This window comes from Lactuca serriola, chromosome 1 (genome assembly GCF_051521515.1).
Source record: "Lactuca serriola cultivar US96UC23 chromosome 1, Lser_US96UC23_V15, whole genome shotgun sequence".
NCBI lineage: Eukaryota > Viridiplantae > Streptophyta > Magnoliopsida > Asterales > Asteraceae > Lactuca > Lactuca serriola.
In genome coordinates, this window is record NC_136408.1 from 40,736,515 (window position 1) to 40,808,603 (window position 72,089).

The 72,089-nt window shown below is 34.3% G+C and overlaps 3 protein-coding genes and 1 long non-coding RNA gene across 6 annotated transcripts; 2 read left to right on the forward strand and 2 right to left on the reverse strand.

Annotated features, from left to right (window-relative positions):
* Nucleotides 1-5,869: 5,869 nt before the first annotated feature.
* On the forward strand, nucleotides 5,870-8,801 carry MMH-1 (MUTM homolog-1). Of its 3 annotated transcripts, XM_079023474.1 has the most exons (11): nucleotides 5,870-6,206; nucleotides 6,535-6,586; nucleotides 6,800-6,857; nucleotides 6,969-7,037; nucleotides 7,142-7,267; nucleotides 7,339-7,389; nucleotides 7,468-7,545; nucleotides 7,615-7,714; nucleotides 7,785-7,877; nucleotides 7,974-8,008; nucleotides 8,098-8,801. In XM_079023474.1, exons 1-11 carry the CDS (start codon nucleotides 5,978-5,980, stop codon nucleotides 8,566-8,568), a joined length of 1,362 nt encoding a protein of 453 aa, XP_078879600.1. In that variant the 5' UTR covers nucleotides 5,870-5,977; the 3' UTR covers nucleotides 8,569-8,801. The 3 variants fall into 3 exon arrangements, with proteins under 3 accessions (XP_078879600.1, XP_078879599.1, XP_078879598.1); XM_079023473.1 differs by lacking the exon at nucleotides 7,785-7,877; XM_079023472.1 differs by lacking the exon at nucleotides 7,615-7,714 and having other exon boundaries at nucleotides 7,775-7,877.
* Nucleotides 8,802-9,070: 269 nt separating this feature from the next.
* LOC145084857 (alpha/beta-Hydrolases superfamily protein) lies at nucleotides 9,071-11,949 on the reverse strand. The gene is made up of 11 exons (XM_079023475.1): nucleotides 11,591-11,949; nucleotides 11,071-11,146; nucleotides 10,884-10,978; nucleotides 10,667-10,760; nucleotides 10,475-10,551; nucleotides 10,239-10,366; nucleotides 10,022-10,093; nucleotides 9,812-9,882; nucleotides 9,615-9,690; nucleotides 9,365-9,508; nucleotides 9,071-9,276 (listed from the first exon to the last, which is right to left on the reverse strand). The coding sequence occupies exons 1-11, from the start codon at nucleotides 11,873-11,875 to the stop codon at nucleotides 9,237-9,239; spliced, it is 1,158 nt and encodes a 385-aa protein (XP_078879601.1). The 5' UTR covers nucleotides 11,876-11,949; the 3' UTR covers nucleotides 9,071-9,236.
* Nucleotides 11,950-14,527: 2,578 nt separating this feature from the next.
* LOC145084873 (protein FAR1-RELATED SEQUENCE 8-like) lies at nucleotides 14,528-17,978 on the forward strand. Its single transcript, XM_079023476.1, has 2 exons — nucleotides 14,528-14,677; nucleotides 15,617-17,978. Exon 2 carries the CDS (start codon nucleotides 15,634-15,636, stop codon nucleotides 17,794-17,796), a length of 2,163 nt encoding a protein of 720 aa, XP_078879602.1. The 5' UTR covers nucleotides 14,528-14,677; nucleotides 15,617-15,633; the 3' UTR covers nucleotides 17,797-17,978.
* Nucleotides 17,979-37,051: 19,073 nt separating this feature from the next.
* Nucleotides 37,052-39,028, reverse strand: LOC145084889 (uncharacterized). The gene is made up of 2 exons (XR_013699319.1): nucleotides 37,900-39,028; nucleotides 37,052-37,331 (listed from the first exon to the last, which is right to left on the reverse strand). It is a non-coding gene; the product is annotated as an uncharacterized LOC145084889 (long non-coding RNA).
* Between the last annotated feature and the right edge of the window lie 33,061 nt (nucleotides 39,029-72,089).

Consider the following 72,089-nt stretch of genomic DNA (forward strand, 5'->3'; position numbering starts at 1 on the left):
CAAAAGTCAACTTGTAGGAGGAGGGGACACCTAGACTTATAAGCCACCAACTTATAGTACTTTCGGCCGATGTGGGATCATAACACTAGATACTCACGCACTCGTTAAAATAAATAAATAAATGACTACAACCCTTGTGTGTTTATATTATAGCAACTTTTGTTTTGAGTTGTACCTTTATATGCAACTTACTGCTATCATGTGTCTACAATGTAATTATGATAATGTGTATGCAATTTAAGTAAATAGCCGATTTTTGATTTAATAAGCATAGTTAATGATATATGAGATTATTATTATTATTATTATTATTATTATTATTATTATTATTATTATTATTATTATTTGAGTTAGTCAATAAATTCAGTTATAACATTATTCATTTATTTATTTTGCAAAATTTATTTACACATGTAGGTTGATATTCGGCCGAATAAACACATATATGATAATAAAACACATGATATGTTTATGTTACATGTTATTAATAAGTCAATCCAAATAAAGGGCTTATTGATTGACATAATTTATTGTCAATTCTTATTATCAAAATTTATAGTTTATGTGTTTATTAATGTGTAACCCAAAGGTAGACTGATATTTGGTCAAATAAACATATATGTGGTGATAAACATGTGGCAATTTTTTTTGGTTACATGTAATTAATAAGTCAATCCAAAGAGGGCTTGTTAATTGACATGATTTATTGTCAATTTTATCACCAAAACAAGAACATCTCTTGCAAGTTAGTATTAATGTCGAAAGACTTGATATTATTGTTGTGTTGATACCTTGTAAAGATGTAATAAATTGAACTTATTGATTACGGTTTATGGATTAATGAGCATAAAAATAGATTTTCTTATGTTGTCAAAAAAATTTTGAATTATGATATTATATCTGCTAACATTGATCACAATTATGATTCATGTACTCAATCAGGTTAACTTTAAGGAATGGAATAAGGACATTATGTTAGTTCTCAATTGTATGGATATTGACCTTGCATTTTGGATAAAGCAACATTATTTGAGGATGTTGAGTTTGAGGGAGGAGCAAGGTTAAAAACATTGTCCTTAAGGAGGAATCAATCTTGATTTCTATTATTGCTTTCGATGGTATGCATACAATTTTATTCAATCTCCTATTATGAATACACAAACTCAACAACCTCAACTTTGGATATCCTATGCGTGGTACCACATTTTTCATCAATTTATTATCTTTTTTGGTTTTGAGGTAAAACAATAGATGATTTTATATATCACAAATTAAGTGAGAGTAAATTTATATTTCTGGTTTTGGACAGATATCTACGCAATCCAAGTTTGGATCATAAGAAAGCAGCCAAATGGATTTTGAGATATTTATATATAACAAAAGGCTATAAGCTCAACTATAGGAAATAAGATGTTTTGAAGATCAATTTTATTAAGAATTTGATTATATTAGATGCCAAAATGGTTACCGGTCCATATCGGGATACTTTTACATTTTAGCATGATGAGCTATTTCATGGAATAGACTTCGGCAGCTTCTTCCATAATGGCAACATAATTTGTAGCATGAAATATGGTTGTAGAAATTTGTCACGAGACTACACATTATCGGTATTGAAAGACCATTAAAGTTGTGATAATAAGTCAGCAATGTTATATTCCAACAACAAAAGTTCTATTAAGTCAAAGCATATTGACATCAAGTTCCCTTCTGTTAACACAATAGTGAAAAATGGAAATATATATAGCACATATGAACAAACTGCATGAAAGCGGATCCGCTCATAAAAGAATTACCTCCTTAGGTCTTTCATGAGTATACTACACACGTCAGTGTGATATTTGGTTTTAGTGAGAGTTTTATGGTGCTTTACGTTTTGTTTAAGAACAATTATATTTTTATGTACATAACTAAGAATTCGGTTAACTTCATTATTAGTTGCACTTATTTGAAGTTTAATCTCACTTCAATCTAAAGAGAAACTCGTTGGAAACCTATTTAGACTTTTAAAACCACACATCATGTTTAATCCATGTCGTTAGTTATATATTTATATGTGACAATTGATGGGTTTAGTTACGTAAATTGTAATGAAGACCGCTTTGATATTATATTATTATGATTAATGGACGAAATTGTTTAAGGGTACCAATATTATGATGACATTCATTAAAGTGCTTATATGGTTATACGTAGATTTATATATTTGTGGTCCAGTAGGGGATTGTTAGATAATTATGGGACCACTTCATATATATGTAATGTTATCATTAAATCCAGTTATTATGGTAAGAATATAAATTGTTGATGGACCGATTTATAAAATATTACTTACCTTAGGGGTTGAGTTCCCGGTTTGACTCGAGATCCCTTTCATCTCTCACGTTAGGGTATATCTCCATCTATATATACATGTGATGAGGAGTAGATCAAGATATACAAAAATACACTAAGAAATTTGTGGGTCTCCATGCTAGGGGATTTTAGAGAGAGTCTTGAGATCAACTGGGAAACTCAACCCTAATCTTCAAATCCAAAAATCTCAATAAAACAAAGTATGAAATAGTTCTTTCATGTTTAAGCTTTCTTTTAATCAGATTCAAGATTAAAGACCTAAAGTTTATGTTTCCACGTTTATCTTTTGGATATAAAAATAACCAACAATGTGAACTTTGATCTGAAAGGATTAAGCTCTTAATGACGAAGTTTAGCCACGACGTGACGAAGTTTAGAATCATGATTGTCTTGTCCTGGAATTGCCACGACGTGGCTAAGGAGGGCCCACGATGTGGCAATGTCCTGCATGTTGACCATTTGACTTTGGATTCCCACGACGTGACCAAGGAGGGCCCACGACGTCGCATTGACTTTGACTAAGTTGACTTTTTTGACTAGTTTGATTTAGGGTCAAACTTGAAGGTTTTATAGTGTTGATTAAGGTTCAATCATGTTTTGGTGCTAGTAGGTTCGTGGGAGAAATCAGTGCAAAAAGGGAGCATGCCGTAGTGTTTCTAGGTTCTCCGATTCAGGTGAGTTTTCCTCATTGTACCCGTGGGTCGAACGCACCAATACAGACCCACTAGATTAAGTTATGTATCCTTGTGTATCAGATGTTGTTGTGCTGTAGTGATCTGTTTTATATATATATATATATATATATATATATATATATATATATATATATATATATATATATATAGAGAGAGAGAGAGAGAGAGAGAGAGAGAGGGCCAGGTTCTTTTGAGAACCAAAAGATTTGTGAGAACTTACGAACTTATAATCAACTATCATTTTTCAACACCAAAAACATCAATCTTCTCCAAATTATGCGTCTAAGCCATATCTAGGCCTGCTGATGAGCAGAATCAACAGTCATATGGATTGCTGATTGTGCATACATGCAAATTTCAAAAATAAATTAAAAAAAATATCAAATCTTTTTTTTAGCTTAGATATGGCTTAAACGCACCATTTGGAGAAGATTGGTGTTTTTGGTATTGAAAAAATGATGAGTTGATTATGAGTTCGCAAGTTCACACGTTTTTTTAGTTCTCACAATAACCATACTAGGATATATATATATATATATATATATATATATATATATATATATATATATAATATCCTAGTATGGTAGGATGTAGGAGTAGCGGTATGCTGGTTAGAGTACCAGTAGACTGGTTATCGTCTAGTGGAGTGTCCTAGGGGTTGTATGTAGTCATATAGAATAGCCTGAGAACTCTTGATCTAGGCTTTGTTACATGTTCTTTGTTTGGTTGTGACTTTAGAGTAGGATCATCTGTTCGGGTGTCCATCTCACATCTGGTTACATATGGTTATGCATTCCTCAAAGATTCGACAGTAGTGGAGTAGTGTGTCGTAAGGGTCCTGGTAGGTAGTAGCGAATTATTCAACATGTAGATTTATAGTTGCTTGTGCTAATGTGTCTACTTGATTTTTTGTTTGTTTATATGTCGACCTATGGTAGTGTGTTAGGTTGAGGCGGTCCTGTTTTGTGATGTAGGCAAAGATATCAGGTGCGGGCCAGCTGTAAGTCATAGGCATGGAGACTCGGGAGGAGCGGTTGGGTTAAGGCAACAGGCCAACATACCCGGGGTAATCTAGTCCGATGAATGTAGACCCAATATGCATGCTTGTATGTTTTGTTGTGTGGGGTATTTTGGAGGGAACTCACTAAGCTTCGTGCTTACCCAATTGTTATTGTTTTTGAGGTACCATTGATTATCGTGGGAAGACGAAGGCATGACTGTGCACATTCATCAACAATAATGAAGATTTCACGTTTACTATATTAATCTGATTTTAAACAATGTACTTTGGAACAAATGGTTTTCTTAACTTGGATTCTGAATATGAGAAATCTACCTTAATTAAAAATGAAAATTTTTGATATGAAAATGGGACGTTACAATTGTTATCAAACCTAAGGAGAAAGGAGGTCTTGGAGTGGGTTGTCTTGATTCCGCTAACCTTGATTTAATGACGGTGGAGGTTAAAGAATGGGTATGGTTCTTTTTGGGTCTCGTGCATCAAATCTTTTCACAATCTCAATCTCATGGATGGAAAGTCGTTAACGATGAATTCTATCAAAGGTGTTCGATTTAAAATCCAACAAGTTGGTGCAAAATTGGAAGAGAGAGGTGTTTGTTGAATAACCTCATCAAGAGGAAGGTGGGTAATGGTGATAATTTTTTTTTTTTGAAAAGGTTTATGGTGCGGTAATTTACCTCTTAAAGAGATTTTCCCAAATCACTATGCTCTTGAATCTAGAAAAGATTGCTTAATTCTCGATAGGAGGCAAATCAGTGATGTTGGGGTGGATTTTGATTCGATGTGGAGGTGGGATTGGTCTAGACAATTTAGACGTGGCAAGGAAAGCTCTCAACTATCAGCTTTGGCTAATTTGCTAAAGGATGTTCATTTCTCTAATGGTTACGATACTTGGATCTGGACAGGAGACTCAAAGGGGCTTTTTCGGTAAAAGATGTGCGTGAGTTCATTAGTAGATCGAGTGGGGTGACGGTCTCTTGATTTCATTGGGTGAAGTGGATTCCTCTTAAGATTAATTCATTTGTTCGACGCCTATTTCAAAACAGAATTCCAGTTTTTCGGAACTTGGCTTCGAGAGGGATTAATATCTCTTCTAGTTTATGCCTGTTATGCGAGTCCATGGGTAAAAGTGTTGATCACATTTTCTTTTCCCGTAGGTTTTCTAGTAAATTATGGCACTAGCTTGTGAAGTGGTCTTCGGTTTTCATTGCTCCTTCTTTTTGTTCGGACTCAAAAGATATGATCAATTGTGTGAATAGGGGGAGAAATCTTCACAATTTTGTTTTGTCTCTTGCCTACATCATTCTTTGGTTTATTTGGAAGGCACATAATGGAGTTGTTTTGAGAAATAAATGACGAGCGGTCATGGTCATTGCGGATGACATTTATGTGAACACCTTTAATTGGATAAAACTTAGGTCCAAATTTTATAATTTAAATTGGTCAGTTTGGTCTATGTCTCCTAATTCAAACTTACGTTTTACTCACGATACGATTACACGATGAGAAATAATATTTATCTCAAATTTTAAGATGTATTCGTGTCGTGTATTCATGTTGTGTCGTGTTTCTCACAGATTCGTGTATTTGTGTCAGGAATTGTCAGGTCTACGTCTTCCTAAAGTTGTCTTCTTTTTTGCTAATATATTTATCTTTAAAAAATTGCTTTTAGGAGCGGAGCTAATTGTTGTTATTGGGCTAGTCTGTGGTAGGTTAGGGCCTGCTACGGCGGTATGGGCCGATTCAGTCCACACTTGTAAATAGATACTGACGACTGATGAGTGATGTCGTCGTGGTATCTTCTGATTGAAATGGAGCCGTTGTGTGTGCATAACGTGTGCATCTGATTACGTCTCCTGCTTCTCGCAAACCCCTGCGGCAAAAAGAGCGCGAAACTCCACTAACGATGCCGGAGCTTCCAGAGGTGGAAGCTGCTCGAAGAGCCATTGAAGAAAACTGTCTCGGAAAGAAGATTAAACGGTCGGTTGTTGCCGATGATGCCAAAGTCATCGACGGCATTTCACCTTCTGACTTTGAAGCCTCTCTCACCGGAAAGACAATCGTCGCCGCACACCGTAAAGGGAAGAATATGTGGATCCAGCTCGATTCTCCTCCTTTTCCGTCCTTCCAATTTGGTAAGTATATTTCATCTACCTAATTTACGAACCCTAGAAATGATAACTAATTTTTTGTTTCATTTCTTAACATTTAACTGATACTATCATAAGAGCATTGGTTTCTTTGTTGATAACGAAGATTCATATTAACAAATTGTAAGCACTCAGTGAGCCGCCGGTGTGAATTGATGGCTGTCGATACAAAAAATATTACCGATTTCCGGCATTATGCTCTTATACACTAATACACAATGCATATCTATCAGACATGATAAGCACCATTAGAGTGTTTAATGCTTACATTTTTGTTGTTCTGCAATTCATATTCATCGGTATTGTGTTTCAGGAATGGCTGGTGCCATATATATCAAAGGTGTTGCTGTTACAAAGTATAAAAGGTAAGCAAAATCTTTTTTTTAGAAACTAGCAGTTCTTAAAGACTTAAAAGATTCTCTGAACAAAAACATGTAAATGATATGATGTTTTGGAACAATTACAATCTCTACTAAATACAAATCAGCAAAATAACTTTTTGCTAGATGACTGAGATTTTGTTCCAAGTATAATGCTTGACGCCATTGTTGATACCTAATTTGGTTTATTGTCTACAGGTCTGCAGTCAATGAAGATGATGAATGGCCTTCAAAATATTCCAAGTTATTTATAGAAGTAAAGATCCAGTACTACCTCTTTATATGAACATGTTACATTACATGCATATTTAATTCATGATGTTGATCTTTGCTCCTCTTCTACTCTTGTTTTAATTTATAAAACCAGCTAGATGATGGTTTGGAGCTATCTTTCACTGACAAGAGGAGATTTGCAAAAGTCCGCTTACTTCAAAATGTATGGCGATACTAGTCACACAACACATTCTATGCTTCTTTTTTACTTTTATGAATTATGGGAGAGATTATTAAACATGGTTGTGATGATATTTTACATAACAGCCTGCTTCTGCACCCCCAATATCTGAACTTGGTCCCGATGCACTATTGGAGCCAATGACAGAAGAGGAGCTCTTTAAATCACTAAGCAAGAAGAAGATTGGCATCAAGGCTCTCATACTTGATCAGGTTGATATTTGTCATCAATTAAATCATGTATTTCTTGTATTCATGTATTCACTATGTATGCATAATGGCAGAGCTTTATCTCGGGTGTTGGTAATTGGATTGCAGATGAAGTGCTATACCAGGTTTCACTATTTGCTCTTTACAATCTGTATATTGAGCAAAATATATACTGTTTTCATGATAATCGGTTTATTTTTCAGGCGAGAATCCATCCACTACAGAGTGCTGCCACCATTTCAAAAGAACAGTGTGGAGCATTGCACAAATCCCTCAAAGAGGTGTGTAAACACGAGTTTTCACTTTATATCAAATGTGTGAACCGATCTTGGAGAATAATACTTGTGTAGGTTATTCGGCATTCGGTCAAAGTCAATGCCGATAGCAGTCGTTTTCCTGTTGATTGGTTGTTTCATTCTAGATGGGGCAAAAAACCTGGGAATCTAAATGGTATGATGCTTTTTTCATTAATGTAACAATTCTTGACAAAAACTTGTTATACGTATACAGGTGATTGAAGTAGCTGTTGAAGTTGGGGCTGATAGTAGTCAGTTTCCTAGTAACTGGATTTTCCATAACCGAGAAAAGAAGCCTGAGAAGGCTTTTGTTGATGGTTTGGCCATTGGCTGTTTTACTGTTTTTATTTATTTATTTATTTATTGCCTGTTGCCATACTGAAAGCTTATATGTTTTACATAATTTATGGCAGGAAAGAAGATTGAGTTTATTAATGCTGGAGGCAGGGTATGTTTTTATAGTTTTGGTGTTTTATTTAATGTTGTTATGGTTGAGTTTTTTAGGAGGATATGTTTGGGTTTTTTTTTGTGTGTTAGACTAGTGCATATGTACCTGAGTTGCAAAAGCTAAGTGGAGAGCAAGCAGGTAAAGAAGTGGTTCAAGGAAAGAAGAAGTCTAGTAAAAAGAGCAGAGATGAAAGTGAGGATGAAGAAAATGTGAAGAATGTGAAAGGGAAAGGTGGGAAGAAAAGAAGTGAAAGTGGAGGTAAGAAGAAGACTCCTGTGAAACGCAAGTCCAACAGTAGTGATAATGATGATGATGATGATGGGGAGGAGGAGAAGGAGAAAGATGAAGTGGAGGAAACAAATGATGATAAACGTGCTAAGGAAAAGAAGCAAAAGGGGGGAAAGGCTGGAAATAAGAAGCCTCCTGCAAAGAAAAAGTCACCAGAGAGTGGAGATGAGTTTGAGGAGGAAGAAGAAGAGAAAAAGGTTCAAGTGAAGGGAAAAAAGGGGGTAGCTAAGAAAGTGCCGACAGGTAGGCAGGCCAAGAAGAGGGTAAAATAGTCTTTTGACTGACAGCTTGGGTTTCTAGTTTTTGAAGAACCTGTGTTTTTGTAACCATTGTTTTTTGCAGCCAACTAACCACTTGTAACCTTCTTTTGTGTATCTCTGGCTGTTTGTTGAAAGAGGTTGTTGCTGTACTAATCTCTGATTTGGATATGTAGGTAGAAATGCATCTCTTTCATCCTTGTTTAAACTCGAATGGAATTTGAAATTATGAACTGAGTTTGGCAAAACCCAAATAGTTCAAAAAACTTAAAATGCACTGGGGCTGTTTAAAATTTTAATGTATTGATGGAAAGAAAACGAAAAAGAATGGTATTTTGGTATGTTTCAGAAAAAAAAAATTCCTTGTTTCAAAAGATTTTTTAAAATTCTTCATATAATGAAAGGATTGATGTTTAAGAGATTTTTAGGAATCTTATATCGTATATCAATTATTAACTTGATTAATCATTCAAGGGGTTTCTAGTTTCATTGCATTCTGACTAGTTGTATTGTCATATAAGTTTCGAGACACTTGTCTGCTTTGCAATCAGACATTACATTATATGATAAAATGTATATACAACACAGATGAGTGTTTCCATGGCAGTGAAAGAAGGTTTATAATTACATATATTGAGTAACTATGAGGTGTGAATGATGGTAAACTTACAACGGTATCATAATCAAAGGAAGTATCTCAGAGCATCAATCACTTTCTCAGGCCTGAAACAAAGTAAATAAATTGTGAGATGTGAATTAGAATTATTATTAATTTATTATTATGAGTTTATGATGAAACAGAACAAGGTACCAGTCTTCTTGAGGCATATGACCAGCCCCTTCTATTAACTTCACAGTCACTGCAGATGGGTTTCCTTTTTGAAACTCCTCTGCAATTGACTGCGGAAGATACTTGTCCGATATCCCCCATGCAACTAATATTGGTGTATCCCACCTGACACCACACCACGTATCCAAATTTTATTAATTTCAAAATACATGATTCTAATATCCATTTTCAAATTAAAAATAACCATAATTTTGTAAAAAAACATTTATACCTCCCGGATGCAAACCCATCAGCTATTTGGCCTGAAGTCCCTTTAAAGTTTGCTCTTTTAGTAGCTTCAAGCAAAGCTATATATTTCAAATACACATACTCAGTCTCGCATCTTCATTTTGACTCGATACAGAAACAATGATATACTTTTAGTCATTGGATTAATGAAAGAACATAGAGAAGAGAAATTTTACAAACCAAATCCAGGTCCACTGCTTTTCAGATATGGTAGTCGATAAACATCAGCCTTTTCCACCTTCAGGACATATCTGTTGTCATAACATCATCAGCATTCATAAGAATGCAGCATTTTTGGAAATTAAATAATTCGTCTTAAAATAGCGATCAAAGTATTATGCGAGATGTAAAACATATCCACTGTAAATTAATGCACAATTCGATACGTACGCGCTACCTGCTTCAATAAAGCGCTCAGCCATTATAGCATTTTGGCAAGTGAATTCACCAAGCAGTGGAATTCTGTTAATAAAGGAGGAGAGATCATAAACAAGTTAATTTATTTTATATTATTTACAAGGGATAAATGAAGACATTAAAAATGTGAATCTCATGCTTGTTATATTTATGGTAACAAAAAATCAAATATTTGTTGAAGGATTTGAACCTGAGCTGTTGAAATAGTCCTGGGACAGGAGATGAAGCTGTCAAAGGAGTGTTCATTATTACAAGTTTGGATATTCTGCTTGGATTTTTTAAAGCCCAAGTTAACCCATAAGAACCTACAAGAAATCCCTACAATAAGATCAACAAACCTCAGATATATGATTTTCATATAAACTAATACACACATAAGGAGTCTAATTATTATACAAATAAATAAAATTGGGAATTAGGTCAAACCTGAACCACTAGCAAGAAAGGAGATTTGACCTCCAAGACATCAAGCAATTTATCCAGTTGTTCATGGTACTCTTTTTCTGTCAGCAATAACTTTGGTTAGATTGTTTTAGGGAACTTAACTTTATATAGCCTGACAAAAAATTGAGTAAATATAAGTTCATATATTCATTTTCCACCATTGATATTACAAACCAGTGTAGTCAAAGCCATATCCTGGTTGTGGCTTGTCACTGAAACCAAATCCTATCCAATCAGGCGCGAAACAGTGGAACCCAGCCTCTGCCAACTAAGCATAAGTATGAAGAAGATTAAAAATAACTAAAAAACAGGTTTATGCAATTCATATTACTCATTGATTCAGGAATTATGTTCAAAACATGATTCATGTAGAAAAATGATGATAAAAAACCTGAGACATCACAACTCGATAGCTGTAAGACTGTGTTGGAGCACCATGGAGGAAAACAACAGTTCCACGTGGACCAAGCCTGGCATCAGATGATCCTGCAAGGCCCAAAATTGAAATTCCATGAATATTAAGAGCTAACAGATGTTAGTTTTTGAGTCTGTGTGTGTGTTTGTTGAAGTTTTTGTACCTGTTTCTCTGACAAACCATCTAAAGCCTCCAGATTTGATATAAGAACCATATTCCCTTCCCTTATCTTCTATTCTCTATACATTCAAATCACAGATGTTTAACAGATTTTGCAGCATTGTTGAAGAAAAACTTCAGTTGTAACATATCAATTGTGAATGGAAGCAACTCAATACTAATTATGTTGATTGAATTAACCACTAACATTTGTTACAAATCATCTGGGCTTTTGCGATTGCACTGGAGTATACTTGTATATTCTTCCAAGGATTTCTTTAAATCCTCAATAAAAACAATATCCTAATCTAGTTTATATGCAACGTCAGAGTAAGATGATTTGATAACTCAATCCCATTATTTACTTAAAATTGACCTAAACTCGCAATGTAAAGAGCATTTACTCAACAACAACAACTAAAAAGTAATTCAATCAACCCTAAAATAGTAAGAATTGAAGTCTGATTTCCGAATAATTGAAAGAACATATGTGGAAATAAACTTAAGTAATTGGAAACACTTACGTAGAGCATCTGACCGACGTTGCCGTCCTCGGCCGGATTCTCAGGAAGTTGAATTGCGCTTCGGCTTGACGGATTATCAGTGACGAAACCAAAAGGATTAAACGACGGATTTTCATCGTCCTTTTCTGAAGCTTTTACGACAAATGTTCGTCTGAGTGATAGTCCTTTCCGAGTGTTTCTTATGCTTGTTGCGGAGGCGGAGGCGGCGAGGGTGTGATTGTTGACCGTGGATGAAGAGTATGAGGTCGGAAGTTTGAGCGGAGGAGAGGGGAGAGAGAAAGCCATAACCACCCGATACCACCAGCTGATACTTTTAGCAGCTTCTGCTTCTGTGAAGCTAACTGATCACGCGCGCCTACGTACATACTTCTTAGAATTTCAATTTCTTTTAAAATCTTTAAATCCATTCTAAAATAAATTTCGGTATATTTTTATTATATTAGAGTTCTCATTTATCAATCAAATATTATACAACTTGATAATCTGGATATAAAAAAAACATTATTAATGCATAAATTACAACTAACTGCATAAATGAATCCAAGTAACAACATACAACTTTGTCGTATAAATTATTGAGCGATTTTTAAAAAAAAAAATTAATGATGTTTTGTGATACTTTAAAAAAACATTTCATAATACAATAACTTATATTTTAATCATGATAATGATTATATCCCAAAGCAGTTATATCGTATTATATATAGTTGACTGCTCTATATAATCTGATATATCTATTTTAGAATATAATCACTTAAAATATAAGTCCTATTACAAAACATTTTTTTTAAACTATCACAAAAAATACATTGATTTTATGAACATTACCACAAACTAAACCATTAATTTATGAAGTTATTCATATATTGGGAATTAATTACTTTATATTTGTGAAAACAAATTCTGTAAAATAATTATCTATATTATACAAGCATTTTTTTCAAAGGAAATTGATTTTGTAATAAAACTATAGATAAAAAAATTATCATAAAATATACTTTTTTCATAAGACTTATTGTACAAATCATTAACTAATTTATGATAAAAAAATTTTTTTTAAAAAATATCATTTCCTAGTACACACTTAGGCCTCACAGTGGAGTAAATTATTACTATGATCCGGTAAAAATCTGTAATAGACTGTTGTTTGGATCTTAATATTTTATTTGTTTACCCATTTTCGACCTATACATATTAAACACTTTTATTATGTTGATTGAGTATTATCATTAATGATTTGCTCCATTTTTCACATGTCCCATTTAGGGGGTGTTTGGGAAAACTTTTTAAGCCTAAAAGTTTTTTTACAAAAAGTTCTTGTCGTAAAAGTTCTTTTGAGGAGACAAAAGCCAAAAGTGGGTTTTAAAAGTGTTTGTGTAGTATTTTTTGACTTTTGAGTGTGATTTAGCTTTAAAAGTCCAAAAGTTACAAAAATTCACACTTTCTTGACTTTTGAAAACCCACAATTTTCTTCTTTACAAAAAGTTATTTTGAAAAGAACTTTTGCATCTTCCAAACATCTTTATAACTTTTTAGAAAAGTTAAAAGGCAAAAGTCATTTAAAAAGTTTTCCCAAACACCCTCTTAGTCTATCTATTTAAATTATATATAAGTTTCTTTTATTTAAATAAATAAAATTATGACTGTCTGATTTTTCCTATCCCTAGATTTTTTTTAAAACAAATACACACACTCCTTATTATAAATCATATTCCTAAATTATTCATTTTGTCTTTAACAAAACTTAAACCTCATTTTTTCACCATCACTTGATACCACTAGACCATAAACATTTAGGTCCTTATTAGTTTCACTATATCATACATTTTAGTTGTGCTTCGTTGAGTTCCCTACCATTACTTTCAAGAACCAAAAATAACTAGGTCCTTTATCACCCTGTGAACTTTCTGACTGACCCATTGGAAGGAAGATCAACACTTAGACCAGTTGGTGTTTTAGTATTTGGATGATCTGAAGGAAAACTTGCATGTGTGGATCTAACAGGGGTTTCCCCTCTTGTGGGCTTGGGGAGTGGAGTTTTCACTGTGGGGCAAACTACTTTAAAAGTTGCATCAAGCAAAGTGGCAAAACATGAGAAAACGTGCATGGAAAATCAACACGCGTTTATACCCTTTGCATTTGATACTTTCAGTTTCCTTTCGCCAGAAGCTGTGGAGCTACTCAATAGAGTCCAAAGGATCATGCATGGTAATGTTATGACTCCAAAATCTATAGATGTTTTTAAAAGAATTAGTTTTGCCATCCAAAAAAAGGTTGCAGCATAGTTTGTTGTTCGTTTACCCGCAAAGTATATGTAAATCTTTCTTATGAATTTGGTAAAAGACTTGTATCATTCTTAAGTGAAATAGATGGATCTTACTCTCTTTTCGAGCACACATTATATGACACATCTTTTACATCTCCTGTTAAATCTACTTTTCTTTTCTAATTATATTAACAATATCGTAAATCACAAGATGGATGCCAAATATGTGCAAATTGATGGTACTGAAAGCTTAGTAAAGATTGATCGATTTGTAAAGATTGATCCATTTGTTGTTGTATTTGATTCAAGTACAAAAAAAAAAGCTTCATTGTTCTCTTGTTACTTTTTATTATATTGGCTTTTGAGAATGTATTTAAGTTTTATGTGGTAATATTTTATGAATTAATGGATTAGACTTTATGACATATATAACAATTATGTAATTTATAATATTATAAATAAGAATAATTAATAGGTTGGGTATCTGTTGATTCCTTGGATGGGATATGAGTTTGTTTATTTAAAAACGCTATCCTTAACCTGTCCATTGCCAGGTTTATATAAACTGCCCACTTTGATTATTTTGATGATTATATCTTATTTTAATATTTTATCTAAGTTATTATCTAATTATTTAATTAATTAGTTGAAAAATGGGCCTGAACAGGCAGAAGAGTGTTTGTTAGGGTAAAAGTAACGAATCTGATTTTGACACAAACCACCCTCGCGACTTCTCTCGCCTCTCCCCCGATTCCGCCGGTGTACCCTTCCTCCTACGATCGGCGACATCCTTTCGCTGAGCCAAGATCTCCGTAATAAAAGTATGTTTCTCCAATTCACATCTTTTATTGCCTTCCTGCTCTAAATTATGCTTTATGTTTTGAGTTAGTTGAGTTCGTCAGTGCTTATGTACAATTAGCTCTGGTAATTTCGCATTCTCACTGATGTTAAACCTCTGGTGGCGAGTCCCCTCGTATTTCTGCTTAATTTGTCTGATTAATTAGTTGTTGATGCCGAATTTGTGTTTGTTGATTTCGCCGGTATGAAGTTCAAAAATTGATGATTGCGACCTACCAATCGAAAAAGCCCACAATAGAAACCCGACTTTAAGTATATTGTTGATAAAATTTGGGACGTATAAGTGTATAACTGAGAGCATACTATAGGCATTTACATTATGTTTGCATCCACTGGTTTGTTTTTTTGTGTTTATAACGTGAAAGTATCTATTGTTTTTGGCCAGCTGTTACTAGAATGTGAATTTGATTATGTAAGAGACTAAGAGAGCGTTAATGAGTCAACTTTTAGGGATATGCTCTTAGTAAGCTTTGTAAATTCAGCTCTTGCAGATGACATGAAACTATTCATCAGTAACAACAGATCCCAATTAAAGAACTATAAATAGATACTTGATACATGATAGTTCTATGATTTTCATAGGGCAATGAAGTGATCCAGCCATCCAGGTGGTTTTGCTTCTTAACTTAAAATTTAACCTTCTAATTCATTCTTGACTGTTGTTTCTACTTAAAATGATCCTATATAATTCATATTACACAAAACCCTTCTTATACGCTAGTCGCTATACCTTTCACTGACAATAAAACCCTGAGTGAATTGGGAGATTAAAAGTTAGTTTCAAAGATCTACATTATATTCACTCACACTTACTGAACAGGGAAGACATAAACAACCCCTTTTTGTATGCTATATAAAAGTTTTTAGTTTATACAAAAAACAACCAACTTTTTCTTGTGTAGGTTAATTATCATTGGAAATGGAAGACAATTCTGATAAAAGCGAAGAACTTCTCGAGGATGATGGTGGTGATCTTGACATCGACAGTAATCAAGTCTTTGGAATCGGAAACAACGATGTGGAAACGGAATCCTTATTTGGAATCGAAGGCGATGACATGGAAAACGGAAGTGAGTTAGTCCTCGACATCGAAACCAACGAACACGAAAATGGAAATGAACAAATCCTCGAGTTTGAAAGAAATGATCTTGAAAATGGCAACCATGATCAAGAAAACGTACCCGAGCACAATTCCATTCCTCCAATCGTGGGAATGGAATTCGAGTCATATGAAGATGCTTACAAGTACTACAACTGCTACGCTAAGGAACTCGGATTCGGAATAAGGGTAAAATCGTCATGGACAAAACGTAACAGCAAAGAGAAACGAGGCGCTGTTTTATGTTGCAATTGTGAAGGGTTCAAGACTTTGAAAGAAGCAAGTACAAGAAGAAAAGAAACAAGAACAGGTTGTATGGCAATGATAAGATTGAGATTAATCGAATCAAATAGATGGAGGGTAGATGAAGTCAAACTCGAACACAATCACTTATTCGACCCCGAAAGAGCCCAAAACTCAAAGTCCCACAAAAGGGCAGAATCAGTAAAACGAAAATCAGAGCCAATAGCTGACGTGGAAGTCCGAACAATCAAGCTCTATCGAACACCAACCATGGATACAGTATGTTACGGGAGCTCAAACGAAAGAGACTTCGATAACGAATTTGGGAAAGCCAAAAGGTTAAATTTAAATAAAGGGGACACGAAAATAATCCAAGATTATTTTTGTAGGGTTCAGTTAATAAACCCTAATTTCTTTTACATTATGGATTTTAGTGATGATGGGTTTTTAAAAAACGTGTTTTGGATTGATTCAAGAGCAAGAGCTTCTTACAACTACTTTGGAGACGTAATTGCCCTTGATACAACATGCTTGAAGAACAAATATAATGTCCCTCTTGTGGTGTTTGTCGGGTCAAACCACCATGGTCAAACTATTTCTCTTGGTTTTGCTTTACTCGCAGACGAAAGTCAACAAACTTACACTTGGTTGTTACGCACATGGTTGACTTGTATGGCGGGCCGCCCTCCACAAACCATAATCACCGACCAAAGTACAACATTACAAACGGTGATCACCGAAATTTTCCCCCGGGCCCACCATCGCCTTTTTTTGCCACTTGTCATCGAATCCATTCTCGAAAATTTTGGAAACTTAGAGTTGTTTCAAACGGTGTTGAGTAACATAATCTACAATTCAATAAAAGTCGATGAGTTTGAATTAGCATGGGAGGATATGATCGACCGCTTTGCGGTCCGTGACAACGACACGCTACGAAAGATGTTTGATGATCGAGAACGGTGGGCCCCGGTTTACTTAAAAGACACGTTCCTTGCAGGTATGTTGACTTTTCAACCGGTCGAGTCAACCGAGTCAACCGTCCCTTTTTTTCACGGGTATGTTCACCAAGAAACTTCTTTGAAAGAATTTTTCGAGATGCATGATTTAGTAATCCAAAACAAGATCCAAAAGGAAGCGTTTGATGATCGCGAGTCGACTCAGTCCACCCCAAAATTAAAAACAATATGTAGATACGAGTCACAGCTCGCGAAAATATACACGAAGGAAATATTTTCGCGATTTCAATTTGAAGTTGAAATGATGTCGAATTGTTTTAGCGTATCGCAAGTCAACACGAACGGGTCAATCGTGACGTATATGATCACGGAGCAAGAATCTGGTGCGGAGGGGAACACGGTAAGGAATATGGAGGTGATGTATGATAAGATAGGAGTGGAGGTTCGATGCATATGTAGCTGTTTTAATTTTAAGGGTTATTTATGTCGACACGCGTTATTGGTTTTAAATCATAATGGGATAGAGGAAATACCGGGTCAATATGTTTTGTCAAGATGGAGGAAAGATTTTAAACGGGTTTATGTGCCGGATCTTGGGTCGGATAGTGTGGATACGGGTAACCCGGTTCAGTGGTTTGTGCAGTTGCATAAACGGGCTTTACAAGTGGTTGAGGAAGGGATGACGTCACACGAACATTATATGGCTGCTTGGCAATCGTTTAAGGAATCATTGAATAAGGTTAGGTTAGTGGCTGATAAGAATGGTCAAAGTGGTCAAAGTTAACGAGAGGTGCATTTATAATTCTATGCATATGTCATATATATGTGTGTGTATATATCTAGTCTTAATTTCATGTGGTTTTTTAGAGTGCAAGGCTTCCTTTTAGGGATGTTTTTGCGATGGTTGTACAATTTAGGCTTGGCCATGATGCCATTTATAATGGAAGAGTAACGCCAGTTTCTTCATATGTTAATTTCATTTATATCCTTGGAAACTTTAAATATTATATCTATATCCTTGGAAATTTAAAATTTACGCATATATCCGTATGAAACTATAAAACTCACATTCATATCCAAACATATAATTTAATTTGGTTTAAATTAATTTAATATTAAAAACATATCTAAAATTCAAAAATCCATATGATTATACTAAAATACCCTTTTCAAATTAAAAATTAGCATTAAACCAATTTAAAAGCAACTACTTGCAGAATGTGAATCGGCTAAACCTAATTTTGAAATGGCTAAACCTATTATATGCGAGCATTGTTAGAAATGAAAACCAAAAAGAATTCTTTCGAGAATGATGAAGCCACTTAACGTGAAACAAATGTTGGGTCCATGGAATGTTACTTGGCCAATTAACGTTGAATAAATATCAAAACCCCAATCTCGTAAGCACTATGACTTTTATGAGGATCTCTTGTGTGATCTACTGACTTTACTTTCGATGATACTTTCTCATTTTTATATTATAATTTCATTTAGTAAAAAGTCAATAATAATATATAAGATTAACGAATTGTTCCAACGATTAGCAGAATCAAGAAGAGAAAAGGATAATTGGGCATAGGCAACAATTGAAATCATAGCTTCGACAAGGAAGAAATGGCGGCATGAAGTTTTTGTAATATTTAGTTAGGTTTAATTATAATTAAATTGGTTTAATGTTAAAGTTTAATTTGAAGAGGGCATATTAGTACAATTGAATGGAATTTTGATTTCAAAATAAGTTTTTTTGATACTAAAAAAATTTAAAGCTAATTAAATATGAGTTTGGATATATATATGTGAGTTTTATAGCTTGAGGCGGATATATATGTAATTTTAAAATTTATAAGGATATATATGTAATATTTAAAGTTTCTAAGATGCGACAAACGAGAGATCCATCTAGAGATGGAAAGGATGAGAAATCGTTTTATGCTTATAACTAGCGGGGATTTCTGTATGCGTTGCGATGGTTTATTAATCCAGTAAATAAGTGGGTCATTTCTGTAAATTTACTATTAAAGAGGAATTATTTTTGGTAGGGGTGAGCAAAAACCGCACCGCAACTAAAATTAACCGTATAAACCGCAACCGAAAAAACGCAACCGCAATAAAAACCGATGGTGAGGTTATCTGTTTTTCAAAAACCGCAAATTTGCGGTGCGGTGCGGTTATTAGTTTTCAAAAACCGCAAAAAAACCGCTCCGCACCGCATATATTATATACAATTTTTTTTTTATCAATTATTAATTTATTAAATATTAAAAATAAAACAAGTTTCATGAATGGAAGATGGATAAAATACTAGAAAACAAAATTGTTGGTTTTCTCTTATGTTTAACTTTGAAAATGATGAAATTAGACAAATTTAAGATATTTATTGTTAATTACTATTGATTTGACGTTTTTAAGATATTATTTGTTTGTGATTTAAGTTAATTGTCTTATATCTTAAGTTGTTTTGTTATTACAAGTAATATTTTTGAACTCTTAAAACTATTTGAGCTCTAAACCGTGAATAAAAACAACACAAAATAAGCGCACCAAATCAATGCGGTTAATAACCGCAACACAGAAAAAACAAAACCGCACCGCAAAAATAACCGCCTAACCGCACCGCAAAAATAACCGCACCATGCGTTTTTGAAAATGGATTAACCGCATTTGCGGTTAGCGGTGAGGTTTTTGCTAATAACCGCATCGAACCGCACCACGCTCACCCCTAATTTTTGGAATACATATTTAGTTTAGAGGCCGTCTTCTTAAATTGAAATTCTCTTGCATAACCAAAGGACTTTTAGCTCAACGGTATCTAATGGTGCTCTTCCTCATTGAAGTCGAGGGTTCAAGTCTCGGCATGGACGTAAGTGGATTTAAATGTTAGTTTAGAAGTGAATTATATATTATATTTTCCAGTTAAAAAAAGGACTATTAGTATAATTTTCTCTTACGAAGCAACCATTACAGTAACTATGATTTATATAACGACTATTTTTGAAAAATAAATGAGTCAATGTTAAATATTTTTATGTAGTTTAAGGATTATTTTGTCTAACTAAAAGTTAAAATGATTGACTAATTCATTTTTCAAAAAAAATAATTAAATTTAGGCCATTTATGTAACTTTGTAGGGACTATTTATATTTGTGGCTGGGAGGATATTAGTATGCATTTTCTTACTGACAATTTGTTTTATTTTATAAAATTACAAACCTCAAAATGTCTGTCCTCTTTTCCAAAAAGACATAAACCAAAATATTTTCTAGATAATAAATAAATATTAAATTTATTTATAAATAACTAATGATGCTTCACTTTTTTCTTTTTATATTTTTTGAAGGACTATATTTTAATCGACTTTTATATATAATATAATATTTATTATTTTATTATCCAAATATGGAGTATTGTAAACAAAATCGGTTATTTGAAGACATTGTATGAATTAAACTTATATTTATCCTATAATGTGTTTATATATCATAAACCATAATATGTTATTAGTCAATTTAATGAATGAATAAATATATAATTTTGTGCAAATAAAAACCATATATTTTTCTAAAACCGTTGAATTATTTTTTTATAAGAGTTTTTTAATAAGGTTACCATATTAGATTTTTTTGGTGTGTGTGCGTGTTTAGAATAAGAGATTTTGCAAGGTTAAAAATATATATGAAGATTATAATACACACAAATTAATATAGTATTCTTTTGTAATTATAAAATTTTGTGTTTTTTTTAATGGAATTCAACCATATCTTTATGTGGAAGAAGATGCCACTATTTTTGTTAGTTATACAAATGAACATTATTTCGTTTTATTCAATTTTTTTCAGTGATACAAAATTTACAAATTTAAGTCTTATTGACCAACTTGTTGTCCCATTAACCTTTTGTTCTACCATATCAAATGAGCTTGTTTTGTCCAATCTAGTTATATATGTTATGTTAACAATCTCTATGCACTTGGAGGGTAATTTGGTTATTCTTCAAATGAAAAATGAGCAATTCTCATTTATAAACATTAAAATGACATATGTTTATAAATAAACATTGATCATTTTCATGTGCTTAGGTTATATATATATATATATATATATATATATATATATATATATATATATATATATATATATATATATATATATATATATATATATATATATGATTGTATGAAAAAAGCAAATGTTATTTTTTTTAAAAGTAAAATAAGTAAGCATTTTCTAGTAACAGGGTATTTTGTGGGATTTTATAAAGATAAATATATTTGTATGAGAAAAAATCAAGAAAATGATATATTGTAAAATCAAAAAGTTGAAAAATATTTATATGTAATATTCATCATTTTATATTTTTAACAAATTTGAAAATGTGAAAATATTAATATGTAAATGAGAAGGCTGAATAATGGTTTTAAATTAATTGATATATAAAGCGATCAAAATGATATATCTATATTTAAAAAGGTAGAGATAGCCGATGTTGAGTGACACATTTTTAAGAGAGGTACGGACGGTACAACTGGGAACACTATTCCCTCCCTTGTGGTATACTAGTTTATAACCCGTAGAAACCATAGTTACAAATTTAATTAAACTTTTACAGTAAAAGGTTAAAATATTAATTAATTCTTTTCAATAAATTACTAACTAAGATATTTTCTAGTTATATAAATTTTAATTATCGATTTAAATAAATATGTAAAATTATATCACTTTATAATTTATATTAATTTTATTTTAATTTTAATTCTAATGTTATTAATTTAATGTAATTAGAATGAGAAATTTAAAATTTAAAATTTAAAATGAAGAATCAATAAATTGACAAATGGCATGAATTGATTAGGAGATATAATATGGTGAAATATGACAAAAAGAAAACAAAATATGCATTAATTAGGATGCTCAATATGGTGATACATGTCAAAAGAAGAATAAAACTATTCTTTTATTAGAATAGGGATATATATATATATATATATATATATATATATATATATATATATATATATATATATATATATATACATTCATTCTTTAGCATGTTCACTAACTTGGTTCACCATTTTTAACTCAAACTATTGGTTAGTTGAAATTTTTGCTCATATACTTGTATCAAAGTATGTATAGATTGAGAAAGATAGATTTCTATATAGTTATGGGTGGGAGGATTCAAAATGAGAGGCGAGAGAAATACTGATATGATATTAATATAGCATGCAGATTGAAAGAATGAAAGAGATGGACTCCTTCTCTAAGAAAAATTATAAAATAAAAAGGGAGAATTTCAAATATACCCTTATTAAACATCAAAATATCATATTTGTTTAACCTAATTTTTTTAATATCATGTTTACCTTTCATAAAATGCTGAAATATCGTATATACCATTTTTAAACATCTATATATCTATATATATATATATATATATATATATATATATATATATATATATATATATATATATATATATATAGAGAGAGAGAGAGAGAGAGAGAGAGAGAGAGTTAGGTTCAAATGTTTTCACTATCTATTGTGTGCCTGTATGATTGATTCTGGACCAATCATTTTAGTCATTTTAAGAAAGTAATTAATGTTTATTAAATATTGAAGATGTAATTAATACCTATTATATCTTCAACATGTAATATGCATTAATTACTTTCTTAAAATAACTAAAATGATTGGTCCAGAATCAGTCATACATGCACACAAAATATATATATATATATATATATATATATATATATATATATATATATATATATATATATATATATATATATAAGGGTTTTGGTGTTGTTTGCCACTGCTACTGCTACAATTGTCATGGCTCTTAACAAAGAGGCACACACTTTTGTATGCATGAATACACCAATCACAAATTAGCGAAATAATAATAATAATAATAATAATAATAATAATAATAAATTGTTTAAGGGTATAATAGTAATCTATACCATATTTAATTATAGAAAATATTCAAAACATTTAATATCCCTTTAAATTAAATTAGAATAATCAATTTTGAAACCCTACAAAATCATCGGCCGACATCATAATTGTTCAACATCATCCACCATCGCCAATTTCATCGGTAACGTTCTCCTTCACCACCCATTTTTTTTTTGCCGATTTCTGGTGCCGATTCTTTTTACAACAAGTTCATTACCTTTGCCTACTTGCTTTCTGTTCGTAATTATTTGCTCAAGTGGTAGTGTATCGTTGGATCACCTTCAATGGGTCACTGTGTGTTTTTGATCATGAGCAAGGATTGGTGAACACTTTTGATCCAACAAAGCTGTTTAGTAAAGGTGATTAATTTGATTGCGTATCATTTTGTTCAATTTATACATTTATGTTTGGTTTCTTTTTTTTAATAAATTCTCTTTTGTTAGAGATTTAGGGTTTTTATAATAATTTTGAAGTTGTGATTACGTGAATTTGTGGGAAAGCATGTTAAATTTTTTTTCTTGTTTCCTTGCATTTTTCGATAATTTAAAATTTATCTTCCCATATGATTTCTACCATCCCAATATATTGTTATTTCCATTTTGATTTCAGAATTTCAAACAAGTATTTATCAAATTTAGTTTTGCTACATTTGATTGGTAAACTTAGTTTCCATATAATACGCAATTTTCTGTTTCGATATAATATTCCATGTTTCTTTTATGAAATCACTCTTTTCGTTCTTAAAAAAAATGACTCAAATGAGAATGACACAATAATCGACTAAATTTCTTCAACCTCGTAAAATCAATACACATATATGAAATTATTATTTTACTGGAATAAGAAAATAGTGGTATGCAATGGATTCTGTCAGAATGTATTATATGTATTATGCCAAAATGTATTCTATGTATTCTATCATGTTCTATGTATTCTTCGAGAATATATAAACTGCTAGGAATTACAAATAACATTCTAATAATTCTGACATAATGCATTTATACATTCTATGCTTTAGAATGATTATATATATATATATATATATATATATATATATATATATATATATATATATATATATATATTGCAAATGGCAAAACACATGCTTTTAATCAAAGATTGATCACACTCACAGTTTAAGAATGGCTTGAAGACCTGATAAGAATGACTTGAAGAATGAATCAAAGATTGATCACACTCACAGTTTAAGAATGTTCTTACTTTTTAAGAATCGCACTTGTATTTATTCATTAATTGTATATTTAAGAATGCTGATTTTTTATGATATTCTTTTAGAATATGTATAAATATATTAAAATGTATAAGGCTATTAGTATGTAAAAATATTTATATGAAAATATTAAAATGTCGTTATTCTTCAACCGGGGGTTCAAGAATTATGTTATTCTTCAACCGGTGGTTCAAAAATTATGTTATTCTTCATTAATATTCTAATAGAATAAAACTTTGAAAGAACATCATTTTAACAAAAAAAACATTCTGACGGAATAAAATCGGTTATGTTTACAAATTATGTTTAGAATAAATTGAATTAATCTAAAAAAATTCAAAATTTTAAAACTAGAAGTATTAATTATCCCTAACAATCCAAAAATTTCCTTTTTTAAATATAGTTAATTGTCCAAAATACCCTTATGCTGAAATTTATGTGATTATATGATACATGTTACCATACTGTATTATCATGGTCTCTCAAATCATGATCATTGATTGTATTCCATCTGTGATCCAGATCTGTGCATTCTGGTACACAATAGTTAGTAAAAACAAAATAACCAAAACCTATATATATATATATATATATATATATATATATATATATATATATATATATATATATATATATATATATATATATATATAAAGTGAATATGTGACTGTTATGTACCTAAGCTTAGGTGTAGAACCTATTAAACGGGGTAGTTTTAAACAAAACAAATCTCATTTCATTTTCTCTTAGTTTTGTTTTAATAGAATACCATTGAATTAAGTTCAATTATGGAATGAAAAAGATTAATTATATATATTCTTATTGCAAATAATTATTGAAGTTTATAAAGAAAATAAAAAACCAATATTTTTTAACGAATATGTTGGGTCAAAAATATGGTTTATACTTTTCTTTTCTAGGAAATTGATTTGTTATGTAATATTGTATATGTGTTTACGGTCAGGAAGTGAGTTTACGACCGTAAAAAGAGTTTACGGCCGTAAACTCAGTTTGCGGCCCATATTCTGTGTGTATATATAGGGGTGAGGGGAGTGAGGAATAAGTGATGAACACTAAAGGAGCTTAAGTGTGTGCATTTGAAGGTGTTCTAGAGAGAGAGAGAATAGAGAGTGTGTGTGAATCTTGTATCCTGTGACATCCCAATTTTCACGGCCAGAAAAGACCGATTTGTTTATGCTTTGTTTTATAAATCAGAGTGATCGTTTAAAGAAAACGGTTGCGGAATTTGTTCCCAAAATAAAATATGATAACTATTTATCAAAACGTTTCTCAAAGAGAATGTATTTTCATTAAATAATAAAACCTCGGGATGTCATGTTCCGATACAGACAAAAGCATAAACAATAATAAATAGACCTTACAACAGTTATTCATAACTACTGGCCTATAATCCAAAATCTCTCGTCAAGTCCACCAACTTATACTCTTGTGTCATTACCTGTAATGCAAATAAAACTGAGTGGGTCAGACTTGGGAGCCTGGTGAGCATATAGGGTTTTCAACCCACAATAATACAATTATTATATTCAACCATCAAACAATCAACTCAATTACTCATCCCTATTATGTTTCTTAGGATTTACCCTAGGAATTCAACTACTCGTCATTCCTTTATTCCTAAGGATTGACCTAAGGAATTTACACAAACTTCCATTGCTACATAAGGCGCATCTGCCAACATTATCCTTTAAGCGCCTCTGCCAGGATTACGTCATACACTATGAGGCACGACTGCCAGGTTTATGACATCCTCTTTTAGGTGCATCTGCCGACATTATCTTATAAGCGCATCTGCCAAGATTATCCTATAAGCGCATCTGCTATTGTTATGACAATCTCTATTTGGCGCATCTGCCAAGATTATCCTATAAGCGCATCTGCTATTGTTATGACAATCTCTATTTGGCGCATCTGCCAAGATTATCCTATATTCACTACTTGGTGCATCTACCAATATTATTCTCAAGCGCATCTGCTAGCATTAAGGCATGCTCTTTTAGTTTCATCTACCAATACTATACTTAAGTGCATCTACTAGTATTATGTCACTTTCTCTTTGGTGCATCTACCAATACTATGCTTGAGCGCAACTGCTAGTATTATGACATTTTAATTGGTGCATCTGCCAATATCATTCTTAATCATCTTTCATACATCATCATTTTATCACATACCAACTATCTCATCTACCCATGTTCTACCCAACATATTTGTAGATATGGAATACATATACAGTTTAACTCATTTAAAAACTATATAAAACATTCATTCCATACTCGTCTCAAATAAACAACAATATATAAACACATAGCACGTATTTTATAACAAATACTTCATATTTATGTGTTGGAAGAACGTAACCACACACCCTCCCAAACATATATGTGATACATCCAAACAATACTTTTCACCAACCAACAATAACCCAATTACCCATTCCCGTTATTCTCACTTTATGTCCCTAAAACAACTAACACAAGGGACCTAGTCTAAGAATATTTCATCGGGGCGACAACACATGCTTCGGGGGTACCTCAGCAATATAAGTCAAATAAGGCAACCATGAGGGGGATGGAGTACAGCGAATGAACACCCAAGTTCATTAACACCTACAGGTGGCGAACCTGCTAATGTTTCCACAAAACTGTCTAAAATAGCCAGTGGTCGTCATCTAAACTCCGCTAGATGACTAAATCAAACAACAACGAGGCCTCTCATCTGTTTATTACACACCAACTATCTACCCATGTTCTACCTAACATATTAGTAGATAAAATATACATTTTTATACATAGTTTTGAAAACCTGTATAGCATGCTTTAATCAACACATAATCCACATAACAGATGAGACACACACATAGCACATATCTCATAGAGAATAAATCATATCTATTAGATAGAAGAGAGTGAATACACATTCACATATATAAACAACAATATACTATACACATAGCACGTATTTTATAGAAAATACTTAATAATTATGTGTTAGAAGAGAGTAACTACACACTCACCCAAACATATACTTAATACATCCAGACAATACTTGTATTATACCCGTGTTTATGAAAGGGACTATACACATGATACCTTATCGAATGAACACGTAATTCAAAAATAAATAATCCGTACTCCCGGATCTAAAACTAACCTCTTGATTTGATCCATACTCTCAGATCTAAAACTAATCTCTTGATCTGATCCATACTCTCGGATCTAAAACTAACCTTTTGATCTGATCCATACTCTCGGATCTAAAACTAACCTTTTGATCTGATCCATACTCTCGGATCTAAAACTAACCTTTTGATCTGATCCATACATCCAGATCTAAAACAAGTTTATCTCTTTATTCTTTTATCTCATGGTCCAACCCATATTTTATCACCTACCAACAACCTCATCTACTCATGCTCTACCCAACATATCTTTAGATACAAAATACGTATATAGTTTAACTCATTAAAACTTATATAATTCACCCGTTCCACAATCATCTCAAATAAACAACAAAATATTATACATGTAACACGTATTTCATAGCAAATATTTAATATTTATGCGTTAGAAGAAAGTGACCACACACTCACTTGATTAGAAGATGATCGGACAACACTACGACTTGCAGAAGTTGTAATCCTTAGCAGATCTGGAAGATCTCTTCAAAAATCGAACTTCTCGCGGGCAGAGCTTCGGCTCGGGAACCGCACTTCTCGGGATCTTCGGGATCTCGGGACTTGCCTCGGGGCTCGAGAACAATACCGAGGCTTCGGGGTATTTCTGGCACGCAAATCGATGCAAAACGGGAGAGAGAAGAGAGAAAATAGCAACCATAAATGTCTGGCCCTTCAAATCTATTTATAGGGCAAATTTGGCCCTTGCCACGTCGTGGCAACCTTGTTCCATGTCGTGGGTTTGGTCGTCACTGCATGCGTCATCCCAAGTTGCATCTGGGGGCCTTCCGGAGGTGTCAGGACACTTGCCACGTCGTGGCACTGCTTGCCACGTCGTGGTCTCTGACAGTTTTGGGGTTTCGCGCCCCGGACTTCAGAAATTCATAACTTTCGCATACGAACTCCGTTTTCGACGTTCTTTATATCGCCGCGAAGGTGAGATTATGCTCTACAACTCTCGTTTAGACTCCATTAGCTAATTTTGACTTTATTTTTAATATATTATAAGTATATTACTTATATATTATCTTTAGTAGGCCGGGACAGGAAAACTCCGTTATAAACTCATAACTCATTTATGTGAACTCCGTTTTCGTCTGTCTTTCCGTCGTTGCACTACTATCGATGAGATCTTCAATTCTCATTTCTATCACTAAGGATAGATATCTATCTACCTTAAATTCACTATTTACGTCACGCTGGGTCGCACTAGGTCGTGCCGGTTCTGTCGCGAAACTTCGACAGGTCATAACTTCTTCGTTATAACTCGGATTTCGGCGTTCTTTATATGCACGGAAACCTTGTGACATATACTACAACTTGGTTAAGATTAATCCTTATAAATAATCTTCCATCAAAAAGTCATTTTTGATGCTTATCGTCTCTAAATTGACTAGCCCTAATCTACGGGCGTTACATATCCGGATCTTCATTCATATGAATACATCATAGATTCATCATCATCTTCTTCTCCTTCTCTTTTATTTGATATGTCATCATCCGTTTGATTTGGATTCCGCACCATCAAACGGATTTGATTGATACACAAGCAGATTAGAGACTTACAATTGGTATCAGAGCTTGGTTGTATCAATCAATTTTTTCAGATCTGGAGCTTATTTGATCTTGTTTTGAAGAGATTTTTGTGTTTTTGGATAGATCTCGCAAAAATAAGGGGGTTTGTTCTTCGCGTTTTTCCTAAAAACAAGTTTTTGATCGAGTTTTGGAGCAAAAATGGTGAAAAAACGTTGTATTCTGCGAGAATGTATTCTATCTATTATGCAAGATTGTGTTCTATCTATTCTACCAGAATGTATTGTATGTATCCTGCCAAAATGTCTAAATTTATTGGAATTGCAAGTAACATGCTTTTAACCATTATTAGTTTTTGTTTCATTTGTGATAGGAATGGTCGAAAGAATGGCTTGAAGACCTGATAAGAATGACTTGAAGAATGAATCAAAGATTGATCACACTCACAGTTTAAGAATGTTCTTACTTTTTAAGAATCGCACTTGTATTTATTCATTAATTGTATATTCAAGAATGCTGATTTTTTATGATATTCTTTTAGAATATGTATAAATATATTAAAATGTATAAGGCTATTAGTATGTAAAAATATTTATATGAAAATATTAAAATGTTGTTAATCTTCAACCGGAGGTTCAAGAATTATGTTATTCTTCAACCGGTGGTTCAAGAATTATGTTATTCTTCATTAATATTCTAATAGAATAAAACTTTGAAAGAACATCATTTTAACAAAAAAACATTCTTACGGAATAAAATCGGTTATGTTTACAAATTATATTTAGAATAAATTGAATTAATCTAAAAAATTCAAAATTTTAAAACTAGAAGTATTAATTATCCCTAACAATCCGAAAATTTCCTTTTTTAAATATAGTTAATTGTCCAAAATACCCTTATGCTGAAATTTATGTGATTATATGATACATGTTACCATATTGTATAATCATGGTCTCTCAAATCATGATCATTGATTGTATTCCATCTGTGATCTAGATCTGTGCATTCTGGTAGACAATAGTTAGTAAAAACAAAATAACCAAAACCTATAAATATATATATATATATATATATATATATATATATATATATATATATATATATAAAGTGAAATGTGACTGTTATGTGTACCTAAGGTTAGGTGTAGAACCTATTAAGCGAGGTAGTTTTAAATAAAACAAATCTCATTTCATTTTCTCTTAGTTTTGTTTTAATAGAATACCATTGAATTAAGTTCAATTATGGAATGAAAAAGATCAATTATATATATTCTTATTGCAAATAATTATTGAAGTTTATAAAGAAAATAAAAAACCAATATTTTTTAACGAATATGTTGGGTCAAAAATATGGTTTATACTTTTTTTTTTCTAGGAAATTGATTTGTTATGTAATATTGTATATGTGTTTACGGTCAGGAAGTGAGTTTACGACCATAAAAAGAGTTTACGGCCGTAAACTCAGTTTGCGGCCCATATTCCGTGTGTATATATATAGGGGTGAGGGGAGTGAGGAATAAGTGATGAACACTAGAGGAGCTTAAGTGTGTGCATTTGAAGGTGTTCTACAGAGAGAGAATAGAGAGTGTGTGTGAATCTTGTATCCGGATCTTCATTCATATGAATACATCATAGATTCATCTTCTTCTTCTTCTCCTCCTTCTCTTCTATTTGATCTAGCGTCATCCGTTTGATTAGGATTCCGCACCATCAAACGGATTTGATTAATACACAAGCAGATTAGGGACTTACAATTGGTATCAGAGTTTGGTTGTATCAATCAATTTTTTCAGATCTGGAGCTTATTTGATCTTATTTTGAAGAGATTTTTGTGTTTTTAGATAGATCTCGCAAAAATAAGGGGGTTTGTTCTTTGCGTTTTTCCTAAAAACAAGTTTTTGATCGAGTTTTGGAGCAAAAATGGTGAAAAAACGTTGTTTTTCGTCAAGAACAACGATTTCTGGAGAGTTTATGGTCTTTGAAAGGTTTACGGGTCGGAGTTTACGGCCGGAAACATGTTCACGGCCGGCGGTGGTTTGGCGGCTTGCGGATCGATTATGTGCGGCTCGGCTCGGCTCAGCAGGGTATCTTGTTCGTTAGCGCGCTTCTTTATAAAAGGAAAGGGGAGGAACGGCTTTGCGTCTGGCAAGGATCGAGCCTGCGACCTCCGCATAAACAACCCAAACGACTATCCATCTCAGCTAGCCAATCCCTTGTGCATTCACTCCGAAATATTAAACTTAAACACTCCAGTCGCACCAAACTTTCGCAATTTTGTCCAATTCAGCCCAAAAATCAATTTTTTTTTCTTTTTTAAATTCCATTTTCAACCAGAAATTTTAATTTTTAATTTTAAATTTTTGAATTTTATATTTGACTTTTTACTTACAATTTTGAATTTGACTTTTAAAGTTTAAACTTTGACTTTTAAATTTTCAAATTTATTTTTTTCGTTTTGACTTTTCAAGTTTGACTTTTGAGTTTGACCTTTTAAATTTGACTTTTAAAGTTGACTTTTGAAGTTTTTAGTCTAAGGGCATTTTTAAATTTGACTTCTAGTAGTGCTTTTAATAATTTTTGAAGTTTACGAGGGAATTGAAAACATGAAAGAGAGTCATCCGGAGATATTAAGACAAAACTTCAACATGTTCGATTATATCCCTGGAGAAACCCTCGAAACTCAGTTGCAGCGATTTACCACACTCTCTACTGAGATGAATATAGTTGGGATCGTCTTGACCAAATCTGAGATAAACAAAAAGCTGCTGAATGCATTTCCGAAATCATGGGATATGGACGTGGCTGACATCAAAAAGACAAAAGATCTCAATCATCTTAGTCTGGCTGATATAATTGAAGAACTTAACGTTTTAAATTGTCGAAAAACAATGAGTTCCACAAACCTCCCGCTCAATGAAGTTTCATGTTCTCAATCATGTGAAGTTTCATGTACGCTATCTAGTGAAGATACAATTAAATTTCTTCGGGAACAAATTGATTTATTAAAAAGGGAAGTTGAAGACCTGAGATATAAAGGATATCAACTCAGGAAAGGACAGAAACCCCTGAAGGCTGAATTAGAAGCAAAAACCAAGGACTTTAGGAAGCTTCAGGAAGAGTATAGCAACAAGTGTGAAAATTATAACTATATTAAGAGACAACTTGCTGCTGTAACTAAAGAACTTGACGCTTTAAAAATTAAGTGTGGAAAAACAGATGTCAGTTTCAAAAATTATATTGCGTCAAGTCAGACAGTCGAGTCCTTATATGAAACCCAATTAAAATTCAAAGAAAATCAAAACAAGGGTCTAGGGTATGATAGTGTACCTCCTCCTTATAATCATAACTACACATCCATCTCTATGACACATGACGAAATTGACAGGGAGCCACATCTTCGATATGGCAAACGAGCTGGATTTGTGTCAGGAGGATTTATTCAGGTTGAAAATACTAATGTTTCTACTTCATGTGCAGGTAAAGTAGCAGAAGATGAGAAGATGGAGAAAACCATTGAACAAACCAACATCTTCGTGAACTCTGAATCTGTTGCTTCGAACTCAACTGCTTCCGATCAACCTGCCGTTGAGAAATACAGGCCTCCAATTCCAGCGCAACAGAGTGCATCTGGGAACAATAAGAGACAAGGAAAGGATACGCCACCAGGGGCAGGAAGAAATAACTTTACAGTGAAGAAAAAGACTTGTTTTCACTGTGGAACGCCTGGACACATTGCTAGAAATTGTCCTAATCGCGCATACGTTCCCTACTGCGCACAAGGATGGCAGAACGCGCCAAGAGGGAGATTTTTCAAAAGAAACCCCTCAAGTTCATGTTCAGATAACTCCGACTGGAATGCCATGAAGGCCAAGAATTCAACTCCCAAGGCCAAGCATCTGAATCCCACAGGCAAGAAGGAAATGTCAGCCAACAAGCCCAATCCAAGAGATGATCCAGTAAAACAAAGACCGGTTAGGTCAAAGTCATCTCAACGGCCGAAATCAAGATCAAAAGCAAGCACTGAGCCACCCATCAGATTGAAAAAGAAATGGGTTAAACCCAACTACAAATGGGTTCCGAAGGCTCAATCTCCCAAATCTTCTAACGATTCTAATATTTCTATATTTTCTGTTTGTGATAAATAAGACATGTCATGGGAGAAAGTACCGTGCAAGGATGAAAAAGGTCGACCCAGTTTCAAAATGGACTGGGTTCCAAAGACCAACTAATCCCGCTCTGTGTCGGAGCAGCTATGGAGGCATATCATCAGACTTCGGTTTGTTGGTAGTGGCTGTTCCTGGCACTTGATATAAGACATCTCTCAACTGTACAACACTCAGAACATTGTTTGGGAGAATGTGTCCTTTGCGGGAAGGGAAGAAAAGAAGAGATCACAAACGGGGTTTGTGCTTAATGACATGAAGAATTTTTGGATATGTTCTGAGTTTACGCGTGCTGTTATCAGACCTTCTGGATGCAAATTCAATCGGTAACTTACGGTTTGAGTTTTCTTCTCTATACTCCTGAGTTTTTCTTAAGTTGTTTCGCTTTAAAGACTAATTTTTGTTTTAGGATAGTTTAAATTTGCGTATTTACTTTCGTTTATCTCCTATGCACAAATTTAGGGGGAGAAATAAAAACAAAACAAAAATTAGAAAATTAAAAAAAAACATTAGAAAATCAGAAAATCAAAAATATGTTGGTTATGAAGTGTGCTTGAGGGAGATGTTTTGGGAAGTGATATTATCAAGTGATAACAAGCAACCTGAGTCTGCGTAACGTACCCAAAGTTGAAGGGTCTATGCTCTGGTTTGATGCGTCGGTAGGCACGAAAATTTTTAAATGGACATGACTAGGCAGAGCTGAACTTAGGAAATTTATAGACTTGACCAATCTTGACCTAGTTAGGTCCATTCAGCCTGACAATACGAAGCTCGGATAGGTTGCAGGGAGATATATATGGGAATCTACTCGTCACATTAAATGAACCCGTACTTGGAACCGTGGTTTAACTTTTCCTCGATGTGCGGATTCTGTCCTTAATTCCGGTTGGATGGAAAATCCCAATCAAACGGATGATGCCAGATCAAATAGAAGAGAAGGAGAAGAAGAAGATAATGATGAATCTATGATGTATTCATATGAATGAAGATCCGGATACAAGATTCACACACACTAATACACACTCTCTATTCTCTCTCTCTAGAACACCTTCAAATGCACACACTTAAGCTCCTCTAGTGTCCATCACTTATTCCTCACTCCCCTCACCCCTATATATATATATATATATATATATATATATATATATATATATACACACACACACACGGAATATGGGCCGCAAACTGAGTTTATGGCCGTAAACTCTTTTTACGGTCGTAAACTCACTTCCTAACCGTAAACACATATACAATATTACATAACAAATCAATTTCCTAGAAAAACAAAGTATAAACCATATTTTTGACCCAACAATCTCCCCCTTGGTTTATAACTTTCTTTTCTTTTCTTAAATGGCCCAACAGAATATAATTCAAGCGTTTTGTCTTTCAATTGAAAAACTATACTTAATGATTTTTTTGAAAAGCTTGAGTTATGACATGTTCGTCTTTTATCTTTTATTTTATTAGTTTTTATTTAGAATTTAGTATGGTCGATTAAATGGTCACGACTTTTAATGATTTAAGTTCTTAGACACAATGAAGAAAAATAACATAAATTTGATCGATTTAGTAAGTCACATTATTAATGAAGAATAGTAAAAGAGATATCATGATTAGTTTGGATATAAATGGATCAAAAATACATTGTTTGGAGGGTTCAATATATAAGCTTAGGTATATGACAGCCACATATTCCCTAAGCCATATATACATACATACATATATATATATATATATATATATATATATATATATATATATATATATATATATATATATATATGGCTAGGTTATAATCTGGATGGACAACTATTGTGTGGAGAGTGTTATTCTATGAGAATGACTAAGAGAATAAGTCGTTTAGTAAAGCGAATACTTTCAACCTCACATAAATATCGTCACTTTCATGCATTATCGTTAATTTTTATTTATTTTTGTTTTCACATATCGTCTTTCACTCATTTTAATTCTTACAGAATACGAATCAATAAATATTCTGACATAACGAGAATAATAATAAAACATCTATAATAACCTTATAAACGATTTAATTAGTGAGAATGTGTGATAATGGCAATAGTTATGTAAGATTGAACGTATTCATATTATCAAACAACATATTTTCTTTGTCATTCTCACAGAATAACAATGTCTACACATCCACACAATAGATGTCAATCCACATTTGAACCTAACTCTCTCTCTCTCTCTCTATCTATTTATCTATCTATCTATCTATCTATCTATCTATCTATATATATATATATATATATATATATATATATATATATATATATATATATATATAATATGGCAATATTCAACAACAACAAAAATTAAGCAATTAATGCGTACATTTCATGGAGAGGATTATAAACTATTAAAAACACTGTAAAAAAGATTTGGACATATATACATACATTTTTAATTATTATAATAGTTCTTAGATATAGAAAATGATTATAAACTATTAAAAACACTATATTTCGACAAATAGGTTATTTTGAAGGTTTATAAAGGATAAATATGATATTAAGAAATAAGTTGAACAAATATGATATTTTGATGTTTAAGAATGAAATGTATGAAAAGAAAATAAAATATTAATAAATGGATAAACAAAAAGTAAATATATGATTTATTTTTTTGATATGAATTAAGTAAATTAAAAATATTAAATCGAAACGGAAAAATTAAATATAAGTATAAGTATTAAATAGGAGGGTATATGACCATATAAATATATTCCTTTTCATATTCTAATAAAAAAAAGTATGTTTATTCTCTTTTTGTTGTCACAGGTCATCTAATTAATGTCATGTCAGTTGTCAACCTATTGATTCTCCATTTTAAATTTTAAATTTTAAATTTTAAATTTTCCATTCTAAGTACATTAAATTAATATCATTAGAATAAAAATTAAAATACTATTAATATAGATTATAAGGTGATATAACTTCACGTATTTATTGAAATCAACGATTATAATTTTATATAACTAAAAAATATCTATTAATTAATAATTTATTTAAAATAATTGATTAATAATTTTAGATTTTTACTATAAAAGTTTAATTAATTTTGTAACTTGGTTCCCATATGTTATAAACTAATATATATTAAAACCACTCTCTAAAGGTTATTATATGTTTTATGTCTAATCAATAATCATATTTGATATCTCATAATCATCATAATATATAAATAAAAATATGTTTACATAAATACATGGTATAACTATTGAGGAATTACACATAATTATATAAGAGTTTATTCATACATAATAAAATAATTTTTTGTCATAAACAAATGACAAGCCTTTTTTTTTTCTTTTTAATTATGTTGCACAACCTTTTTAAAACATAAAATTTTATGTATGTCAAATAACTCTTATTTACAAATCAACTTTCTAATTATATTGCTTTATGTTTTCTCTATTTCATTTCATGTGTCAAATTAGAGTCATAAAATGAATAATACAAAATTGATATAAACTCATCAAACATTATTGATTTATGTAACATTTTCTTTATACTTTTTAATCTCCTTAGTCAATATTTAACCGAAATTATTGTTGTTTTATTTGTTACAAGTGGATTAAGCATGTGTTTCTTATTTACATTATGTCAGGTTTTAAATTAAATTTAAATTCAAAAAATTATGAATAAAAGTCACACCCTTTATTCAACTTTAAATTTACATCACCACACATGTTTTTTTTCCTATGGGATGCATGTATCAGTACATATATTGCTATGTCTCCATCTCTTGTAAAACGACAACATATTTTGTATTGATTGATGACAAATAAGTTTAAACAATAATGTCTTCAAGAAAAAACAGTGCATTGCTAACATACATTGAATTATATATAATATATATGTTAAACTTCATAGTTAAATTTCATTCCTAGTTAAACTCACTCTGTAAATAATTTATAAATGAAAATATAAAAAATAAAATGAAAAAGTATATACTATTTTACAACCTTAAAAAGTGGTGTGGGAAAGAACATGGATTGAGTGGAAGTACATGCATGCAGACGTATATTGTGGTAAAAGTTTGTGTGCATTCTAAGGTTGTACCTTAGTACCCTCCATAACATGTTATGCTTCTGTCTGTCCCTTAACTTACAAACTTCCCATCTTTATTGACGCCTCGTGATTCCCCTCTTCCACTTCTGCCTGCTTTCTGGCTTATATGGGCTCCCCCGGCCCTATCTATTAGTATCTAATATCTATACACAATTACACAATACACATTACAATCACACATACTCTATAGTAATTTCTCAAACCATACATACCTCATGTTTATGCTTTTTCCTTCAAAGTGTGTTTAGTTTATATGAGTCAAGAAAAAAAATATTAGTTTATATGAGCCTAGAAAAAAAATGTTTGTATCAAGTTATGTGGTAAAAAATACAAGAAGTTGTTTAAATCACCTAAGAAGATACGGGTAAAAAGGAAAATTGGTAGACTGAATAAACAAAGATGAGGCTACAATCTATATGTTTTTTTTTCATTAAAATAGTAGTAAAAAGATGAATTTGTTTTCACATGTAAACACTTTTTACTGTTTCTGGCAATAGGAACCTAGTAGTTAAGGTCTTGGGTTCAAATCCTAAATCTTTAATTAATTAGATGATACAATTTACCATTTTTAAACACTTTTTACTACTTATTAACATTATTAAACCACAATAAACTAGTAATCTCAAACACCCCATAAAACTGCTTTTTTTTTTCTTTTGTAAAAAAAAAAAAGTAAGAGGAATTCAAGGGTATAATGAGTGTCACGTTTACCATTTTAAAAGATAAGCTTAAAACCAGGATGATGCTAAATGGCTGATAGTGTATCAATCAATGGTGGTCCACAGTCTTCAACACTTCGGCTTACAGAAACGGCATTCAGAGAAACGAGTTAATTAATTAGTGATTATTAAAGAATTTTAATGATTAATAATGAAAGTATAATATCAAAATCAATACATCTAGTCGTTCAGGTGGCGAGCAGAATTGCCGGAGCCGCCGTAGTCCGCTCATACTAAAATGAATCGGATGAAGATATACCATTAAAAATCAGCGAGATGATTCAAAGTAATATCAAATTCAACAAATCAAGCTACGAGAGATCTGATTACAGAATGTTAAACGCAGTCCAACTTCAAAAGTCAAAACCCTAGTAATTTCCATAGTCAGCTCCGCCTCGTCTGGTGGTTACGCTCTGCCGTTACAACCGTCTTCTACTAGACCGTCCTCCGGTGCTCCGCCACTAGTGAGATGAATCGAATTTATCATTAAAAATGGCCGAGACAATTAAAACTTACAGATCTAACGACGAGCTAGATCTGATCGAATTATACTTCTAAGCACTATTCTCATTCGAAACCCTAGTAATTCGCTTAGTCAGCTCCGTTTGTTCGGCCAGTGGTTCCACTCCGCTGCCTCAACCGTCTTCCACTCATTCGATGCTCCATTGCTCCTAATTAGTCTTCAAACTCCCAACGACATGATAAAACACGTAACAGATTCGGAAAAATAAGCATACTCAGCGTTATTGAGTGTGCTCTAGTAAAAAAAAAACTTACAGAAATATAGTCATTCAGACAAGCATACAGCATCTCGGGAGCAACACTTCTTCCGCCATTTCTGGAAATATTATAGGAACTGAAGAGCTAATTTGAAGAGTTGTGACGTGGTTAGTGAAATTCCATCATGTATCTAGCTACAAATCCACTGATTAGCATGAAATTTGAAGCATTAAGTCCAGAAATCGACATGTCCTCCCACAGCTTTCTTGAGCTTTCTAATAGCATCGCACAAGAAATAGATCGGAAGTGCTCGAGTACATATGTACGTAGATTGAAAAGTTCAAGAAAGCTGTGGAAAAACATGGCAAGGACTTGTATACTCTGCATATTATCTACTATCTTCATCAGGTGCATCAAAAGAATATATATATATATATATATATATATATATATATATATATATATATATATATATATATATATATATATATATATATATATATATATATAATCAAATGAGAACAGGAAAAAAACTTGAAAACCCGAGAACAAAGTATATTCATTTGTGATTCCATGTATTCATTTATAGAGAAATGATAAAATTTTACGCATTTAATTTCAATTGAAGAAAAAAAGTGTATTCATGTTGATTGTGCGTAAAAATTTATCATTTCTCCACAAATGAATACATGGAATCATAAATGAATAACTGTTCTCGCGTTCTCAACCTTTTAGTTGTTCTCATTTGATCATTTCCATATATATATATATATATATATATATATATATATATATATATATATATATATATATATATATATTGTGTGTCAGAATGCATAGATATTGACCACCGGATTGAATTGAATCATTAGTTATGATATGAAGTATATTACAATACGGTAACATTTACCATATAATCATATAAATTTCAACATAAATACATTTTAGTCAATTAACCTATATTAAAAATGAACTTTTTGGATTTTTAGGGATAATTAATTCATTTATTTTCAAAAATATGAATATTTTAAATTAATTCAAATTTAAAAATCTGATTTAATTTTGTCAGAATGACAGAATGTCAACCATAAACTAGTAAATATATTTTCGAATGTATTCTTGCAGAATATATTTCCAATGCAGATATTTTTGATAATTAACCTGATTTAAGAATTGTAGATATTATTCATATACATCCAAGTTGGGTCTACGATTTTATTCTTAATACGTATCTGAAATAAAATATAAATTCATATATATTCTTGCAGTCTAATATCCTTATACATTTTAATATAATTATACATATTCTAACAGAATGTCATCAAAAATGAATAAAATTCTTAAAAAATAGCATTATTGAATATACAATTATTGAACAAGTACACTTGATCTTCTTTAGTGGTCCATATAATCCACTTGATCTTTGCATATATACTTGTTGTTGAACTCGATTCCAAATATTTCTCTTGTATGATCAATATTAAATTCATTTTCCATGCAATTCTGAAAAAATAAGATACACTACTCGTTAGTATTACCCATTAAGCAAATATATTTATTGTTAACAAACATTCTCAAAGACATTCTAACAGAATGTATTTATATAAATAAATTATGACAGAATACATTGCAGTATTACCTGTTAAACAAATATACTTGTTGTTAACAAACAATCTCAAAGACATTTTAAGATAATGCATTTATATAATTAAATTCTGACAAAATACATTACAGAATGCACTTAAATAACGTTCTTTTGCGAACAATAGGCATCAAATCGATGAGTGTTACTAAGCTCATTCTAAAAGAATATTGTGCTTCTCATTCTGAAAGAATTTGTAGGTTTGAATACACTCTCGGTATGCATGTTTTTCTTTCTGTTCCACATTAATGGCGGCTTCTTTAAAAACTAAAAAGAAAAAAATATATCAAAATCTAATAGCTTTAAATTCATTATCACAAAATAAGCAACAACAAAGCAATTTTCAAATTGCTTTAAATCCAACTAAATTAATTTTTAAATTGAATAAGAATATGCCTCTGTTTTAAAATTATGGTCTAATCATGATTTTAAATGTCAAAATGAACCATATTTTCCATAACACAAACCAAAAGGCAATAAGAAATTTAGGATTTGCCGAGTGATTTTAGTTTTCAATGAAGTTTCAAGATCTAATGAGTAGAGTAATAAAAATAAAAAAATGGCGACAACAAGAAAAAGCATTATTTGCACGAGGAAGAAATCAGTACTTGCATGAGGAAGAAATCAAAACAAAATTCAATTAGATCAAATAGATAGGATTAAATACCTGATTTATTGGTTGGCGGCCTAGTGGATGCTTCATGATTGTTTATATGATTTTACAAAGCTTAATCAGAATATCCATGTGCTATCACCAAATTCATTATCGGTGGGTTGAACCCTAGAATTCCACGATGGGTTGATGTGGACGGAGCCTTCATCGAAAATATTCATCAACTATTTTAATTGAAGAAGGAGATGGAAGATGATGGGTTGGGATGTTGAAGAAGAAGGTGGAGGAACAACTTTGATGGTTCGATTACACACTTAAGAATCGCATCATCGTTGGTGTAGAGTGCATCTCTGCCCCTCATCTCTTCCAACACATATGTTCCTCATTTATAAGCCGACACACACCATGATTGTCTTCTACATTTCTTCACATCGTTGGCAGCCAGGTTCCTCCAACACCGAGGTTAGTCTCTCTCTCTCTCTCTATGTGTGTGTGTGTTTGTCTTTGTATGTGTGTGTGTTTGCGGTGTGAATCGAACTTGTAAATCAGAAGCCCATATACCTATTGTAATATCGATGTTATTGTAATGAACATGGAGACCTTGGACATGGAAAGTATAATTTTTATTTGTTGTGAAACCCAAATCAATGATGCTTGTTCGCTGATACCCAACTTTCATTTTCATTCATTTTTGTTTTGAGTTTTTATGATCACTGAAAGTAGAAAATCTGTGATTTTGTATTGAACGTCGGTTAATTCAATACCCATTTACCATAGAAGCTTGAATATACGTTGTACGGTTTTTTATTACTTTATTTGATGTAAAAGAAGTATATCATCTTTTTCATATTGTTTAACTCACATTAGATCGTTTATTACGCTCGATGCTCCCCACAATGAAAGAATTAATGAACAAAGTAAAATTAAGCAAAACAGACAAGAATGATAATTCTGTCATTTTACATGAATTCCAATTCAATTTCTTACGAACCAAATAGAATCTTAAATTAATTTCAATTCCATTTTTTGCCAACCAAACATGATATGTGTAACGTCCATGTTTCCTACTAGATTAAGCCATATTCTGTAATCACTTTGGTCAACCATTATAATCTTTATATGAATGAATAAAAAGGATTCTTCATATATTTATATGTTTACATGTTTTATAGGATAGTATGTGTAAATTATAAGAGTATTTAATAATAAATTAAATTAAATTAAAATACTCTTCGAAGATAAAAGATTACTTAGGATGAATAATTTTAACTTAGGGCCCGTTTGTTTATGTCTGACCGGGACCGAGTCAGCGATTTGGGCTGACTCGGTCAGACAATATGCGTTTGATAAGGTAGCTTTCTCATTCAGAAATAGTTGGCTCAAATGATTCTCGGTGAGACCTTGAGGCGTTGCTGACTCAAAAAATTACCTCCATGCCCTCTCGTTTCTTTATTCCCATCGTGACCTAACAGAGAGACAGCAAAGAAATTGGCTTCCATCGCACAAATTGGCTGCCATCGCACAAATCAGGAGATCGTCGCCGTCCCTCCCAGTCCGACTATCGGCCAAAAGACTTCCCTTCGTTCCAGCTCCGACAAGAAACACATCAAAACAGGTTCGATTCTCGGTTTTTTCCTGTGATATGCGTAGAATGTGATTATTCTTGTTGGTATGCATAGAATGTGATTGAAGGGATTATCCACATGGTGTTTTTAGGGGATTTTTGTGTTTGTTGTGTTAAATGTGTTTAATTTCTGGATGTTTTTACCTTTTTATGTCGAATCAATCAATCTTTAAAACGAGAATGTTGCTTCTTTGCTGAATAGAATACGCTGGAAGGTTCTGCTTGTTGTTCAACATTAATTTATTTGTTCTTTGTGTTTGTTTAACATTAAACTCTTCAATAAATTGTCAAAGTTCTAACTAATTAATTTTAGAATCAAATTTCATCCCAAACAATTGTTTTACAATCCCTACATAAATTCATTTCTACATTTCTTTTACAATGGTTTAATGTTACAATGACAAATTTCCCTCAACTTTGACTTCAAAAGCAATTCATTTGATAAATATTGACTCTTTCACATGTTGTAATGTTATGTAATGTTATGAAATCTGAAACTATTTGTTTAAATGTTATGAAATTAGAATCATTCTTTGCTCAAATTTATGAAATCTGAAACTTGGTTGTGTATAAGCTATAAAATCAAAAATCAGATTTTTTTTGTTTATAAGCTATGGAATATGAAAGCTATGATGACAATATTGGTTTGGAACAAAATTTGAAATCTTTTTTTGTGTTCAAGCTATGTTGGTAATGCTGTGAATTTTTTTTTTGTTTATAAGCTATGAAAGCTGAAATTTTTTTTGTTTATAAGTTATGTTGACCTTAATTGTTTTATTATTATTTAAGATGATGTTGATTCATTGGTAGAAAATTATTTTAATGTTAAGATTGTTCTTGATCTTAATAAAACTTATGATAAATTACTTTAAATATTAATGTTTTAGGATGTTGGTTTGGAACGAAAGTGAGGACAAAACTTTTCTTGATGCATGTATCCATTAACTAACCACTAATGGTCGTGAGGGTTCTAGGCTTAAGGCTAGTTCATGGAAGATAGTACGCGAAAAATTGATGAACGAACACGATAAAGAGGTTGATCAGAAACAAATGAGAAACCACTTTGACTACTACAAATCAAAGTATGTTGCTTGGGTGAAACTGAAAAACAAAACCGGCAATATATATGACACTATAAAAAATAAATTTAACCTGACAGATGAACAATGGAAGGAAGAGGGGTAGGTAATATTTTTATAACAAATATTATTACAATTATTTTTATAAAAAATACTAATATTTATAAAAATTGTAAACAGTTGAACAAGTTCGTGTTGTCATTGAAATCTAAACCCCTGCTGTTCCCTGATCTTTGCTCCCAACTATTTGAAGGGTCGACCTCAACCGGCTTTCAAAGTTGGGGGCCATCTTCTATACTCCCTCGTCCTGTAGAAGAGTTTAGTGCCCATGATTTTGATGATGATGTTCCAATGGAAACATCAACACAACACGTAGGTTCAAGTGAAGAATCTTCGGGGCGTTCATAAAATACGGAAGTTGGTGGAAACAAAAGAGTTGGTGGAAAAAAGAGAGATGCAAGGGCATTAGAAGTTGAAGAGGAGATTGTCAAGATTGCAAGGTCGTTAGTGGAAAAAAAATGAAAGAATTGAAAAAAGTGAAATGGATAAGGTTGTTGATGCGTGTATAGAGAAATTAAACAAAATGGAATGGGGAGAAGAAGATGAAAGACACAAGACCGCTCTTTTGTTATTTGGTGAAAGTGAGTTCCTCCAAAATACTCCATACAACAATACACATACTGTTGAAACATAAAAATGACCCTCTTGAACTAAGGTACCGCAATCATCTATCAACCGCAGCCGTTCACCATCAGCAATCATCTCAGCATCCGGAGTCTACAAGTCTTCAGCATCCGTAGTCTTTGTTATTTCCTTTACTTATCTTTATGTAATGTACTCTATTATCCAACATGCCTTGCATGGCTGCTTATAGAGTAGTTTATTTCTAAGACTCTATAAATAGAGACTCCTTCTAATGTATTTAAAAAACTACTACAACTCTTAACTTCTTAATACACATAATTTCTTCCTCAACTATTTTCTCTCAATGACTTGTGAATTATTCTGAATATATTTCTCCAAGTTATCTTCTTCACTTCTCTATCTTACAACTCCTCACACTCTAAACTGCTACTGAAACATAACCTCTCTTCGGAGCAAGTCTTCTGGACTTAATCACTAAACTTGATCTTCCTTACTAACTCGGAGTGAATGCATTGCTTGTTATGAATTAGTTTAAGTGTATTCTTGATATAACAATTGTTGTCATTTATATTTCTTTACTTTCGGCAACTAACTATCTAACAGTCTAACTATATTATTGTTGAGCTTTTAGATCCTTTGAGATTAACTATTCCGCAATATACTTGTTCTAACGTTTGTTCAAGTGTGTCTCCAAGTTTTTCTCTCAACAATTGGTATCAGAGCTAAAGTGGTTGCTTTTTGAATATCGGAACTCTGATTTTCTCATTAAGCCTTCTATACCACTAAAGCTCATTTCTAAAAAAAAAAAAAAACAAAATGGCACAATCGTTATCTTTGAATGTCTCCAATAGTGTTGGGGGTTCTAACCGAGCTCCAATACTGGTAGCAAATGAATATCATCACTGGTCACAAAGAATGGAGAGGTACTTAAGAAGACTGGGTAGAGATGTATGGCGATCCGTGAAAGAAGGACCACACGTTCCAGTCCTCACACCAGTTCAAACTGACGGTGCGGCAACCAGGCTAGGAGGAGGTCAACCAACCATGAGCCGTCCTACCAAGGATGATCTAGATAAAATGGAAAATGATGTTGTTGCTTTTTATGAAATTTCTCGTGGTGTTGCTCCTAACAAGAATCAACAATTCAACAAACCTCCATTCAACCGTAACTTCGGTCCTCAAAACAACCATTCTCGATATCCTAAAGGCTCTCACAACAATCAACCAAAGGAGGTACTGCAGTCTCCTCAGAACAATGACTCCGGTACTCAATCAGAAGACAAGACAGATGTTGTGATTTTTCACAAATGCAATAAAGAAAATCACTTCGCAAAAGACTGTAAGGCCAATGTAGTCAAGGATAGAGCATTCTATCTTAGAATGGCTCAAGAGTTGGAAGAAAAAGAAAAGGCAAGGGCATATGTGGCTCAAGTTAAAAGAGACCATCAAGTTTGGTCATCAGGAGATGAAGAAGAGACCATCGGCAGTGTTAGGAAAAGGGAAAATCTGCATGCTGGCCACTGCGGATGATGATGGGTCAGCAATGTTGAACAAAAACTACTGCTACATGGCAAAGGATGGGACTCTAAGCATCGTTGAACAGGTAAAACTTATGATCCAAAATTTAAATTATAGCATGCATGACTGTCAACCCTACATAGATGATCTTAATGACACTTGTGTTGCCGTCCTTACAGACTATAACAAAGCCCTAGATGAGAAGAACATTGCGTCCCAAGAGATGTTCCATGTGAGAGGAAGACTGGATAACAAGAGACTTAAGATGGAAATGTTAGAAAAGGATCTAGAGTTAGAGAAAGATGCTAGAATGTTAAGTGAAACCCAATTAGAGATAGCCTTGAACCAAAGAGATTTAACTCAGAGAGAAATTGTACGCTTAAATCTCTTAATTGAAAAATCGTTTAATGAAAGTGAGGCTATTGAAAATTTGGTAAACAATGGAACCGTGGATAATACATATAATTGGGGTTGGTCAAATGGGTATCCTACCGCAATGGATTCCTCACCCCGGTTCAACAAAGACAGAATGTATGTCCCTCCTGATAGAGAATTTCATTTCCCTGTCAATGACAAGACTTTTCCCGAAGATATCAAAACTCACTTCGGTAGATTACACAATTTGAGCAATAATTGTGTCATTAAGGAAATTGTGCTCGAGGATTCTAGTCACACATGTGATCAAACTGCCATAAGTGGCACCACTCTTTCAAATTCTCAAACTTCATCCGTAGTTGATGAAGAAATTGTTGTTGAAAACCCCGAAGTCTCAAAGGACTTTCCATCTTTGTCCTCGGACCACAGTATTCCACACTATAGTCAATTGTCCCAGAAGTGTCCCACCGCAGTCTCTTCTAAAACCTACTATGCAGTAGTCAAATCATCTTTGCAAAAATCGTCAGTTCAAGGAACTACAACACTTCAGCAAATTTTTCATGAGTTACCTATAGAAAATTTTGAAGTAGGCCAATGCTCTCAAATTCCAGAATCTTCAAGTTCTGATGATTCTAGTCCACGTTTTCAAAATCGTTCAAAAAATCTCAGGAAACTGCAGTTGAATAACAATGACTGCGGTTCACCAAAATCTTTGGCAAAAAGAGCTTTCAAAGAAGAAATTAGATCTCGAAACAAAAGCAGACAAAGTTTTTCAAAAAATAAGAAACACGTGAGAATTCCAAAATCCAGGAGTCCAAAAAAATTTGTTTTCACAAATTACATTTCAAAAAACTCTTCATTCATGAAAACAAACAAAAAGGGAAGTTCAGTTTCAAAAGTCATTCCTGCTACTTTTGACACAACCCAAAAAGGTGTCAAACTTGTAAGAAACTACGTTTTTCAGGTCTATTCCCAAAATGACCCTAATTGGAAAGGAATTTTACCCACTCCCACAATTTTAAAATCACATCAAAACAAGTGGAAAGGAATTTTGCCAAATCTACCTAAAGGGACTCAAAGATTTAAACGTGCTAAACCTCGTTCAAAACAAACTTTTCCGAAATCAAATGTCAAATCTTTCAGAAGTTACCCATCTCGGACCAATACCAAGTTCAATTCATCCTATAAACCGCTAACCAAGCACAATGTCAGATTCAACGACAAACCCTCTTTTTGTAAATTTCAGTGCAGCTGTCAAAAGTTTTTATCTCACGTCAAGTCAAATCAAAGTCAGAAATCTTGTGCTTTTCAGGAACCTCGTAATAATCCAAACCTGAACAAACACCCACGATTAGGTCTAAAAAATGATAAAAGACTTGTCCATGCAACCTCGGACCATGCATCATTTAAGAATATATCAATCGTACCTGGCTCCAAACTTGTTTGGATTCCTAAACTAACCGTGTAATTCTTAGGCTTTGTGCAAGGAGGAACAAGAAGAAGAATGGTTAATTGACAGTGCCTGCTCCTTGCACATGACCGGAAGTTTAGAGTACCTTCGGGATTTCAGGCCTATATGCAATGGTGGAAATGTCACATTTGGCAACAATGCAAACGGTGTCATCCGAGGTTACAGTGTTCTCACTACGGGGAACTTTTCCATTCAGAAGGTTGATTATGTAGAAAACCTTAAACACAATCTTATCAGTGTTGGCCAACTATGTAAAGCAGGACATCGTGTTGAATTTGACGATCAATTCTGTTACATAATGACGAGTGATCGAAGAACTTGCTTAATCAAATCTCGCTCAGAAGGCACGATGTATCCTCTGGATGTTTCTCTCATCATTTGTAAACCGTAGTTGTGTTTTCTGTCCAAAGTTGTATCTGAAGTCTGCTGGCTATGGCATCGCAAGCTAGCTCATCTCAACTTTCGGTACATCAACAACCTCGTCACTGGAGAACTAGTCCGTGGTCTCCCCATTCTCAAATTCAGCAACGATACCCTTTGTCCAGCGTGTGAATGCGGTAAAAAATCAAAAGCAAGCCATCCACTGATAATGGATTCTTCAATCTCTGAACCGATGGAGCTATTACACATTGATCTCTACGGTCCCTCAACCGTAGCCAGTCTTCACCACAAAAGTATATATTGGTTATTGTTGATGACTACACACGCTTCACATGGGTCTTCTTTCTCAGACTCAAATCAGATACACCACAAATCTTCATTAACTTCATCAAAGAAATCGAACTTCTGATCAAGCTTCCAGTCAGACGCATCCACAGTGATAATGGAACTGAGTTCACTAATCATCTTCTGAATAGTTTCCTAGTTTCCAAAGGCATCTCTCACAACTTTTCAGCACCCTATACACCGCAACAAAATGGTGTAGTAGAAAGAAGGAACCGCACACTCGTTGAAGCAGCCAGATCCATGCTTAACTTCGCCCAACTTCCTCTCTACTTCTGGGCCGAAGCAGTAGCAACCGCATGCTTTGTTCAAAACCGAAGTATCGTGTGCAAGCGTCTCAATAAAACACCATATGAAGGTCTCAACAATCGTAAACCCAATGTTCGTTTCTTTCATATCTTTGGATGTAGATGCTTCGTGATCAACAATAAAAGACCAACTCAACAAGTTTGCACCAAAGTTTGACGAAGGTATCTTCCTTGGTTATTCTACTAACAAGGTTGCATATCGAGTGCTCATCACAAGAACAAGGTTGATCATTGAAAGCTTTGATGTGAAATTTGATGACTCTCACATCCGCATTGCACCTCCGTCCACCGAAACCATTGCAATCATGGAAAGTGACATTCCAGCCGCTTCCGGACCTCTGAATCTAGTTGAAATCAACTATGATGATCTTTTTGATCCCATTTATACGGCGAAACTATCCGAAGTTCTAGTGTCAGCCGCAGCTCAACAACAACATGCCGATGTATCTGGACCATCTCTATCTGAAGTAGTATCGCTCAATACTTCCACATCTCCGGTTGAGGGGGAAAGCTCAACTCCGGATCTTGTAGCAACCGTTGAGGTTCCAGTACCTGATGTTGTTTACATTCCTGCCCGAAGTGAAGCTTCACCATCAAACGAACATTCGGAGGACTCAGATGACGAATTCATAGAGAATATTGACACTAGATCCGATCCTAGAATTGTCACTCTCCCATCTGCATTCCAGGGGGAACCTTCTCAGGTTCCAGAAGAACTCTCATCCACATTCCAGGGGGAACCTCAACCTCTGCCGATTCCTCAAGTAAATTGTGCTCCAATAGATCAAGATGATTCAACAAGATGTTCTCAAGTCCAGGGGGAACTGCCATCTCCAACCGAAGATTCCTCTGACGTCCAAGATATCCCTTCTACCGCAGTTGCTGATTATCTAATGCCACGTCTTCATGTATGGACAAAAGACCACCCACCAGGTCAAATTATTGGCAACCTATCCGCAGGTATCCAGACTCGGTCTTCCAAGGACTTATCTGATCACTGCCATTATGCAGCATTTATGTCTACGGTTGAACCTAGAACGATCAAAGAAGCTTTGCTTGAACCAGACTGGATTGCCGCAATGCAAGAAGAATTGGAAAAAAAACAAAGTATGGCAACTTGTTCCTCTTCCACAAGGTCATACTATTGTTGGTACAAGATGGGTTTTCAAGAATAAGCTAGACGAATATGGCTCTGTCATCAGAAACAAGGCAAGACTTGTTACCAAGGGCTACAATCAACTAGAAGGCATTGACTACGATGAAACGTATGCTCCAGTAGCACGCATGGAAGCCATCCGGATCTTTCTAACATACGTAACCCACAAAATGTCAAGGTACACCAAATGGACATTAAGAGTGCTTTTCTAAATGGTGAACTAAAAGAAGAGGTTTATCTTCAGCAACCTCCAGGATTTGAAAATAGTGAATTTCCAGACCACTGCTACAAGCTTGAAAAAGCAGTCTATGGCCTGAAACAAGCCCCAAGAGCTTGGTATGAGACACTCTCTGAATTTCTTGTCTCATCCGGGTACAAAAGAGGAGTGATTGATCCCACATTATTCAGAAAAGCAAATGGTGACCACCTTATGTTGGTACAAATATATGTGGATGATATCATTTTCGGGTCTACTGATCAAGGCATGGTAGATGAATTTGCTAAGCTCATGATCAACAAATTCAAAATGAGCATGAATAGAGAGATTAATTTCTTTTTAGGTTTTCAAGTCAAAAAAAATTCAGCAAGGAATTTTCATTCATCAAGAAAAATACACCACCGAACTTCTGAAGAAATATTCAATGGACAATTGCTCTTCTGCTAAGGTCCCTATGGCCTTCGGTTATAAGATCTCTGCTGATCCCTCTGGAGAATCTGTGGATCACAAGACTTATAGAGGTATCATTGTTTCACTAATGTACATCACCGCAAGCAGACCGGACATTGTCTTCGCAACTGGTGTATGTGCAAAATACCAGGTTGATCCAAAAGTTTCCCACATAACCGCAGCCAAACAAATTCTTCGGTATCTTAAAGGAAGCAAATCAATGGGTTTATGGTATCCCGCAGGCAACGACTTCAGTCTTCAAGCCTTCACCGATGCGGATCATGCAGGTTGCAAGCTCGATAGAAAAAGTACATCAGGTGGATGCCAATTCCTAGGAGGAAGACTTGTAAGCTGGTCTTCAAGAAAACAAACGTGTGTATCCCTATCTACTGCAGAAGCAGAATATGTGGCCGCAGCCAGCTGCTGTTCCTAAGTTCTTTGGATGAAGACACAATTACTAGACTACGGGTACAGAATGTTGTGGATACCAATTTACTGTGACTCTGAAAGTGCTATAGCGATCTGTCATAATCCTATTCAGCACTCCAAGATAAAACATATTGAGTTACGGTATCATTTCATCAAAGATCATATTCTGAAAGGTAATATTGAACTCATCTTTGTTCCTACTCATGAAGAGATTGCTGATGTTTTCACAAAAGCTCTTGACTCTACAAAACTCAATGCATTCTTACAAATGTTGGGAATGATGAATCCGGACCCGCAATTCTTTATGAAGTGTTAGCTACCGCAGACCATCATTGGTCTCCATTGCGGTTCTAACTGAGAAGTATATATTGTTGGATTAGTGTCTAAGTCCATAACTATTTTGGTATGTACTTGACCCGATGGTGCATGGTCCTTTTGGGTTGCCTTCACCAAAGCAACTTGATTGGAGAAATGAATAAAGAGAGAGAGGATAATATGATTTATTAATATGTTATAAGAATAATATATTAAAGGAGAAATCATATTTGTTTAATTAATATTGGTCAATAATTAATTGAGAATTAATTTTGTGATCAAGTGTAATTAATTAAACTAGAGGGGCTGAATTGTAATTATGTGATAGTTACAAAATAAGGTAAGAATTATCTTATAAGTATGGTGAACGAATTTAAGGTTGGAAAGCCTTAGAATTCGAGTATGATAAGGATTCAAGGATTATCTTATTGGTTGCTTAATGGATAATCAACTAGATAAGGATAATGACTGAAACCCTATCTCTACACCTATATAAACACCCCTAGGGTCATGAATTCGTGCATCCCTTCCCAAGAGGTCCCAAATACGAATTCTAACCTCCCTCCTCTCTCTTTATACCTTCTCCACTTGCTTATGGTGTTTGTAAGCCATTAGAGGAGTGACACTTGTGACTCTCTGCTTTCCAAGGTCAATTCAAGGAGGAATTGGATTGTTATTGCTATATAACAATCAAGGTATGTTCTTAAACCTATTTACATGTGAATTCTGATTTCCATATGCTAGTATTAGGGTTCAAAGTCTTGGATTCAAAGTATGTACAATAGAGAAACCTAGATCCGAGCTTTAGGGTTTGTATGAGCACATAGGATGTCTTATGACCAAAACCCATCATATATGATAGATGGTTTTGGTACCGCAATCTAGGTACCGCAACCATATGTCATACGCATCTCTCATGGGTTTTAATGATCTTTTATTTCTAACCTTTGTACAAGTGTTTTCTCACAGATTCTCTCTGAAATCCTTCTTTATTCATCCGTAATGAAGTAAATTGATAAATTATTTTGCAAGAAATCATCAAATATGGATAATTATGTGATTAAATGTTAATTTGAATTATTTGTTATTTGATCCTTGTTGTTGTGAAAAGTTTCATATTTGGCCCTTTAGGTTTTATAGTTTAAATTTGAACCCAAAAATTTTGTTGTTTTGAAATTTAAATAGTTGAAACCCTAATGTTTTGAAAAAGATTTCAAAACTTGCCCTCAAGTTTTGGAATTTAAATTTTGATTAAATAGTTGAAGTTTGATGCATATTTAAATTCTAAACCCTAATGTGTTGAAATGTTTCAAAACTTGCCCTCAAGTTTTGGAATTTAAAAGTTGATTAAAACTTTAATTAGGAATGTTAAATTCTACAACCCTAGCATAGTTTTGAAAAAGTTCAAATCACACCCTTATGGTTTTATTAATTAATTAAGGTGTATAATTAAAAGAAGTTTAATAAATCCATAAAAGTTTAGGTCTACAATTTAATTGAATTAAAAGTATAATTGTTAAATTAGACCACCTAGTATTTTAAAAGTTATAAAATACACCCTATACTATTATATAACATTAAAAGTCTAACATTATATATATGTATGAGTAAATGTCAGTCTTACCGTTAGTAGGCCTCATTCACAAAGCTGGTCTATAAGGGGTGTTTAAGGAACTTGCCTATAAAATGGCGATTGAATGGGTATCCACTCTTACCCACCGCACTCTTGACTAGTGGAGGGTCGTTAGCCGAACGGGTAGGATAGGACGAAACCTTCCATTATAAGTATAATGAAGTATAAAAGTAACTAAATGTTTTCAAAAATTCCCAATCTTAGTTACTTAGGCAAAAGTGAATTGATGCAATTCCATGAAATTACACTTTGTGCCCTTGCGAAGACGTTAGTGGAGCGTGTGTGGTTAACCGGCACACTAAATGGGTCTAAGCAAAGGTAGCAAAGGGTGACTCAATGTTTGTCATAGTTCGGTGGAGCGTGTGTGGTTTACCGGCACATCGAATAGGTGACTGTAACATGTGAGGGCACCATGTAGTTTGCATGGTTATTCACACCCGCTTTGTGATCCTCGGCATCCCAGTCACAAACAAGAGGGGCATATCGAGATTTAAACATGCCATTGAAAGTTCAATGTATCTCAAAGGATCTAGGAGTTTTCATAGATTTTAAACTTAAATTTAATTTTCGTTTTTCATGGTGGAAATTAGTGAATCGTCATTCACTTACCTTCAAATGTTCTGCAATTTGGGTTACGGCATCCCTCTCCCGAGTTGTAGAATATTGTGTTGGGTCCTAGCCTTGGAATTTCATTTGGGTGATTTACCAAGGACTCAATCAATCAACTAACTTGAATTCGTTTTCTCCCGTTTTGTAGATGTCAAAGTTCGACAACTATGGTATTCCCAAATCCCATGGAACAAGCATTCCACATGAAGATGATATTCCACGATTCGATCGAGGATCAAGAAATCATGCTTCACTTCCTCCTCCTCCTCCAATTATTCTCCCTAACCCACAAGATTGTAAAATTGAAAGGTTCAATATCACTCAAGCCCTTTTGGCAAGTAAACATAAAGAAGGAAAGTCGGTGTGTGCACACGTCCTAGGGATGAAGTCGCGCATTGATAGACTAAGAATGATGGGATCCGTTGTTAGTGAAGAGATGGCTGTTGATTGGGTTCTTCAGTCACTTTCCAACTCATATAGTGAGTTCGTAAGAGAGTACTATATGACGAACCACAACGTGACCCTTATAGATCTCACCTATATGCTTATTGCTGCCGAATCAGCAATGGTTTGGCGCAATAGAAAAGCAAAGTTGATCGGTGAATCTGCCTTCAAGACCTCTATGGATATAGACAATGGCAATGAAAGACATGCAATGATCGAAAAGTTTGATCATAAGAGAAAGGCGATGTCTGAAGTAGTTCCATGTGAGTCAATTTGCTTTTATTGCCAAGAGAAGGGGCATTGGAGACGAAGTTGCCCTAATTACCTAAGAGATCTAAGAGATGGGAGAGTCAAAGGTATGACTGCGCTTTAGGTAAAAATCCACTATCTAACTCCATTAAGTTCCTACTCATTGATTCTTAATACATGATGTAATAAGATTACATTTGAGTGTTTTGTAGGGTCGGTGAAAAGAAAGGAAGCTTGATAAGAGAGCAAGATGAATCTAATCACAAGAGATGGATCTCGATCGCATGGACTTGAAGATTAGATTTTGAGCTTAGAAAGTTATGATAGAGTTGTTAGAAATTTTCTTTCGTACATAATTTTCAATGGATTTTGCATTGTAAGGACAAATTTTTTCCGCTGCTTTTATAAATAAAATAAATTTTGTTTATTTGTTTATTTCCTTACAATGAAATCGTCATGAAAATTGATGTTCGAATATTTCTACAATGAATGGATATGATTCTTATGGAAATGTCAAGAATTTACCAAATAGGGAGAGTTTCTCATCGCCCAAAGTTTCAATTGGACAGAAATTTGGAATCATGCAACTTGGTTGCACGATGAATGAGAAATTTCATATTTGGAAATTAGACAAATTCATTGACAAAGTGTCAAGTGAAGGACTAAGAGATCGAGCACACAATGTTGCGTGTTGATCAAGACCACCATAAGAGTAACAATGATATTCGTCATGATTTACTAAAGGTTTAGTAAATATGATTATACTTACAAGATTAAGTGTAATTTTGAATTGATTAAAGGGTTTGATCAATAGCAGAACGAATAAGAAGAATCAAGTAGGCAGAAAGATAAAAGTTTCTCCATTCTAAGAAGATGGGAGAGTAACTTTTATGCTTTATGATAGGTCTTAATGATTAAGAACCATGTCTCAATTGATCCTCTAAGTGAGTCTTAGTACAATTGTATGTCTAAGAAGAGGAATCAAGAATTGAAGAAATGGTTAAATCAATAAGTTAATCATACTTCGTTCCAATAACAAGTCTTAAAGTTAAGATTGTGACATTGAGTGAAAGGTATTAAGAAGGTTTGTAACATTCATCAAATGTGGAAAGTTGTGATGTCTTGGATAAGACAAAGACCAACTAGGACCAATTTATGAAGTGTTTTGATAAAAGCTACACTAACTCTTGAATATTTGTTTGTCAAGAAATGGTTTTGACAAGAGAATCTTATATGTCAAGGAGTCAGTGGGAGTCTTAATGGTCTTGAAAGGTTCAAGAACAAATCAAATAAACCTTATCGATCATCACTAGCACACGAGTTGAGGTTTACAACCTATCGTGTTGACATTATTTTGATTCTGTGCCAATCCAATCAAGTTAATTATGCATGTGAGTTCTATGAGTTCTTTTTTTGAACGCATAAAAGGCAAAGCACCTTAATCAATGAAAGGTACATTGATAGGAAAGGGTGAGCTGCTTAACTACTTGGAAGACATGGTGGGCAACTGTGCTACCATAAAGGCAAGAAATCGAGATCAAGAAAGTTCGATCCATAAGAGTTTGAATTTGTCGTAAACTTTGGTTTTGACAAATTCACATGGATAGGAACAAATACACTGTTTAAATCTAAGTGTCATAAGATTTCCTCCTTCATGAAAATGATTGTGAGGAAATGCTTTTACTAAGACAGATTTTAAGAAGATAGTGATTGTAAAATTGCATTCTCGAATTCAATTATGGTTACGGCATCCCTTTCCATAATTTGAATTGTGAGGTTTGGCAATTAGTCTTAATTGTTTAGACACACATATGAACTATCGAAGGCAAATGTGTATAAGTTCAAGAAACCTTGATAAAAGATTATCAAAACACTAAGTATTAGAAACATGAACTTAAGAAATTCAATAAGCATTGTTTTTCTAAAAGTTAAGATGTTTATGAATACATGTCGAAGCTAGTGGGAGCATAAGTGTTATGTTTTATAATAATCATCAAGATAGTGGGAGCATAAAAGTTATGATTGTATGATTATTAAGGAAAGTATTGCAAGGTTAGCAATATTAATTATAGAAAACAAGAGTCATACTTTGCAAAGTCGTAATAGTTGAAGAGTTGTTTTGCTATAATTAAGGGAGAGAATATTATGCTTCATTTCAAATCTAAAGGTTTAGGTTGAGAAATGTTAATAAAATTTAGTCAAAGGTACAAAGTGTGTTCTTAAAATTTCGATTATGATTACGGCATCCCTCTTCACAATTCGAATTTTGAGAACATAGCAAATAAAACATTATGCGTCGTGTCCCATACGCTTCGGGTATAGGATCGATTGCAAATGCTTTAATGTTGAACCATTCTAAAATTTTCCAAATGTCGAGCGCATTTAGAGGGAAAAAGGACTAGAATTGGTTTTGACTAAAATAATTAAACAACTATCAAAGGACAATCCAAGTTCGACGAGGATTGGTCGCTTGTGAGTAGTTGGAAGTATAGTATTGGAAAATATGGAAATGTTTCCATATTGGATGGACCATATCGATATCATTACAAATAGATAAGATTCTATTAAGAATGAGTTGTCATATGGAACATATGGAAGTGTGTCCATATTGGGAATTGAATATTGAGAAATCTATGACTAGATTAGAAACTTCTATGCAAAAGGATGTTCAAAGAAAGTACTTTGAGTGAGAGACATCACATCTATGTAATTGTCTTGTAACAAATCTCCGATAGAAGACTTTGTAATATCATTGGCAATAGTCTTTGTGACTTTGGTGCAGTGACATTACGAAAGGATAGTTGCATAGAATGTTAGAATCTAGCATATTCTATAAGTAGAAAGAATTTGATATTCTTGCACTTATGAAAAACGGATTTGGAGTTGTGAAATGAGAAGGATTGGAAATGTGTTCAATGTGATCTATTTCACAAAGTAAGAACCATAGGTAAACATTGTGCGCATGCTAGGAGCATGAGACAAGTGTTGGAATTCAAGTGAGAAGTTGATTACCCGAAACGACAAATAATGAGTAATCAATATGGTGATAAATAAAAGGTGTTTTATTTATACTCAAAGGTTTGAGGCCATATGGGATTAGTATTATTCTTGTGTTTCACATTTGCATGTTTTGACTTCCAGAATAATTGAGTTTATTAAGAATAATCGAATTATTCAAACGGGCCACAGTCATTCATATGTTGGAAGTAGATATGAATGAAGACTGTCGTGAATTGGTGTGTGGAATGTCTAGAAAAGTATTAGACATAAGCAAATGTTTGCTGCAACGTTCATGAGTGCTTATGAATGTGATTTGAGCATTGGATTCGACCCACGCTCACTTGGATCACTCCATGGATTGTATCACGAGTGATTGGTGAGACGATAACATCTTATATTCTTGAAACCGAGATGTGTGAGTTGTATCTTGCGAATCGGTTGCACATTGATAATATGTAAACGCACCAGTAACTTGGTGTTATAAAACATATTGTTGTGTGTGATTCGGTGAGTGAGTACAAGCGAGCATTGTATCAAAGTTTATCCGTTCCTTTTATTCAAAGTAGAATAAAAGCGATATCTTTGGGCCCCTCGATGGTTTAGTGATGACAAACGTAAATGCTCGGCCGGGCTAGGGCTAATTTGATTTGTTCAATTAGTCAGTCGTCATAAATCTGAAATCGAGAAGTAGTACAAAGAGAATGATTTGAAATCATATCTCATATGATATCTAGAATGGAGGAATATATGATCCCTTATCTAAGGACACGCGTATTTGATATGATCAGAGTTGACAACGGCTTTGGAAAGCTACGATTGCAGATCGGGATCCGAAGTCATACGCAGAATAGTTATTAGACTTATCCAAGTGGGAGACTGTTGGATTAGTGTCTAAGTCCATAACTATTTTGGTATGTACTTGACCCGATGGTGCATGGTCCTTTTGGGTTGCCTTCACCAAAGCAACTTGATTGGAGAAATGAATAAAGAGAGAGAGGATAATATGATTTATTAATATGTTATAAGAATAATATATTAAAGGAGAAATCATATTTGTTTAATTAATATTGGTCAATAATTAATTGAGAATTAATTTTGTGATCAAGTGTAATTAATTAAACTAGAGGGGCTGAATTGTAATTATGTGATAGTTACAAAATAAGGTAAGAATTATCTTATAAGTATGGTGAACGAATTTAAGGTTGGAAAGCCTTAGAATTCGAGTATGATAAGGATTCAAGGATTATCTTATTGGTTGCTTAATGGATAATCAACTAGATAAGGATAATGACTGAAACCCTATCTCTACACCTATATAAACACCCCTAGGGTCATGAATTCGTGCATCCCTTCCCAAGAGGTCCCAAATACGAATTCTAACCTCCCTCCTCTCTCTTTATACCTTCTCCACTTGCTTATGGTGTTTGTAAGCCATTAGAGGAGTGACACTTGTGACTCTCTGCTTTCCAAGGTCAATTCAAGGAGGAATTGGATTGTTATTGCTATATAACAATCAAGGTATGTTCTTAAACCTATTTACATGTGAATTCTGATTTCCATATGCTAGTATTAGGGTTCAAAGTCTTGGATTCAAAGTATGTACAATAGAGAAACCTAGATCCGAGCTTTAGGGTTTGTATGAGCACATAGGATGTCTTATGACCAAAACCCATCATATATGATAGATGGTTTTGGTACCGCAATCTAGGTACCGCAACCATATGTCATACGCATCTCTCATGGGTTTTAATGATCTTTTATTTCTAACCTTTGTACAAGTGTTTTCTCACAGATTCTCTCTGAAATCCTTCTTTATTCATCCGTAATGAAGTAAATTGATAAATTATTTTGCAAGAAATCATCAAATATGGATAATTATGTGATTAAATGTTAATTTGAATTATTTGTTATTTGATCCTTGTTGTTGTGAAAAGTTTCATATTTGGCCCTTTAGGTTTTATAGTTTAAATTTGAACCCAAAAATTTTGTTGTTTTGAAATTTAAATAGTTGAAACCCTAATGTTTTGAAAAAGATTTCAAAACTTGCCCTCAAGTTTTGGAATTTAAATTTTGATTAAATAGTTGAAGTTTGATGCATATTTAAATTCTAAACCCTAATGTGTTGAAATGTTTCAAAACTTGCCCTCAAGTTTTGGAATTTAAAAGTTGATTAAAACTTTAATTAGGAATGTTAAATTCTACAACCCTAGCATAGTTTTGAAAAAGTTCAAATCACACCCTTATGGTTTTATTAATTAATTAAGGTGTATAATTAAAAGAAGTTTAATAAATCCATAAAAGTTTAGGTCTACAATTTAATTGAATTAAAAGTATAATTGTTAAATTAGACCACCTAGTATTTTAAAAGTTATAAAATACACCCTATACTATTATATAACATTAAAAGTCTAACATTATATATATGTATGAGTAAATGTCAGTCTTACCGTTAGTAGGCCTCATTCACAAAGCTGGTCTATAAGGGGTGTTTAAGGAACTTGCCTATAAAATGGCGATTGAATGGGTATCCACTCTTACCCACCGCACTCTTGACTAGTGGAGGGTCGTTAGCCGAACGGGTAGGATAGGACGAAACCTTCCATTATAAGTATAATGAAGTATAAAAGTAACTAAATGTTTTCAAAAATTCCCAATCTTAGTTACTTAGGCAAAAGTGAATTGATGCAATTCCATGAAATTACACTTTGTGCCCTTGCGAAGACGTTAGTGGAGCGTGTGTGGTTAACCGGCACACTAAATGGGTCTAAGCAAAGGTAGCAAAGGGTGACTCAATGTTTGTCATAGTTCGGTGGAGCGTGTGTGGTTTACCGGCACATCGAATAGGTGACTGTAACATGTGAGGGCACCATGTAGTTTGCATGGTTATTCACACCCGCTTTGTGATCCTCGGCATCCCAGTCACAAACAAGAGGGGCATATCGAGATTTAAACATGCCATTGAAAGTTCAATGTATCTCAAAGGATCTAGGAGTTTTCATAGATTTTAAACTTAAATTTAATTTTCGTTTTTCATGGTGGAAATTAGTGAATCGTCATTCACTTACCTTCAAATGTTCTGCAATTTGGGTTACGGCATCCCTCTCCCGAGTTGTAGAATATTGTGTTGGGTCCTAGCCTTGGAATTTCATTTGGGTGATTTACCAAGGACTCAATCAATCAACTAACTTGAATTCGTTTTCTCCCGTTTTGTAGATGTCAAAGTTCGACAACTATGGTATTCCCAAATCCCATGGAACAAGCATTCCACATGAAGATGATATTCCACGATTCGATCGAGGATCAAGAAATCATGCTTCACTTCCTCCTCCTCCTCCAATTATTCTCCCTAACCCACAAGATTGTAAAATTGAAAGGTTCAATATCACTCAAGCCCTTTTGGCAAGTAAACATAAAGAAGGAAAGTCGGTGTGTGCACACGTCCTAGGGATGAAGTCGCGCATTGATAGACTAAGAATGATGGGATCCGTTGTTAGTGAAGAGATGGCTGTTGATTGGGTTCTTCAGTCACTTTCCAACTCATATAGTGAGTTCGTAAGAGAGTACTATATGACGAACCACAACGTGACCCTTATAGATCTCACCTATATGCTTATTGCTGCCGAATCAGCAATGGTTTGGCGCAATAGAAAAGCAAAGTTGATCGGTGAATCTGCCTTCAAGACCTCTATGGATATAGACAATGGCAATGAAAGACATGCAATGATCGAAAAGTTTGATCATAAGAGAAAGGCGATGTCTGAAGTAGTTCCATGTGAGTCAATTTGCTTTTATTGCCAAGAGAAGGGGCATTGGAGACGAAGTTGCCCTAATTACCTAAGAGATCTAAGAGATGGGAGAGTCAAAGGTATGACTGCGCTTTAGGTAAAAATCCACTATCTAACTCCATTAAGTTCCTACTCATTGATTCTTAATACATGATGTAATAAGATTACATTTGAGTGTTTTGTAGGGTCGGTGAAAAGAAAGGAAGCTTGATAAGAGAGCAAGATGAATCTAATCACAAGAGATGGATCTCGATCGCATGGACTTGAAGATTAGATTTTGAGCTTAGAAAGTTATGATAGAGTTGTTAGAAATTTTCTTTCGTACATAATTTTCAATGGATTTTGCATTGTAAGGACAAATTTTTTCCGCTGCTTTTATAAATAAAATAAATTTTGTTTATTTGTTTATTTCCTTACAATGAAATCGTCATGAAAATTGATGTTCGAATATTTCTACAATGAATGGATATGATTCTTATGGAAATGTCAAGAATTTACCAAATAGGGAGAGTTTCTCATCGCCCAAAGTTTCAATTGGACAGAAATTTGGAATCATGCAACTTGGTTGCACGATGAATGAGAAATTTCATATTTGGAAATTAGACAAATTCATTGACAAAGTGTCAAGTGAAGGACTAAGAGATCGAGCACACAATGTTGCGTGTTGATCAAGACCACCATAAGAGTAACAATGATATTCGTCATGATTTACTAAAGGTTTAGTAAATATGATTATACTTACAAGATTAAGTGTAATTTTGAATTGATTAAAGGGTTTGATCAATAGCAGAACGAATAAGAAGAATCAAGTAGGCAGAAAGATAAAAGTTTCTCCATTCTAAGAAGATGGGAGAGTACCTTTTATGCTTTATGATAGGTCTTAATGATTAAGAACCATGTCTCAATTGATCCTCTAAGTGAGTCTTAGTACAATTGTATGTCTAAGAAGAGGAATCAAGAATTGAAGAAATGGTTAAATCAATAAGTTAATCATACTTCGTTCCAATAACAAGTCTTAAAGTTAAGATTGTGACATTGAGTGAAAGGTATTAAGAAGGTTTGTAACATTCATCAAATGTGGAAAGTTGTGATGTCTTGGATAAGACAAAGACCAACTAGGACCAATTTATGAAGTGTTTTGATAAAAGCTACACTAACTCTTGAATATTTGTTTGTCAAGAAATGGTTTTGACAAGAGAATCTTATATGTCAAGGAGTCAGTGGGAGTCTTAATGGTCTTGAAAGGTTCAAGAACAAATCAAATAAACCTTATCGATCATCACTAGCACACGAGTTGAGGTTTACAACCTATCGTGTTGACATTATTTTGATTCTGTGCCAATCCAATCAAGTTAATTATGCATGTGAGTTCTATGAGTTCTTTTTTTGAACGCATAAAAGGCAAAGCACCTTAATCAATGAAAGGTACATTGATAGGAAAGGGTGAGCTGCTTAACTACTTGGAAGACATGGTGGGCAACTGTGCTACCATAAAGGCAAGAAATCGAGATCAAGAAAGTTCGATCCATAAGAGTTTGAATTTGTCGTAAACTTTGGTTTTGACAAATTCACATGGATAGGAACAAATACACTGTTTAAATCTAAGTGTCATAAGATTTCCTCCTTCATGAAAATGATTGTGAGGAAATGCTTTTACTAAGACAGATTTTAAGAAGATAGTGATTGTAAAATTGCATTCTCGAATTCAATTATGGTTACGGCATCCCTTTCCATAATTTGAATTGTGAGGTTTGGCAATTAGTCTTAATTGTTTAGACACACATATGAACTATCGAAGGCAAATGTGTATAAGTTCAAGAAACCTTGATAAAAGATTATCAAAACACTAAGTATTAGAAACATGAACTTAAGAAATTCAATAAGCATTGTTTTTCTAAAAGTTAAGATGTTTATGAATACATGTCGAAGCTAGTGGGAGCATAAGTGTTATGTTTTATAATAATCATCAAGATAGTGGGAGCATAAAAGTTATGATTGTATGATTATTAAGGAAAGTATTGCAAGGTTAGCAATATTAATTATAGAAAACAAGAGTCATACTTTGCAAAGTCGTAATAGTTGAAGAGTTGTTTTGCTATAATTAAGGGAGAGAATATTATGCTTCATTTCAAATCTAAAGGTTTAGGTTGAGAAATGTTAATAAAATTTAGTCAAAGGTACAAAGTGTGTTCTTAAAATTTCGATTATGATTACGGCATCCCTCTTCACAATTCGAATTTTGAGAACATAGCAAATAAAACATTATGCGTCGTGTCCCATACGCTTCGGGTATAGGATCGATTGCAAATGCTTTAATGTTGAACCATTCTAAAATTTTCCAAATGTCGAGCGCATTTAGAGGGAAAAAGGACTAGAATTGGTTTTGACTAAAATAATTAAACAACTATCAAAGGACAATCCAAGTTCGACGAGGATTGGTCGCTTGTGAGTAGTTGGAAGTATAGTATTGGAAAATATGGAAATGTTTCCATATTGGATGGACCATATCGATATCATTACAAATAGATAAGATTCTATTAAGAATGAGTTGTCATATGGAACATATGGAAGTGTGTCCATATTGGGAATTGAATATTGAGAAATCTATGACTAGATTAGAAACTTCTATGCAAAAGGATGTTCAAAGAAAGTACTTTGAGTGAGAGACATCACATCTATGTAATTGTCTTGTAACAAATCTCCGATAGAAGACTTTGTAATATCATTGGCAATAGTCTTTGTGACTTTGGTGCAGTGACATTACGAAAGGATAGTTGCATAGAATGTTAGAATCTAGCATATTCTATAAGTAGAAAGAATTTGATATTCTTGCACTTATGAAAAACGGATTTGGAGTTGTGAAATGAGAAGGATTGGAAATGTGTTCAATGTGATCTATTTCACAAAGTAAGAACCATAGGTAAACATTGTGCGCATGCTAGGAGCATGAGACAAGTGTTGGAATTCAAGTGAGAAGTTGATTACCCGAAACGACAAATAATGAGTAATCAATATGGTGATAAATAAAAGGTGTTTTATTTATACTCAAAGGTTTGAGGCCATATGGGATTAGTATTATTCTTGTGTTTCACATTTGCATGTTTTGACTTCCAGAATAATTGAGTTTATTAAGAATAATCGAATTATTCAAACGGGCCACAGTCATTCATATGTTGGAAGTAGATATGAATGAAGACTGTCGTGAATTGGTGTGTGGAATGTCTAGAAAAGTATTAGACATAAGCAAATGTTTGCTGCAACGTTCATGAGTGCTTATGAATGTGATTTGAGCATTGGATTCGACCCACGCTCACTTGGATCACTCCATGGATTGTATCACGAGTGATTGGTGAGACGATAACATCTTATATTCTTGAAACCGAGATGTGTGAGTTGTATCTTGCGAATCGGTTGCACATTGATAATATGTAAACGCACCAGTAACTTGGTGTTATAAAACATATTGTTGTGTGTGATTCGGTGAGTGAGTACAAGCGAGCATTGTATCAAAGTTTATCCGTTCCTTTTATTCAAAGTAGAATAAAAGCGATATCTTTGGGCCCCTCGATGGTTTAGTGATGACAAACGTAAATGCTCGGCCGGGCTAGGGCTAATTTGATTTGTTCAATTAGTCAGTCGTCATAAATCTGAAATCGAGAAGTAGTACAAAGAGAATGATTTGAAATCATATCTCATATGATATCTAGAATGGAGGAATATATGATCCCTTATCTAAGGACACGCGTATTTGATATGATCAGAGTTGACAACGGCTTTGGAAAGCTACGATTGCAGATCGGGATCCGAAGTCATACGCAGAATAGTTATTAGACTTATCCAAGTGGGAGACTGTTGGATTAGTGTCTAAGTCCATAACTATTTTGGTATGTACTTGACCCGATGGTGCATGGTCCTTTTGGGTTGCCTTCACCAAAGCAACTTGATTGGAGAAATGAATAAAGAGAGAGAGGATAATATGATTTATTAATATGTTATAAGAATAATATATTAAAGGAGAAATCATATTTGTTTAATTAATATTGGTCAATAATTAATTGAGAATTAATTTTGTGATCAAGTGTAATTAATTAAACTAGAGGGGCTGAATTGTAATTATGTGATAGTTACAAAATAAGGTAAGAATTATCTTATAAGTATGGTGAACGAATTTAAGGTTGGAAAGCCTTAGAATTCGAGTATGATAAGGATTCAAGGATTATCTTATTGGTTGCTTAATGGATAATCAACTAGATAAGGATAATGACTGAAACCCTATCTCTACACCTATATAAACACCCCTAGGGTCATGAATTCGTGCATCCCTTCCCAAGAGGTCCCAAATACGAATTCTAACCTCCCTCCTCTCTCTTTATACCTTCTCCACTTGCTTATGGTGTTTGTAAGCCATTAGAGGAGTGACACTTGTGACTCTCTGCTTTCCAAGGTCAATTCAAGGAGGAATTGGATTGTTATTGCTATATAACAATCAAGGTATGTTCTTAAACCTATTTACATGTGAATTCTGATTTCCATATGCTAGTATTAGGGTTCAAAGTCTTGGATTCAAAGTATGTACAATAGAGAAACCTAGATCCGAGCTTTAGGGTTTGTATGAGCACATAGGATGTCTTATGACCAAAACCCATCATATATGATAGATGGTTTTGGTACCGCAATCTAGGTACCGCAACCATATGTCATACGCATCTCTCATGGGTTTTAATGATCTTTTATTTCTAACCTTTGTACAAGTGTTTTCTCACAGATTCTCTCTGAAATCCTTCTTTATTCATCCGTAATGAAGTTTCTCAACCGCAATGATGATTTCATCCGCAATCGTCTTAAATAAATTCCAACAGATCCATTAACTCTCGAATCTTTGTGTGCTATTTAACGATCCTTCATTAAATAAAATACAAACATTCCCTTTAGAAACTGTCACATTCCCTTTCTGAATAAACCCCATATCATACCTATTTTAGGGATGATGACAAAAAGAATGATTCCTAAATAAATCCATCCTCAACTTGTCTTTTCCTCTCGCAACCACGTCCCATCAGTTACAACTTTCTCTCTCATCACCCCACGTTTATCTGACGTTTTACCATGCGTCTAATCTGCCATTAAATGCAAACCCCTTAAGATCTTTCAAAATCTTTACAAAACTCGTTTCATCTTCGTGTGGCTGAGATTCAATCCCAGAATCATTGATTCCCCCCAAAAAAAACCCCATTCAACTTCTTACCCCCTTCTATCTTTTACCTAGGGTTAAAATCCTTTTACCTCCTTTATAAACCCATCTTCTTCTCTAAAATCGTTTACGCTCTCTGTTTAGTCGATTATACTCTCAACTCTCCCAAACTCCCTTAAGCTCTCAAGAACTCCAATTTCTCATCTCTCAATGGCGAAATCAGGTGCATCAAAGAAGCAATCCAAGGCTTCAGGCTCCATGAATCCAACTGGTTCCACATCTCCAATGATCGCTTCAAGCAACTTCCGAGCAGTGTTTGAAGATCATCAGTCTTACAATGCCCCAACCAAACTGATGATCAAGTATCTCAAGAACCATATCTTGTTTGGTCCATTTGACGCATTCATTGACGTTGTTCCTGTTTCTACACTCTTCAAGTGTGCTCTTTCTGCATACAAACCACTGGAAAACCCACAAGAAGTTCATCTCAACCTCATCGATGATTCTTTGGTCATCTTGACCAAAGAAAAGTTCTTGAATGCCATAAATCTTCTAATTCACCCCTCCATCAAGATCTTCACACCATCCTTATCTGACATCACCACCGCACTCTACCAAATGGGTTATCAGAAACCGATCCGTGGGATTGGTGCGTTTAAGAAGAACCAACTGCCTGCGGTTTGGCAGTTCGTATGTCACTTTGTCATCTGTTGTCTGTCTGGCAGGACCGGAGGCATTGACAACATGGGTTTAAAGCTCCTTGAACTGGTATGGAGCATCTACACAGGCCACGATGTCAATTATGGCCAGATTCTTTGGGATGATTTTCTCCAATACATTCCCAAAGAGCACTCCAGGGAGAACACAACCGAGCTCACCTTTGCTCGATTCTGGTCTTTGTGCATTTCTGATCTACATGCGGACGCAGGTATCAACATGGGCAGTGAAATCAACTTCTTTGTCACTAAGGATCTCAAAAGGTACAATCCCTCTTCTGATCAAACTTTATTTGGACCTATCCGCAGGCTCCCCACTCATATTCTTACCTTGTTTAGTCTTGAGACTGCTGATGTCTCAGATCATATAGAGGCCACAGAGGGTATTATCCCATACCCTTCTACCCCACCTCTTCCTTCTACAACCATTCTTCCTGAGGGTACCGCAACCCCCTCTACTACTACACTTTCTAACCTTTCTCAACGGAGAAAAACCGTGGCATCTAAAAAGAAAACTAGCACACCTAAGAAGAATGCCCCAAAACAAACCGCACCATCAAAGAAACGAAAAACCAAACCCACCACTGTATCGAGCAGTGATTCTGAGGAAGATAGACAACCAATAGTTATCCTCAAGAAAAGAAAGACAACCGAAACCACTGGCCAAATGTGTGACCGGACTGATATTGTAGCCTCTCAACAGGCTCCGGTAGTCCTTGGGATGGCCGCACATCCATTCAATACAACACTCAAATACCACTCAACCTCATCATGTGAGATTGTTTCATCCTCTTCATCATCCGAACGTGGAGACAACCCCCCAGTTATATCTCAAGTAGATAAATCTGGAAATCGCCCTAAGGTCTCCAGGGCTTCCCGGCTGCATACCTTTACTTTTGAGGAGTTAGACTCCATCCTTTTGCATGTATCCCAAACACCACTCCATCCGCAGGGCATCTCTTCGCCCATGCCAGAACTGGGCCGAGGCCAAACTTGACCACGGGTCAAGGAGACCAAGGAAGCCCAGGAAATCCTACTCTGCTTCCATTTCTTTCAGGTGGTTTAGGCACGGTGAGCACTAATGTGCAAGGATCCGTGAACCCAAGGGACACCTTGGTGCGAACACAAGGAATTGACGGCGAAGATTCAAGTGACTCTTGGAGTCGGTATCAGCCAACTATTGATGTCGTAATCAAGAAATATGTTGCTTTTAAAAGAGCATTCCAAGCCCGCAAGGAGCAACAGGTCAAACAACAACAACAGAAGGAACAAGAAATCATGTCTGTGGCCAGGTACTGAGCAAATGCCATCAGCAATGCCCATACTGCTGCCACAATCCAAAATGTTCAAACCTGGATGGATCAAATGGCAGACACCTTGTTAAAAGCTCAAGCTACAGCCACATCTGCAGCTACTTCAAAGATTCCTCCTACTTCAACTCATGTTCCACCTCCCGCAGTCCACCCATCTCAAGACGAAGAGCCAGCAATTGAACTCAGCTCAGCACCTACCTTTGGTTTTGATGATGAAGACATCCAAGAGGTCAACAAACCAAATCCTTCTGATGACGACCTTATGATGTTCGAAGAAGAAGAAGAATCCAGCGGTTCTCAACATTCCACTTCTAAGACCAAGGAAAAGAAGAAGAAGAAGAAGAAGGATGATGTCACTAGAAAGGAATTCCTCAATCTCCAAGCCAAAGTTGATAAGATTTTGGCTGCGGTTAAACCCACTCAACCTCCATCTAAAGATATTCCATGACCGCAGTCCTTAATTGAACGAGTTGAAAGACTTGAGACGAGAGAGCGTATGGCTGCTGAGCGCATCTCTCTCAAAGTCGAAATGGGGATCCGATCTCTTGATAACAACCGCAGGGACGATCATCAAGAATTTCTGGCTGCAGCTGAATGCCTCATCACTGAGGTAACCCCAATCAAACAAGATCTACAAACAACCATTGCGGACCAAGCTTCTCTATCTCAAAGGGTGATAGATGAGACTCATACTGCCTATGAGTCCACTATCTCTATTCTTCATGCAACAATCAACAGGATGCAGAAATCCCTATCCTCTAAATTCCATGGCCCTGAGATCCTCCAGCTTACTAAGGATATACACAAGCTGCTCTTCAACTCTTCCACTCCAAACAACTCACAACTGGCCGAGACAATGAAAGTTCACTTTGCAGAAGTCTGTGCCAAAGTGGATGGCCTTAAACAATGGCTTGAGGAAGCACCTCCATTGCATCCCTCGACAGGGGGAAGTGATGAAGAAGTCCACCGCTCAGATACCTCCATCCATCAAAGTCCTCCCAACACCACAAAGAAAATTCCCACACCGCAGCCCTCACCTCCACCATCCCAAAATATTCCATCTCCTCACTCTTCACTTAAAAACATCCTCAATAGGCCTGAAACTCTTCCTCACCTCAAAAATCTTGAGGAAAATATGTCATCAGCAAGTTCCACAGACTCTCCTGCCACAACCCAAAGGAAACACGATTGGAAAGTGGCCAAGCTTGCTGAACTCAAGTGGAGAGAATGCGGATTTGATACAATGATAGATGAGTCGCTGATTAACTCATGGGTCAATCCGCTCCGCAGGCTACTAGATGAAGACTACACTCCACATCTCACGTATGCTGAACCCCCATCCGATGTTTATTGGGATATTCCAATTTCTCCCAACGCCAAGTTTTCTGTAGTTTTTGAATCATTTGACTGCAGTCTCCCCGATCACAAACGACTGCCCATGGAATTTGAAAGACTTAATCACTAAACTTGATCTTCCTTACTAACTCGGAGTGAATGCATTCCTTGTTATGAATCAGTTTAAGTGTATTCTTGATATAACAATTGTTGTCATTTATATTTCTTTACTTTCCGCAACTATCTAACAATCTAACTATATTATTGTTGAGCTTTTAGATCCTTTGAGATTAACTATTCCGCAATATACTTGTTCTAACGTTTGTTCAAGTGTGTCTCCAAGTTTTTCTCTCAACACATACAATGCACCACACATGAGCCTATAGTCTGCCTGGATTTTCTGTCTGGATGCAAGGCCTACAGGACGCCTGGACCGCTCTACCGAGCCTATAGTCTATTGGCCTACCTAGCAAGGCCTACAGTAACTGGACCCCTCCTTTTGTGCCTACAATCCGACTGGACTGCCTCGCAAGGCCTACAGTACACCTGGACCGCCAGGGTATCTTGACATAAAACACAAATCAAGACCGTCTCAACCCAACCAACCACAATATGTTGACTTATGCAAACAAAAAATAGCCAACAAACACAGGTAATCATAATAGATCTACCAATCTAACAAATCGCTACAACATACCAACATCATACACATAAGGACACATATTGCGATACAAAGTACAATGAGAAAACTAACATGAGCTAACTAGTAGAAGCTCAACAGAAAATCTCAGCAATCAGAATAGCTAACACAAGCTACCTAGCGCCAAATTGAGACTAGATCTTAGCTGATCACTCAATTCTACCAAGGCTTGACTAAAAGTCAAACTTGTCAATGGTCAACAGTCAAAATCAACAGTTCAAAAGAGAACTTTGTTGGCCACCACGTCGTGGCCCATCATTTGCCATGACGTGGCAAATCTCCCAACAAACCAATCGTAAGAACCTCATACGCCATGATGTGATGAGCATGTTGTCACATCGTGAGAACTGATCTTGGACAACTTAATGGATTAAGCCCTTAATCCATTAAGTCACACACTTATCTCATTCAAAAGGATTTCTTACACCAAATGAGTCATAAAATCGCTACTTTATATTCATGCATGTATTTCCCAAGCTAGTTCATACCAATGGTGGAACTGAGGTCAAATACCATGCATGAGCCAAAACTAAACCAAATCTCAGATCTGGAACATTAAACCTCAAAGGGACCTCAAGGATCCATAAAGTTGTCAACTTCATGCCATCCATCCACTCAAACTCTCCCAAACATGAAGAAAATGCACAAAAATCATAGACCTGGAAGCATAACAACTTGGGGACTTACAAGAGTCCAAATTATGTGCTCCAAGGTGGTGAGGGAACTTTGTAACGCCCGTAGATCCGGGCTAGTCAATTTAGAGACGATAAGCATCAAAAAAGACTTTTTGATGGAAGATTATTTAGAAGTATTAATCTTAACCAAGTTTTAGTATATGTCACAAGGTTTCTGTGCATATAAAGAACGCCAAAATCCGAGTTATAACGAAGAAGTTATGACCTGTCGAAGTTTCACGACAGAACCGGCACGACCCAGCGCGACGTAAATAGTGAATTTAAGGTAGATAGATATCTATCCTTGGTGATCTAAATGATAATTGAAGATCTCATCAATAGTAGTGCAACGGCGGAAAGATGGACGAAAACGGAGTTCAGATGAAGGAGTTATGAACTTCGAACGGAGTTTTCCTGTCCCGGCCTACTAAAGATAATATATAAGTAATATATTTATAATATATTATAAATAAATTCAAAATTAGCCAATGGAGTCTAAACGAGAGTTGTAGAGCATAATCTCACCTTCGCGTCGATATAAAGAACGTCGAAAACGGAGTTCGTATGCGAAAGTTATGAATTTCTGAAGTTCGGGGCGCGAAACCCCAAAACTGTCAGAGACCACGACGTGGCAAGCAATGCCACGACGTGGCAAGTCTCCTGACACCTCCGGGAGGCCCCCAGATGCAACTTGGGATGACGCATGCAGTGACGACCAAGCCCACGACGTGGAAAAAGGTTGACACGACGTGGCAAGGGCTAAATTTGCCCTATAAATAGATTTGAAGGGCTAGCCATTTAGGGTTGCTATTTTCTCTCTTCTCTCTCCCGTTTTACCTCGATTTGCGTGCCAGAAGTACCCCGAATCCCCGGTATCATTCCCGAGTCCTGAAGCAAGATCCGAAGCCCCGAGAATCCCGAAGAGCGTGATTCCCGAGCCGAAGCTCTGCCCGCGAGAAGTTCGATTTTTGTGAAGATCTTCCAGATCTACTGAAGAATACTACTTCTGCAAGTCGTAGTGCTGTCCGATCATCTTCTGATCAAGTGAGCGTGTGGTCACTTTCATCTTACACATATATATTAAGTATTTTCTATGAAACACGTGCTATGTGTATAATATAAAGTTGTTTATATGTGTGGGTGTATAGTCGCTTTCATAAACACGTTTTTAATACAAGTATTGTTTGAATGTATTAAGCATATGTTTTGTGTGAGTGTGTGGTTACTTTCTTCTAACGCATAAATACA

Bases quoted from the DNA above. Each gene is read 5' to 3' on its own strand.
- MMH-1 (XM_079023474.1), top strand. From the start codon at position 5,978: ATGCCGGAGCTTCCAGAGGTGGAAGCTGCTCGAAGAGCCATTGAAGAA. The intron at 6,207-6,534 runs GTAAGTATATTT...ATTGTGTTTCAG, and splicing joins TTTTCCGTCCTTCCAATTTG to GAATGGCTGGTGCCATATAT. The intron at 7,878-7,973 runs GTTTGGCCATTG...AATTTATGGCAG, and splicing joins TGAGAAGGCTTTTGTTGATG to GAAAGAAGATTGAGTTTATT.
- LOC145084857 (XM_079023475.1), bottom strand. From the start codon at position 11,875: ATGGCTTTCTCTCTCCCCTCTCCTCCGCTCAAACTTCCGACCTCATAC. The intron at 9,691-9,811 runs GTTTGTAAAATT...TGAAATATATAG, and splicing joins AAGCAGTGGACCTGGATTTG to CTTTGCTTGAAGCTACTAAA. The intron at 9,509-9,614 runs GTATAAATGTTT...GTGTGGTGTCAG, and splicing joins GATGGGTTTGCATCCGGGAG to GTGGGATACACCAATATTAG.
- LOC145084873 (XM_079023476.1), top strand. From the start codon at position 15,634: ATGGAAGACAATTCTGATAAAAGCGAAGAACTTCTCGAGGATGATGGT.